At 37.1% G+C, this 72,089-nt stretch overlaps 5 protein-coding genes across 6 annotated transcripts in view; 2 read left to right on the forward strand and 3 right to left on the reverse strand.

The window, feature by feature from the left end:
* The window catches only part of guk1a (guanylate kinase 1a), a 7,166-nt gene extending 4,282 nt beyond the window's left edge, over window positions 1–2,884 (reverse strand). The window contains exons 1-3 of the mRNA XM_055033247.1: window positions 2,836–2,884; window positions 2,378–2,528; window positions 593–706 (exon numbers count right to left, since the gene is read on the reverse strand). Of these exons, the coding sequence (XP_054889222.1) occupies window positions 593–706; window positions 2,378–2,411 (148 nt within the window). The 5' untranslated portion in view covers window positions 2,412–2,528; window positions 2,836–2,884. The remainder of the gene's footprint in view (window positions 1–592; window positions 707–2,377; window positions 2,529–2,835) is intronic.
* A 116-nt stretch (window positions 2,885–3,000) lies between these two features.
* cunh1orf35 (chromosome unknown C1orf35 homolog) lies at window positions 3,001–8,757 on the forward strand. The gene is made up of 8 exons (XM_055033246.1): window positions 3,001–3,108; window positions 5,194–5,344; window positions 5,433–5,478; window positions 5,563–5,645; window positions 6,145–6,217; window positions 6,370–6,452; window positions 6,576–6,710; window positions 8,064–8,757. Exons 1-8 carry the CDS (start codon window positions 3,012–3,014, stop codon window positions 8,317–8,319), a joined length of 924 nt encoding a protein of 307 aa, XP_054889221.1. The 5' UTR covers window positions 3,001–3,011; the 3' UTR covers window positions 8,320–8,757.
* Window positions 8,758–9,905: 1,148 nt separating this feature from the next.
* On the reverse strand, window positions 9,906–14,268 carry arf1 (ADP-ribosylation factor 1). Its single transcript, XM_055033248.1, has 5 exons — window positions 14,165–14,268; window positions 11,724–11,931; window positions 11,489–11,599; window positions 11,265–11,389; window positions 9,906–11,154 (listed from the first exon to the last, which is right to left on the reverse strand). The coding sequence occupies exons 2-5, from the start codon at window positions 11,866–11,868 to the stop codon at window positions 10,996–10,998; spliced, it is 540 nt and encodes a 179-aa protein (XP_054889223.1). The 5' UTR covers window positions 11,869–11,931; window positions 14,165–14,268; the 3' UTR covers window positions 9,906–10,995.
* A 14,640-nt stretch (window positions 14,269–28,908) lies between these two features.
* Window positions 28,909–51,118, reverse strand: wnt3a (wingless-type MMTV integration site family, member 3A). The gene is made up of 4 exons (XM_055033244.1): window positions 50,997–51,118; window positions 42,016–42,257; window positions 33,010–33,275; window positions 28,909–32,927 (listed from the first exon to the last, which is right to left on the reverse strand). The coding sequence occupies exons 1-4, from the start codon at window positions 51,116–51,118 to the stop codon at window positions 32,448–32,450; spliced, it is 1,110 nt and encodes a 369-aa protein (XP_054889219.1). The 3' UTR covers window positions 28,909–32,447.
* A 10,858-nt stretch (window positions 51,119–61,976) lies between these two features.
* wnt9a (wingless-type MMTV integration site family, member 9A) overlaps window positions 61,977–72,089 on the forward strand; it is a 27,176-nt gene continuing 17,063 nt past the window's right edge. The window contains exon 1 of one of the 2 annotated variants that reach the window (XM_055033692.1): window positions 61,977–62,118. In XM_055033692.1, the coding sequence (XP_054889667.1) occupies window positions 62,027–62,118 (92 nt within the window). In that variant the 5' untranslated portion in view covers window positions 61,977–62,026. Of the gene's footprint in view, window positions 62,119–65,013; window positions 65,097–72,089 lie in introns of those variants that run through there. The other variant, XM_055033691.1, reaches the window with a different exon arrangement.

The following is a 72,089-nucleotide window of genomic DNA, read 5'->3' on the forward strand; positions in this document are numbered from 1 at the left end:
GGAAGCATATATGAAACTTACACAATAGCTTACCCATAACCTGATCTCCAAATCTAGTTAAACCCGTAGCATTACCATTACAGAACAGAGGTTTCCTGCTTTATCAGCAGGTCTACTGCTATTAGGTCAGTGCTTCCCACTGTTGAGCTAATTTGCATTTTGACCAAAGCTAAATTTTGCTTGTCTCTATTCAGATGTAAAGCTGCAAGCACACGGACATTTGGCCAACTTACAGACCATTTGGACAATCTGTGGATTATTATACGGTTTGAAAAACAAAGAAAGTTAACTGAATGTGTTTATATTTCAACTTCTGCTCCTCTAAATGGCAAAATAATGCATTTATTTTGATACATTTTGCCTGTCAACACTAGTGCACTCTTCAAAGTGCACTTTGAATATTCTTTTTTTTTCCAAGTATTGAAAAAAATCAAAAACAAAACTGAAACCTAATAAAACATGATAATATATGTTCAAAAGTCCATAAAATAAAATTCCTCTTCTCCACTTATTTGAATACAGATCAAAATAATGAACACAAAATGTCAAAAAGACAAGACAGACTTTTTATTAATCAGCAGGACACACTTACGAGAGACACTGAAGCCAAACACATTTTCATGTTCCTTGATAAGTTTCTTCAGCAGGGTGCTTTTTCCTGCCCCGGACGGACCACTAAACACCACAGGCCTGGGTCCAGCCATAGCTGAAACAGAAGAAGAGAAAAGGGCTGGAGTTATTTAAAAATGTTTAGGTGGGGCAGTAAGGATTTACTCATAAAAGTAAAAATTGGTCTAGGTCTAAAAAAAATTTTTCTCCAGCAAAATTTTCACTTCAGCATTGGTGGGTAAATGTTTTTGAGAAGAGTAATGCTGAGGAGAAAAATAACCAAGCGATGTGGCCTATAGTTAACAGTTGCCTGCTCTGAGCCAGAGTCACTAGGGAAGTCACTAAATAGAAACTATTGAACCTGAACGTGATAACAAAAAACAACTTCATACAAGAGGTGAAAGAAGAAAGGCTGCTTTGGATAGCACACAAAAAGCCATTTAAAGCTCAATTATACAACAACTTCCTTGCGAAAAAAAGCTCAAGCCAAGAGTCTGTTTCGACTCACATATTCCCACCGTTTCTACACTTTGACGCTACATCTAATCCACTACCGATGTCTTCCATCAGAATGCTCAAACAAAGATTAGAGAGCCATCTGTAGTGTTTCTCCTTACCTTTTAATGCACAAGAGTTCAAGCAGGTGAAGAGATGAAATGAGCTGTCAGGGTACGATTGAGATAAAACAGAGCGAAAGCAGAAATAGAAAGGGGTGGAGAAAGCAAGAGGGTGTGGCAGGGCTACCTGTTAAACCAGCCTCTGTTTTGTTTTATTCTTTGCAACAGATAATAAGGGAAACAAAAATCACATGGTACCACAACCAGCAGGATCTGATAGTTATTGGAGACAGCCCCCTAGCTAATTTTAAACCCGTGCACTCTCACTCATGTGACTAGTATTTTTGCCTTGAATAAAGTTAAATCTCAGGAGTTCCATAAATGCCAGAAGACAAACGAATTGAAACTAAAAAGATTTTGACAAAACATTTTCTTAGTAATCATTTAAATATTCTTTAAAATGTAAATAAATAAATAAACTTAAGTCTTTAAAATTGTTTTGGCATGTTATTTTTCCAGTATTGTTACTTTTTGTTATTTTTTTTTTTTTTTGCTATTTTACTGCCTCAGTGATTTTCTAAGAAGGAAGTTCCAGAACATTTGAGGAAATACAACTAAAATACAGACATTCTTACAATGCAGACAAAGAGAAGCTAAACTAGCACCACATGTAGAGTAATGAGTGTTTAGAATCTGTGTAGAACAACAACCCAGATTCAAATCTCATTTTTTAATGTTCTGACTGCATGGTTCTGATTGATTATTCTTAGTTGTTCAAACAACTATAATTCAAAACAAAGAAATTTAAACTATTATGAGCACCAATTGATTTAGAAAGATTTAATTAAATAAAGTGTGGAAGCAGTGACTGACATTACAAGCTGCAGATCCATCATGCTCCCTTAAAGTGAATATAATTACTGAAAAGTTAAAACCTGAATTTTGCCGTTTGTACTGTAAGGTATGAGCTTGTTGGTATTTATAGATTAAAATGCTTCCTTAAGTAGGCCTACTTGCTTCAGCTCCAAATAAATTACAAATGGAAAAAGTAAAAAAGTATCAGAATCATCTGAAAACTCCCCACATTTCAAGCTCCATCTTTTCCTGGTACACTATGTAAACAAGCAAACTCCAGGAATGAATGGCACACCCAGACATTAAGACATCCGGGATGAAAAGAGGCGATAAAACATAAACATCATCCCTCCTACCTGAAAATAGTCTTGTAAAATGTCTCAGGTACATCGAGGGTTAGATTATTCCAAGCCTCTGAGGCCGTTTCCGGAGGATTTTCTTCCTCTACTGGCCTGAGCTTTCGTTGTGAGAGCCATTAGATAAAAACTGCTGCTGCCTGCGTCATCACTGCGGACCAAAACATCAGCCTTCAGCGTCAAAACCACGCGCGGTAAAACGAGGAAACGGTTTTTTTTCGTAATTTACTTTAGCCACGAACATTTCAGGAAAATGTCAGTACATAACTGATATTTTTTATTATGTTCATATTAATTATTGCAAGTAGTTCGTAATAGCTGTATAAACACGTTAAGGACGCGGTGTTACCATAGCTACTTGAAATAGGCTAGTTGTGAGGCAGCGCTGCTGCAATTTCTTTTGCTATATTTAAAAACATCCGCCTCAATTGGCGTACGTTTCCAAAATTAAACCATACCAGTGAACGCGTTGCTCCCTTTCGATAGTGGGACGTTAAAACTCACCACACAACTTCCCCGGATGAAAGATTCCCGAAGGCCCGACCAATCACACGGTTCGTTAGCACGTTAGCTGCGTGCGCTAGCGGCGTGTAACTGATTTTTCGCTCGACTCGCGGGACTTTTTCTGCCTAAAATGTTTGGCTCGTCAAGATCTGGGGGCCTACGCGGAGGTCAGGACCAGTTCAACTGGGACGACGTGAAAGTCGATAAACACAGAGAGAATTATCTGGGTAAGTTCAGAGGCGTAGCTTTTATCAGGGCTAATCAGACGGCTAGCGAGCAAACGAAAACGACTAGGGAAGATAGCCAAAACTCGCAGGCAGTAAACACATGTTGCCCCCTCATACGGCTGTCTCTTACCTTTTGATGTAGAGTCCCTCATTACATAGAATCTGGACGGCTTGATTTGCTTGCTCTTGAAGGCGTGTTTCACTCCCCGGCAGCTAGTTTCCACTTTCACATTGCCTCCTCTTTAGGCAAAAGAGCCTCTCGGCGGTCTGTGCCCTGACCGCTGACCAGCAAGTCAGAATGCCAGACAAGAGGAGCTACGTAGTAGCACAGATGTGACATAAAAGGCGAGTTAGCCTTGCACAACTTGTTTGCCAACTTATATGTTGAGGTATCTCTGTAGTAAACAAATACGATAACAAAGAAAACAATTTACAAAATTGTGTTAAACATTTTAGCATGTAAAACCTCCCCTCCCATTGCAGTCCTAATTTTTTGAAACCTACACAAGTACATCTCAGTAAATTAGAACAACATCGGGAAATTAATTTATTCAGCAATTAATTTCCATATGTGAACCCTGTATATATTGATTACGCTTAAATTGATATAGTATAATAGTTTGTTTCTCGTCCTTTTGATGATACTTACAGGAGCTACATAAGGTCTTAAAAAAAATAAAGATTAAGTTATGGCCTACTACACAGTCACATGCTTGTTGAGGAGTCATTGACTCCCTGTACAAAGAGGGTGAGCCACAACACTTCCTATTACATTTTAGATGGTATTTTTACACATCTGTAAATATCACACAACATTTATCAATTTAGAAATATGTCCGAAGTTGGGATCCTTCTTAACACAACCTGATTGACTAAAATAAATTGATTCGGTCTTTTAACACACCTTTTTCTCATTTACCAAACAGTTAATAAATAACCTTTGATTGATATAAGATGCTACTAGTTAGGATATTTACCTAAATGAGATTTGAGTAAATGTCCTCATCCTAAAATCTCTTCAGTCTGTACCAATTAAAGCTGCAGTAGGTAACATTTTTTTTTATAAACTGTCACTTTGCTGTGACAATATAATATGAGACAGATGGTCTGTGAAAAGAATCACACTCTGTGGTCCTTCTGGAAAAACAATCAGAGCCAGGAGGAGTGTCTTTGCATTGTCAGTATGTGTATGCTATTTACTGGTGTTTTGTGAAATTTTAAGCAGGATCGGGGGTGATCGGTGATAAATAATGACAAGACGCTGTTCTGCTAGAATAAATGTGTCCTTTTATTTTACAGATTACAGCAAATTTATTCACACAGCAAACAATACGCAATGCTTAGATTCTTTCAATCCGCTCTTACCGTGACACAGTGAACCGGAGAGTCGACAGTTCAGGGAAGAGCTGCAGCAACACGTAATTGGGCGTCCGTACTCTACTCCGACTCTATTCTGACTCAACAATGGGACTTTTCCGTCTTTATACTCATTACCAAAAAATCCTCGAATGAAAGAAGGGAATGGCCATTTCCCCTCTTCCTGACGGTTAGCCAATCAGAATGCTACTTCCCTGCCCACGACTTGACCATGAGTTGAGAGAGTGATCAATTAGCATACAGTTCTCAGTCTCCGGTTGTCGGTGATCAATTAGCATACAGTACTCAGTCTCCGGTTGTCCGTGATCAATTAGCATACAGTACTCAGTCTCCGGTTGTCCGTGATCAATTAGCATACAGTACTCAGTCTCCTGTTTTCCATGTCTCGACCCCCGTTGTCCATGGGCTCCAGAGGCGACAGCATTCCCTGATTCAATCAACATACAGCACTCAACCTCTTAAAATGTGTTGAAAATGTATAAAATGAGCATGAAACATACAATTTATCACAGAACATAAAAAAATTCTCATATCAACTGGGAAATTAATAATTTTATTAAAGCTAAACCGTCCAGCTAGTGAGTGCTCAGTGAAAATAAAATAAAAATCTAAATGCAAGAAACTGGGAGGAAAAATTTGCTTCCAAATTTATTTGATTGACATCAACATTTAAACTGTCCCCAACCACTTGCTCTGTTTCGTTTTTAGGAAACTCCTTGATGGCACCGGTTGGAAGATGGCAAAAAGGTAAAGATCTGACGTGGTACGCAAAAGACAAAAAAACTGGCAAACCGTTATCCAAAGAGGACGAGCTTGCTGCTGTGAAAGCAGCAGAAGAGGAAGCACTGATGGCTGCGCTGTACGTATGAATTCAAATGTACATTTATTTAACACAAGAACTTTGGAGCTTCAAAATGCCTAACAAACCATTTACATTTTCAATTTAGAGGTCACAAAGTTATAAAGAGACAACCAACTGGTCTTACCAAAGAGGTACGTTTTTTTGCTAGTGAACAGACTAAATCTGTTCACCATTGCCTAAGATCAAAAGGTTTACATTTAATTCAATTTTCACAGGATCTTGTAGAGGTTTGTAGAAGGGAAGAGGCAGACGGTGAAGAGAGGAGCGTGGATCGTATATCAGGCTTGGGAAGCTCCAGGTGATTACCCATATCATATGAAATTAGCAATGATTCCATTTCAAGTTGAAATGTGAGCCCATGTATTGTAATCAGGTTGCAGGTTAGAACATTGTAACCAGTCTTACCCGACTTGAAAATGAATGCATTTAACTATTGAAACAAGCACATCAGCACTCAGTTTTCTTTTAAAGAAGCCAAATTATAGGCCCACATTATATGAGTTAGATTTTTGTAATTGTATCTGCGGGAAAAAAAAGGCAACTGCAGCTTATCCAAATAATCCATGTGGTCAGAGTCCTGGCCAGCACCAGCAAATTGAATCATATCTCATACAATCCAACTATGTAAAGCAATTTTAAAATGTCACGGATGGTTGTGTGTCTTAAATGTAATATTTGTTTATTTCTGGTTCTTTAGTTTACTGAAAGAATTCCCTTTTTGTTAAGTAGTGCAACTGAAAAAAAATGGCCTTGGCTGACACAAAGTGCTCATTTTTCTCCTTTGCTTGTGTTTGAAGTGTGGGGTCACGGAAGATGTTGCTGTCCCAAAAAGAGAAAGAAGCGGCTAAAATGGGTCTGCCGATTTTTACAGTGAGTTCAGTTTCCTTTTCAACTGTTCAATGCAGATTACCTGATGCTGATCCTTGTAACAATGGCAGGTTCAGTTAATGGTTACTTAAGATTTATTTCCTGCTATAATCTCTCCACCATAGTGCAAAATTGTAACCATTCTTGTTGTTTAGCACCACAAGACTGAAGGTCATCAAGAAACATCTGCAACAAAAACATCTGAGAGCGTTGAAAAATCAGAAGAGACAGAAAAAGGGTAAATGTGAATCTTACTGACCCTTTATATCTTCAAAACATCCAGCATTAAGCAGACATGATGAAAAGGTAGTCTGGATAGAATAGGCCATGATAATGAAGGTCAACTTTTGTTTAATTTTAGTTTGCATGAGAGCAAAAAGAAAAAGAAAGAAAAAAAGAACAAAAAGGAAAAGAAGAAGAAAGAAAAAAAGAAGAAAAGGAAAAGACGAGATTCGTCAACCTCCGAGTCCTCATCATCGGATGATAACAGGAAAAGGTATGTCCAACGACAAACTGGTTTGTGATGTACTCAAATAATCCCCACATCGTATCAAATCAGAAACATCATCCAATTTCACTGTGTGCAATATCATAATCACAAAGACCAGCTTGGAAGCATGATTTGGTTGACTTTTATATTTTCATTCATTTTCTTGGAAATGTTTGGATATTTTGTGGTTATGGTGGTCACTATGTTTCTTTTCTTTCCTGTCTGACCACACACAAATAAAGGCCACAGGAGCTGATAAGACCTCAAAAAATTGCATTTTTGCTTTTTCCAACTTTACTTTTTGTAGAGATAAAAATTGCTAATAGCAGGTGTTATTTTATTCATTAATGTTACATAAGTTATGTCGGTAAATTGTCATTAATTGTGGCCATTTCATTTGAAACTCGCTGCTCTGAACATTGGCTAAGCATTTCTTCAAGTGAAAGAGATCGGGCCTTTGCTATTATGGGATGGCAGCTCGGAGACAACAACAATCAGGTTTCCAAAAATTCTGCAATCCTTAGACTGATAAAAACATGAAGCAAAACTGAAGAAAAGTGTGAAACAACTCATTCTCTGGACAACAAAGGCCTCACTCAGCCTTTGGTGTCCAGAATTAGGGAATTTGGGATCTATTTTTTTGAGTACATCCATTGTTTGTTTTGTATTAGCTTGACACTCACTGGAAAACCAGGAAAATATAAATATATATATCGTTTTTATTAATTCCTTTTTTCACATTCTCTTCACAGGATTTTCAGCTTTAGATTATGTTTTTGTACAGAACTCTCTGGATTTTTTGTGTTATGTTTTTAAAAATTAGCAATGGCACCACTCTAATGTCCATGTATGCATTCATTGCAATGACATCAAAGGCTTTCTACTCTTGTGCATAATTTCTTTGTGCTGTCTTCATGTTAACACCAGTGATTCAAAATAGTAGATCACCACTAGATGGCGATGGGACACTGTTCTCCATTTTGCTTCCTAGCAAATTTATTTTTTCAGTTTTGGTATTTTCTTATATTTAGGATTTAAGATGCTTACAAGAGTTGTAGGAAGTAATTTATGAGAATACGAATAGAATTTGCTTCATATGGAGGGTATCATTGTTTTTAATTTATCTGGGAAGCACTTTGTGATTTTTATCTGTGAAAGGTGCTGCATCAATGCAATTTACTTACAGATTGAGAGGTGCAAATACAACTACTGATATGAGCAACTTTATAGCAACTTTTTTTTTTTTTGCATGTCCCCCATAAAGCACCATGCAGTCGCTGATGCCCCAGTAGTGTGTGCTACATCTTATCAGATACCCCACCTCACCCCACTCATTGATTGTTTCCTTTTACTTTTCAGACACAGAAAGGACCACCATCATCATAATCCATCATACCATAGTCAGAGTGGAGCCAGACCCCATGACAGCCATTCAAGGGAGGGAGCAAAGGCCGAGCGACAGCCGTCCCGCCCCCGTCATCGACGGCAGAGGCACGATACAGACTCTTCTGATGGGGGGTCTCCAGCCCGCAGTAACTCTGCCTTCCACAAGAAGGCCCCCGCTGGTGCCACACAAAGTCACAGGAGACGCCACGACACAGACTCGGACGACTAATGTCGCTCGCTCCCCCACCAAAACCAGTATAGTGCAAACACAGCTTTTTAGGACCTCCTGGATCATGGTCAGCCAGGAATACTGTGATGCTTCTTACGTTATGCTTTATGTAATACCACTAGTTCCCCATGTGAGAAAGATGAGCTTGGTGTTTCTATTTAATTTTGGTGATGAGTCCATCTTGTTTCCGAAGCAGTTTTGTCATTAAATTCACAACTGTATTTGTTTTGCTTGTTTGTCCAAAACCTTTTTGGCTTTGATTTTCCAAAGAATTCCTGAGGCAAAATTTCATCTTTTTATGTTTTATAATTTTTTCTAACATACATTAGTTGACACTTTTTCCTTCTCATTGAAACATAGTATTGTAATGTGGACACAGTTTTAATTTAATAAATTATGAAGCATATTGTATTGAGATATAATTAATAAACCAGTTTTAGGTTTTTAGTTGAAATGGCTTTGATTGATACTTATTGATGCTGTATGATACTAGTGGTATGCTCTTCACTTGAGAGTGTAGTGCTTGCATTTGCCTTGAATGGGTTTGAAAGAGGAGATATTGCATGCTGGTACCTGGGGGGTGCGCACACACACACACACACAAAAGAGCAAGATGTTCATTAAGAAGAGTGCCAAATACCAGACTGGTCTTTTTTTTTGATGGAGTACCGTTCTGCCGCCACACACGAACCAAGCTGATGAAGCAGCGGGAGCAGAGGCCAAACAAAGCCACCCTATGTGGGACTTGAGGCTCAAACTACTACGCCTACCACCACTACCACACTCTCCTGCCATGTTTTATAGGCTTGGCTGCATTAACCATGGCAGCCTAATCAACCTGCAAGAATGCTAGACTGCCACCCTTACACAAAGTGAAGCAGGGTATGCTCTTCACATTACTGCTTTAACCTCAACAGTGGGTAGGTCATCACTTATGGGAATTGTATTTCTTCCTCATTTCATAATGATTTTTCTTAAGTATGAACTTAAGTGATTAATATTACAAGGGTTCTTAATGAATCTGCTGAAGTGTCTTGCAAAAATACTCATACACATTGATGATTTCACACTACCAATTAATGTATTCTGATAGATTCTCAATTAGATTTGGGTTAGTGCTTTGTGCCGTTCTACATGAATATTGATCTAAACCTTTGTAACTCTGATTCTGTTTACCAATTCTCAACTCAAGCCAATGTTTGATGCCCTTATTTCCTGGTCTCTGTTTAGTCGGATGTCCATGCAGGTTTGGAGTTCACATTTTCTATCCATTTTTATGTTCCTTGGTCTTCGTGATGCCTTTACTCCCAAATTATTCTAACAAAACTGAGGCACTCAGAGCTGTATTCAAACCAAGGTCAAATAATACATTGCTTGAATCCACTTAACAACTAAAACTTAAATCAGTTGGTTTTTCTAGATTTTAAGGAAATCAGGGTAACTCATAGCTCCTAAATAAAAATAAGAAACACTGCTCAGCTAAGAGTCCTATTTCACGAAAAATGACTGAATACACATTTTTTAGTGACAGTAACTGAAAGCTTTACCATTCAGTTTTGATTGTGTAGTACAATAAAACTCCAGAATCATTTTGTAGCCGGTCACTTTTATTGCAATGTGACCCCAACCCTCCACAAATCTTGACAAACATTAACATCGACAGACTTATTGCAATATTAGAACAATTAGGCGATTCGAAATCAAAAAGAACATAATAAACCAACAAGGAAACACCAACATTTTGTAAGACAAATCTTGGAAAAATAAAGGCATTTGTTTGGCTTTTTGTTTACATCAAAGATGGTGGCACTTTGATGCAGCTGATTTTGGTATTGCTTTCAAAATGCTGTATCCCCAAACTGAGAAGAATCAAGCATGCGGTCAGCTGCCTAGAACCTTAAAATATGGCACCAAACAGCTCAATATATTTCACACAGTACACTCAGAGATAAATGATTATAGAGTTAATGGGATAAGTACTCAGTAGGCAAGGAATTTCTCCTCTGGGTAAAGATATAAACACCCAGTAGACATGCTTGCTCTGAAAAAGCTACATATGACCAACCTGAGACTCCTAAATAGAAAAATCAAAACTGACCCAGTGCCGACCTGACACCATTACACAGATAGTGTGCGATCACTGCAGTATGTTCACTTCCATCAATTTTTTTTTACAAAAAAGCTGGTGAGTGTTCACAGATGAGAGCAATGTCAGTACAAACGGTTAATGCCAGTGTTCTGTTTAAATTCAAGATTTTTTACATATTACTGCAGAGGTTTCAAGTAGTGCATCAGTATAATTCGGTTTATTTCAACACTCTCCCTCCCCACTGATCAGTCCTTATATTACCTAACTGAGGCCATTTGATTGTGTTGAGTTTCTGGGGCCAAAATATTCTGGTAAATTTCTTCTCTTAATTTCTTTGTCAAAGTTAAAGCCACCCAACAGCCAAGAAAAGTCAGTGCAAGAAGATCCCTATTACCAAAAATTATTTACAATTACATAAAATAAAGTGTACTAACAAAAGCTTTACAAGATTAGAAAAACCCCACTACTGGCCTGTGTAAAGCTGAGCAGAGGGATGGTTTCCAGTATGGGGTTGATTCAGTTTTACTTAGAAAGGAGAAAACATGAGGGATTGGGTGGAACAGAGTATTTTTTAAATGCTCTAGCCATTAATGGTTTTTGAGCTGATTAGACAGCCAATCAAGTCCTTCATAGAGACCGTCTCCAGTAGTGGCACAAGTTGCCTGGATGTACCAGTTTCTGTTACGCAGGGAGTGAAGGTTCAACTTGTCTGTCAACTCTGCAGCATTCATGGCATTTGGAAGGTCCTGCAAGCAAATCACGAAGAAATATTTTAAAAGCTAGCACCTAGAAAAAAACAGAAGAGAGGGCTAACACAGAAAATGCCAATCATGTTTTTAAGGCTTTCATTACTTACTTGTTTGTTAGCAAACACTAAAAGCACAGCATCACGCAGTTCGTCTTCAGCCAACATCCTCAAGAGCTCTTCCCGAGCCTCAGCACATCGCTCCCTGTCATTGCTATCCACGACAAAAATCAGACCTAAATATATATATATATAAAAAAAGACAGAAAAGCGTTAGGAGCATTTTTACAAAGCAGTTGGTCTAACAATGAAATATAAAACTAATCAAAAATTACCCTGTGTGTTCTGAAAATAATGACGCCAGAGTGGTCGGATTTTGTCTTGACCGCCAACATCCCATACTGTGAAACTGATGTTCTTATACTCTACTGTCTCTACATTGAACCCTAAGGAAGAAAGCACAAAAATAAATAAAAACAGCACTTTCACCAACATGTTTTAGCAGCCAGACAGGACACACCTCAAATAGCCTTCTGTCCAGCTATGTGCCAAGCACAATATTTGACCCACCTATTGTTGGAATGGTTGTCACAATCTCTCCAAGTTTAAGTTTGTACAAAATAGTTGTCTTTCCTGCAGCATCCAAGCCGACCATAAGTATCCGCATCTCCTTCTTCCCGAACATTTTAAAGAGCCCTGCAAACATATTCCCCATGGCTGCCGGTGATGGGAAAAGAAATCACTTCAGGACAAAAACGCTGTGATAAATCCGCCAAATCTGAGGATAAACAGAAACAATTGATGACCAATGAAGCAACAAATTGCTGCTCAATTTAGCACCATGAGAAGCTTTGATATTGATTTCAAAGCTTCAATAAATTAAATAAATCAATATGAATAATCAAAATGAAATTTTTAAGATTTGCTTTGTGTTTATAAATGCTGACAAGTCTGAAATATGTTTTCTCTTGTGGTGATTCTGTATCCATTCACTGTAAAACCGCAGCAATTTTTCCACACCCATCTGAACAGAGTAAAATGTAGCAATCCATAACTCTAATGCAACACTGGCAACACCAATCTCCTATCGGTGCTTTTATCAGACATAGAAATCTCGAAGTCAGTGGTTTCCAAACAAACTATTCAATGAAAAAAAAAAGTAAAACCAATAGAAAATATGAAGATATAAAAATACACACACAGTTTTAGATACCCAAGACATAAAAGTTTAACACAGGTAAAATAAATGTAATTTACAACACTTTATTCATTCATGTTGTTAGTGGCATAAAACATTTACAATATACTGCTTTTTAGGCTCCTGGATAAACAACCTTTGCATACAAGAAAAGACAAGGATATGAATTCTTAACTAATTACAATCTCCAGCCATCTGAACAATGAGATGTTGCTTTAATGTTGTTTTATTTCATTTATTATTGTGGTGTGAAAAAAAGTGATGATGCCCTTCCTGATTTTCCTTTTATGAATGTTTGTCACTCTTGAGTAATAAAGTCAAAGATAATATAAGTAAACAAAAACTTCAGTTTTTAAGTAAAAGCGTTTAATACTGAGAGAGAAAAAATAGAAAAAGTATAAAAGAATAAAAAGAAAATAAAAAAAACAATATCATACCAAGAGTAAAATGTGTTGGTGGTCGTGTGATTGTCTGGGACAGTCAGGAGGACTGGCTGTGAAATCATGAATTCTGCTGTGTACCACACAGGGGTAGTCAAAGTTCTGATCCAAATTCTATTGGTATGCTGTAGCATGACTTTGCCCATGCACAAAAATGCTTCAATGTGGTTAAATTACAATTCTGCAAAGATAAGTGGGCAAAAATTCCTCTACGGCACTGGAAATGACTCATTGCAAGTTATCAAGAACAATGCAGATTTTACTGGTAAGGGTGCCCGAAATAGTTATTAGGTCAGGGAGCCATTTTCACACAGAGCCATGTAAGTTTGGATTTTTTCCTCCTCTAATAATAAAACACCTTTATTTAAAAACTGAACGTTGTGTTGACATGTGTTGTCTTTGACTACACATGTCAACATGTTAAACCAATTAAACAAATTTAATTGGTTTAAATTTAAATATTTAAACCAATATTTAAATTGGTTTTATGTTCTGAAATACTGAAGTGTGACAAACAAGCCAAAAAATAGGAAACCAAGAAGAGGAAAAACACTGATCATCCAACTTCTTCATGAGACCTGTAAACAAATAGCGTGGTGAAGCTTCTGTAGAATAAATTCAACAATTTTATTTTTAATAAATGTGGTAAATAAATCCTCACAGATACATTAAATAAAAAATTTACACCAATGGTGTTAGTAATTTCTTGATTTGTTTCAGAGTAAGTTATTGTACAAACTTTACACATAGTGAATGGTCCCACTATGTGTAAAGAGCAGTTTTGGTTAAACTGCTCTTTAAATAGTTCTACATAGTTAGGATTAAAAAAAAAAAGAAAATTATGCAATACATGTTACCGATGTTATTCTTAACATGGATGCTAGTTGACAATCCAAAACATTTACAGTAGCATTTGCTTCGTGAGAATTATGTGTCACTTGGGGCCATTTCTGGATTCCAATCCAAGAAGCCGCGGAGGCTGCAGCAGCTTTTACAGCTGAGTGTTCAGGGTGCGGTGCGAAAAGTTGCCCACCTATCCAAACGAACACCCACAATAGCGTGCTGCGGTACAATAACGCCAAAGGCAGCACGCCAACTACATGGTATTTTAAACAATTCACGCTGTTATATATTCTAACAACAACCTAGCATAAAATAGGTAAGGGGAAGATACGAAGCTAAGGACAGCATCGTCGAGAGAAACAAGCTCTCGTAGCGGTAAGTTACTCTGCTTCTGAATGTGTTGATACCGCAAGCACGTGAAGCAGTTTTATTTAGCTCGTACAAACATGTCTGCCTGTATAACTACAGCCTACAGTAAGATTTCACAGAAGGTTAAACATTTAGTTCTGTTATAAATTGTTTCAACTCACTCGCTCGATATGTTTTCTTCCCTTAAGGCGTTTCCTCCTTTACAGGAAAATGGCGATGATTTGACACGTCAGAGGTTCCTGTTAAACTTCAGCGATCACAGACCGGGAGACATCGCCCCCTGTGGTCGAGGAGAGAATCGCACGCACATGTTGAAGGTGGAAAAAGGTTTTCTGCTACATGTCGGAAATTGAATCGGAATACTTTTTCCCTCGAGGGAAACTGTGCAGATTTATTAGCCAAATTTAAATGCACCTTTGACATATGGGGAAAAAAAACAAGAACTAAAGGTATAACTGAAAAGGTTTATTTTTCAAATTAAAGCTTAAATGTTACCGTCAAATATTCAAGGCACCTTGTATGCTATTTTAAGTGAGAAATATTGATCAAAATTGTGTTTGTGCAAGATTATATTTGTGGACATAGGGACCTTCTGATCATCCATATTGTAAAGCTGATTTCCTGTTCCATTCTGCAGTGCATCTCGGTGGAATCCATCTTTTACTGTCAGTTTTTTTAGGTTGAGCATTATCATGTCAACATCCTCATTTTATGTTATTTTATAGGCAAGTTCATTATGGATTGATTAAAGTAATTAGAATGCCACAGATCATATTTGTAATGGCCAATGTTATTCAAACAGTAACTGTAGAGTTATTATTTATTTATTTAAATAATATATGCTGTTTTGCACACCGTGTTCATGAAGAAGTCAACCGACAGGGGAAATTTGACTTAATACATTGTTTCTCTTTAAGAGTTTTAACTTTAAAATATCCAGGATCCTCTTCCTGACTTTTGCAAAAGCATTTAAAATGTGACTAAATAAGTCTTGATGCCTATTACAAAAGACAGTTAATCAAAAGGTTTAAACTGATGTAAGTTAATAAAAGCCTAAAGCAATTCTTGATATTGAAAAAAATAATATGATTGTTATCAAAAACTTCAAACTTCAGTTTTGTGTTCTTCTTCTTACTATTTTTAGTTATATATGTTTTTCAATATTTAATAAAAGATTCAACACCTTCCTTTTCACACAGTGGCTCCAAGAGCACCAGCAGCTACATCTCTCCAAATTTTCAAAAAAAAAAATAAAAAATGGAGGATATCATATGCAGAATAATTCAGTGTATGCCACCACTCAAAATATTGTTTGTGGCCCATTATTCACTTGTTCCTCCAATATTGCAATAATACTCCACGTTTTTGTGGTCAGCTCCAAAATGTAGAGCTGAGAATCCTCTGCAACAGATGGCTGTGAATGACTCAACGTATAAAATATTATGAAGTTATTGCCTGACCTAGAATACCAAACATATTGTTCTTGGTTACATTTTTAGGAAGTGATCCTAATCCACAATGATACCATTATTTCCTAATGTCAAGGTTGCAGAAACCACAAGACACCTCCAGATTTCAGAATGGAGACTAAGGGTTCTTACTTAATGCTAGGCATGAAGTCATTATGTTATGGTTGCTAAACTCTGTCACCATGTCATTAATAATAGTTCCCTCATTAATTAATTCATTATTTTATTCTTCCACAGCAGCTAGACAAATTCTCAAGCTTTGCATTAGGTATCCAAAACTGCAACATAATTATGGCAAATTAATAATAAAAAAAGCACAATGCCTTTCTGAACTGACACTGTTTTTATTTGGACTGATGTGATATAAACTAAAGACTCATTCTTTTACATTCTTAACCCTCTCCAGGCAGGGGTTGCAGATTTGCAACAACTTAAACAGTCTTTTCAAGTAATTTGAGCCTGAGAGGGTTAAGATTCTTTCAATCTTGTTGTGAGACCTTCATTCAAAAGGCACCATTTGTAATAATATGGATAAGTAATAGAGTGTTTTACATGGAAATGTGGCATGTTTAAGAAGGCACAGCATTTATGTTACTTTCAATGATTTGATCACCTGTATAAATAATATGCAGTACAAACCTTTTAAATTATTAAGAATTTATTTCTATTTTGCTTTCAAGCAACTGGATATTCTTCTATTCTTATAAATTATCATATAGTTCTCCAAGATTACCGTATTTAGGCCAATTGAACACTCATTTACTTTTGAGTTCTCCATGATTATGAAGACACATCGTGCAGTGTCTATTTAATGAATTAGTAAAGTAGTGAAATGGAGAGCAACAAAAAAAATGCCAGGTATAGAAAACTTTTTCAAACGTTTGAAATTTTAATTTTTGACATCTCACAAATCCACTATAGAATACCAAATTTTCTGTAATCAGCACTGGAAATCAATTTGCAGGTAGTATGTATGTAACACATATTGTGTTGGATGTTTCTAATTAAGCTGAAGAAAATGTAAAGAGTAATATCAATAAATTATGATATCAAGGAAGACCCCAATTTGAGTAAATCAATATCAAACCAAATGCTATTCACTTCATGGGTGAATAGCAAGTTATGAAGTTATGAGTTTGTATAGTAAAAAGGGTAAGGATGCTATTCTGGTGTCTCTGCAGTCCAGACCTGCTGTACTAAAAGATTATAGCAATAAAGTAGCTCTTGAGACTAACAATTTCTAACAGAAATGGATCACCTCAGTTCCCAAATGCCTTCATGGCTACCCTTTTTATGAAACTAGGCAGCATTAAAATCATGAGCTTTTAGTCACTAAAAATCATAAGTTTGAACAATTTCTCCTGGCTGTCCTATGTTGGCTTAAATAAAGTCAACATTACATTTCATTGTCAGAATTATTTTTACACCCTCAAGAGAGAAATTCATAATCTTGTTTGGGTAACTTAAGATATCTATTTTAAAAATTTTGCTATTTGGATATTCTTTCCCTGCACGACCAGGCCCTAAGGACATGACTAACCATGTTATTGTTGAGAAAGTTGAATTTTAACCAGGGTCAACTATGCCCACTAACCCCAGCAGAGGGGGCAGCAGGAGGGGAGTAGGCCCAAGGAGAGCAGCAGGAGGGGAGAAGGCTGAGGGACCACACAGGGAAGGCGCATAATGCCATCTCACTCTTCAACAATAATTTGTGGTTTTGCACTGCTGAATAGCTGAAAGATTGCTTTCAGCACCTGCTGTACTTTTAAATGAGTGGATGGTAATTATTGCAACAATAATTTAGTTTCTTGTAGAGTCACATATTCAGCAGGCTTTGTTGGTTTTCCTATTTTGTTTTGTTTTTTTCTTTTCTTTTTGGTTTGCATATTTCTAACTAGATTGGAATTTGCTCAAACATTTTAACCTAAATCCTTCTCTGTCTTTTTCGCAGATGACCATAGATTAAGTTAATTTCTTTTGCCTTGCATGAATGTACAGAATAATTTTCTACCTCTTCAAAGAAACGAGAAACTGCTTTTTGATATGCACAAATGACACAATGACTTGATGATTGAACAAGTATCTCTGAGAAATTCAGTCTTGATCTGAGAAATGCACCAAGGTGACTGTGGAAAACGTGAAGACCACCTAACACTGAAGAATTGTAACATGTTGGTAGGAGGGGCTTTCCCAGAGTGACCTTCAAGCAGGAATGACTTCTGATTCAAGTCAAATTTATTTAAATAGCCTTGTATTGTACATGCAGAAATTAAACCATCCCCCAAAACCACAAACAAATAAAAAAAAATAACCTAGACACAAAATAATAATAATAATAATAAAAATCACAACAAGGGACCTGTAGGAGTTGCAAGTTCATCAAGAACTAATGAAAAACTATTTTAGGATTTTGGCAAAGCTGTTGCATGACCAAATGGTGTTTTCCAGTAAATCTAGGTGCAATAGCTCACCTGACTTTTCTGATCATTTTGCTATTTGGAATGGTGAAAGACCAGAAAGGTACAGAAGTTATGACCCGAATAACAACTTTATAACAGACAGTGCAATGTAGACAAAACATGCAGATTGAGATCTCACCAACATCTGGTTTCTATGAAGTTATGAAAAACACAGGAGAAATGGGTTGAAACCAGCATAAAGGCTTTTACATTAAAAGTCTGATACATAAAGGCAGAGATTATATTATTAAAATCTGTTACAAGATTAACTTCAGTTCAAACCTGAAATACCCTCCTTTGACAGCATTAGGTGTGAAATGAAAGGGTCCTATCTAAAAAGGCCCACATATTTCATACAACAGCTTATTTTGTTTAAGTCTCCCGATTGGACAACATATCTGCACACATGCTTCAGTGATCCACACCACTATGTTATACCCATCAACTTTATATTTCTCCCCAAAGTGAATAACATTTTCACATAATTTTTTCACTCTCCGTTTGGTGGAAACCAAACAGAGAGTTTGTACCTTCTAGAAAATATCCAATTTTCTAGGAGGTACAGTGCAAACAAATTCACATTATGAAGGCCAACCGCTCATCTGCTTCCTAAAAGTTTACTCGCCTGCAGATGCATCCAAGAGTGTTTCAGTTCGTCGTTTGACTAATTTTGGTTCATCAGTTTTTTTGAGAACAAAGATTTTTTTAGTCTTATCAAATAAATGTAATTATACAGCTTTCTTATGAATTAGATGACAAAACATCCACTCTTTCTCCCTGCATCTGCACTTTGAACTACTTAAGTTATGAGACAATTTTCCCGTGGGCATGATTTCGTTCCCGGAAACTGCTGGAAGTCCGTGACAGCACGGGTTAAGTGGGACTAGAAAACAAATAGATGGATTAGGAAACAGCTAGAATAATCCACTGAGTTTCAGGTTTAAAAAAAAATTACAAACTTTATCACTTCAAAAATTAAATGCTTATTCATGTACAGAGTATAAAAGCTGCACTGTTCCTATCAAATTCCAATGAGGTCTGGTTTCACATAGGCAATACTCTGTTCCATTTGCATCAGATAAGCAAACATCTCTCTGGCATATTAAATATAACAGCAAGAGTTCAGTACAGCTGCATGCTGGGTTGCAACAACACAAATACGTCTCTTATTTATTTTTCTGTTTCTCAAGTCTTAATTTCTAAGTGCTCTGTCTTTAGCTGCTGACCATAGCCGATTCACATATGTATTCCCTAACAAAAATAAAAAATAAAAAAAAATCCATAAAAGAAAGATACATCCAAGTTGAAAACAAATTTGCTTTTAAACCTTGTCTTGCAATATGAGATTCTTATATTCTTGGATGAGCGAGCTGAATCCCAATGAAATATAAAAAGCCATAGTTTGTCACCCAATGAGTTCACTGGATGGACAACATCATGGCATATGCACCTACCATAAAAAATGCAAAGGTACAGTTTAGTCCTTAAGGTGATGCTAAATCCACCATAGTCCATGCCAAACCCAACGGTAATATCCAACTGAGCGTTGCTCTTCGTCATCCTTGTTTTCGGCTTCATATCGCGCTGGATACTGACAGTTGTTATGTGTGGACAGACGACTGGAAATAGGACAGTAGGGGGGTGTATATATCACACACACACCCCTCTGAATGCGCACACACACAAACTAATTTTGATGGCACCGCTGGTGATGGTACACGCCTAACAACTTTTTCCCCAACACATACACAAACGCAAGAACAATGACATGTTCATCCTGTTCTTTCTTTTTTCTTGGTTTATTTTTTTAACCTATTCTTTATTCTGGTAAAATGTCATTCCTGGAACTCTTATGCCCACCTGGGGGGCACATCCTCATAGGAGACGGCTACAGTAAAACTCCTGGGAGTTCTTTCAAGGCAGTGTCCCTCTTCTAGGAGAAAAATCATCTTTCATGTGCATTTCAGCCCATGTGAAAGTTACCTAAAACATCAACCACAATGTATTTTCTTTATTTCTTAGTTACTTATAGCAAAATAATTTATGGTTAATGGGTCTTAAAACAAGTTTCTGAATGGAAAAGGGCTGCCAAGGGGCAAAACAGGCTTTGCAGCAGGAAGTGGATAAGGTCTCAGTAGGGGCCTGACTCCCCTCTGAGACAAGGCCTAGGAAAGATAAAAAAACTCAGTCAGGGGCTTGGGAACGCTGGTGTGTGTGCGTCTGTGTCAAACAGTGCCATAGAAAAAGAGTGTGTGTCTGTGAACAAGTTTTTTATTCATCGGTAACATATTCTGTGGTGGTTTCATAAATTATTACATTTAGTTGAACAACCTATTTCGGATTTTTGGTTTGTACTTTATGGCTTCAATAACCTTAATAATTGTGGTAATGGAAGCGTATTATGAAATGGCCTCTTCGACTACCAATAGACAGTTGTGTGAGTCTACAAAGGAGTGGGTTTGGGCTAAACAAGGCTGGAACTCGGATGGACAAGCATGGGATACCTCCCTCTGCGTCTCATGTACTGGATTATCGGGCGGGCCAAATCCCAAAGGTGGTGTGAAGCGGGAAACAAACCGAACATTATTGCAACGACCTGTATCGCTGCCATGAGAGGGTCCATGCTGGCTTCTTCCATTGGCAACAAGTGCCATTGGGCACCCTACCCCACGCCTCTCACAGCAGGGGGCGCTGTAGAGAAAGACGGGCTGGGGCAAAAGGATAAATGTGCACCAGTGTCGCCTGCCAGTCACCTTTGTATGGTGATTGTCGGCGCCCTGAAAAGGTCGTTAAGGGGATTTACATAAAATTTTGCACTCCGCCCTGGATACGTTCAGAAATGTTTGCTTTTGTGTTACGACATGAAGGTTGCCTAGTATTTTGACAACACAGAATAATGGAATTAGTTGTATGAGCATTGTCAAATTGTTTTACAGATGAAAATATAACATGGAAATAAAAGGCTGAGATTGGAGACCATCAAATTTGACAAAAACACCTTCATCAACATCAAATATGTCTCCTCCACCAAGTATGTCAAATTATAATTTTTACAGACCTATAATTTCAGCTTGAGATCCAAGTTTGTGCTGTAGTTAATCAGAATTATTACTTTTCATTTGCAATTCTTTCATCTGTCCAATCACAACTGGCACTTTATTTATGCAAGCCATTGGTGTCGATGGGTAGATTTCCTGGGATATCCGTGACAGATGGTTGAGACAAGCTTCTAAAAGACGTATTTCTTCAGAATGAACATGGGGCCCTCTGGTGAGGGAGGGATGGTGTATTAGGACTGGGAATCGCTGGCTTGGAGGATGTGGGTATACTGGCAAGGTGTAAGTTCACACATTGAACAAATCGTCCATGCCAGAGTGCTGGATTTCCTGAAGGATGACTTGGTTCTTCGTGAGGTTACCGAGGTCCAGCTCTTTAGGTTCCCACCATCCTCTCATGACCCTCACTGAACCGGATATTTCATCACAGCCAATGAACTAAGAATACCACATTGACTGGTGTAAAATCTGAGTCCACAAATGCTACTCTTGAATCTCACCTAAGGCTTCCTGCAAGGCTCTGATGGTGAGCCATTTCAAGATGAAACAATAGAGAGGATAAAGGTATTTCTTTGAAAGACTTTCTTCTTTCTTTTAGAGGGTTGTATTGAAGTTGATTCATGTTTGTTATGCATACAGGTTTTTATGAGTTGTCCCTCCCATGTTCTCTGTTTTAATCCACATCCCAATGGATGAGGCCTCAAAGATAGTGCAAACCTCTTGCACTTTTGAGTACACGACTATACTAAAACATATTGCATCCTTAAGAAAAAAAGTCATGTCCATCTCAGGATTTCAGAGTTTTTACTTTTGTTATTGAAATTGAATTCTTTGAATCGCAATTTAAACTTATGTCTGCAACATTGAGACATATAAGACATTGAGAGAGTGATTATAAATGGCAGCTTGAGATGGCAACCCAACACTGCCATGTCCAGGTCATTGTGTCCCTTTTCAATGTAGATCTTTTATAATTTGCAGAAAATCTGAACAAGTTAACAACTACATATTAAAAGTGCATCTATGATAAATGGCACCCTGGTTTTATATGAAAGTGTTGCTATGAATTGACAAAAGGACAAAATGACTCAGTTGTCCTGGTCATCAAAAATATTTTTAATCTCCTGAATGAATTGAACCATTTAAACATTGTTGCACTGATACTAAATATATTTAGCTCAAAGCCCTAGGCTTTCTATTTATTCACTTATCTTAGAAAAATAAAGGTACATTTAATTAGCATGCAGTTCCTGTGACAAATATCTCACTTGTCACGTCTTTGTCTTGATCAAATGTATGTATAAGGTTGTTTGTTTACATGTTTGGCCTTTGCGTCTCATTCAACTGTGCACCTGTCTGCCCTGAAGCGGGGAAGATATGGCACTTGTGCTGTAATGCATTAGAGGGCCTGTCATCATACTTCACTGAAGGCCTTGAACAAGCTATTTGACACTCTTGACAGGGTCAGAGGTGTAAACCTGCTTAGAGTGACAGTGAGATGGACACACGCGGGCAAAGATGAATAAGGTCATTGCCCGAGTCAATTGCAAGTTGTTGCTTCAAGGTATTTTGCTGCACTTAGTCCGGATGCAGTCACATTCCTATAGATATAACAATTTTCATCTTTTCAGAAATTGCTAAAATCAGTTAAATCGAAAGGCTCATCTGATGAACTTTTATTTCTTGTCAAAACTAACAGCACTATGACATTTGCAGGTCTCAGTATTGATATTTTCACAGAAACTCATTTCAGGAACTCTGAACTATCCATCAAAATGTACTTCATTGACATATTAGGCAATATTGGTAAATAGTAATACTGCATTTCGAGAAGATATTGTTCCTGAGTTTGAAGTAAGAGTTGTTTTAATTGCTAAAATCCTCCAGAATGCAACATTCTGCATTTCCATTGACTCAAAACATGTTTTGAGCATATTAGCTCAAAAGGGGTTTTGCTTGATGTGTTTCTGTTACATAAGAGACACGGTTAAAATCATGTGTGAATACTTTTGTTCACACAATAAGTTATTAAAAAACATGTTGCGCCATCATCTTTGTGTTTCCCACCAATCACAATTATGCAGTTGTTGATCAAAGAATTTGAGTGATGTGAAAATTTAAGTTTTGCAAAATAAACTAATTACAATGCAGCAGAAAAACTATGTCATCCTAGTACAAAAACGTTTTATCAAAACAACGTGAGCTTTTTTTTTTCAATTAATGAGCAAATGTAATTTTGTAATTCAAGTTTGTGGAATTTTTAAGTCAATGGGAATGCAGCCACTTACATTCATTGAAAAGCTTTTTAAAAGACTGCGTTAACTTTCTTGTAAAGTCAGGATGAACGATGTATAGGTCTGTAAAAGACACAACATTCTAAACAATTTAGTTGATTCTGCACAACATGGGCATAATGCCACAATGCATTCTAATGTCACAAATCCTTGTTAAGTCCTTGCATCTTTCCAACCAAACTGGATCACACCAAGAACCTCCTATCCCTTTAGATCCTTTAATCCCTCGGACATTTTCTATTCTTTCTTCTTTTTCTCCCCTCACTTCAAATGGCAACTGTTTGGTTGTCCGGCTCTGGAACGTTGAGAATTCATCCTTGTAGCAAACAAAAGAAAAGTGACTATTTGAAGAAAAAGGAAAAAAAAGAGTTTAATATCTGTGAGGATGCTAAGGATCTGTATAAATCTCAAGATGTTTGCTTCACTTGCAGTTTGTTTTGCCAGGGTTTCCAATTATTTCCAGAAAGTAAGAAATTGAAAGACTAATATAAAGGGACTTATAACACAGTATCCCAATTCTCAATCTCCCTCCTTTAATATAATATTGAAGCCAACATATATTTTATCACGCATTTTAAATGTTGAAGTTGATAGAATGTGATGCAGAAAAATTAGCCAAAATCCTAGAAAATGGCCTGAGATGTATGAAACATCTTGTAGGTTCTAGACCTTCCAATTAGGGACTAATGTCATCTATATTAACCCCTCGCCCCCTCCCTCACTCGGCTTTATTGAGGGAAGGACAAGAGGGCTAGGGTTGCCTCAATAAAAACAGCACTAAAAAGCAATTACAGTGCTGAGAAGAATGGGACTTGTCAGTAATTTGCTGTCTAAAACCAAGGAGATTGCAGGTCTGGGGCCGACAGGAATTCTGAGCCTGCAGTGCAGTGTGGGAAAAGCAGTGGGAAGGCAAGCACCACCCTTTGTGAGGTAATTACTGGAACTACCAAAGGCCAGCACCAGTCTCTGCTAATGATAACCCCTCTCCTCTCCCCTACCAGTCACCTTGTAATTGATATATGTGGTCTCAATTACTCATGATGATGTGGACACCTTTTGACATTATGCTGAGTCTGTAAATCAAAGAACTAAAACAAAATGTGTGCATTGAATACAGAAATTTCTTTAAACGGTCAATGACAAAAAGCAAAGAATGCCTTTGGAAAATGAATATTAACTTAGTCTGTGTTCCTGTGGATTTAGGAAATTGCTCAGTGTATTGGTAACTGTTCCTGGTATGTCTTACACAAGTTTAATTCTTTTAAACCACACCAAAACACTTTTGTGACAACACAGCATGGACAGAAGCATCTTAAGCTTTGTGTTTACTGGCAGATATGTTTCAAAATACTTCTTACAAAAAAATTGTCTTTCTTATTGTTATTTTATGAATCACTGAAATAGTAGAACATACTACCTCACTTAAAATAGCAATCATATTATCACAATCTGTCCCACTGTAAAGAAACACACTAACTTAAAATAAAAAAAAAATTAAAGTTAAAAAAAAAGCTATAAAAAGTTTAAATATTATGCTAAAATAAAACATAAAATCAAGTTTTATATTTTGTATTGAAAATAATACAAGGCCATGCAAGGTCAAAGCATTGCATGTTAAACCTTTTAAAATACTTGTTAAAAAATTTACAAGTTTTTAACGTAGTTTGTGGCACAGTGGCAATTGAGAAAGTATTTGTTGAAGTTTAATCACAGTTTGTTCATTACAGCTGATGAAACAGACAAAAAAAGTAACGGAAACAGAACTTCCTTCTTTAAGTCAGAGTACATTTGAGACAAACAGATTATAATGAAGGCAAAACTCAATATCTCTTAATAGATTGTGATGAGATGGTAAAAAAATAGATGTTGCTAATCTGCTACTGCAGTAGAGAAAAGCTATGAGGAGAAAACAAACCCCATCTTGGAGACAGCTAACATTTGACTTTAAGACATCCTACAACATTACATAAATCCTCACCATTAGCTTTGCATTTAATCACATTCTCTTTTATGACATTTTTGGCAGTACTATACTTCGAAGTATGAATTTTAGCTAATGTAGGCAGCTTTTCCATTTTTTATTTTGTACGTTGTGATTTCTGAAAGTTTATGAAAGCTATATTCATGCTATATTTTAAGAGCTGACTAACAGATATATACAAGAACGTGTTTAGAAAAGTAATTGATAAACTGTTATGTGGAAATAAACTGCTGATGAAAGGTTGCCACTACAGGCGAAAAAAAAAAAAAACTACAGTTGTAAAGTAATGATAAAGAAAAACAGGATTAACTCTGGCGCAAATGAAGATCAAACTGTGACCCTTACACCTCCATAAGCAAGAAAAGTAACCGACACTGGAGAGGTATACATTCTTATCCTTCCTGCTGAAACGCTTGGAGCTACAGAGAGGTGAAAGGGTGACTAATGAGTGATCATGTCTGCTTCATCCTCCCCTCTCCAACGCCAACCTGCATTAATCTGGTGGATGACCCTCTGAAAACCTCCCCCCACCCCCACCTCCTGCTGCCTTCACCACCACTGAGGGACTGCATCTTACAGCAGCATACCTGAACACACGGGGTGCCTCTGAACTTTAAAAGAAAAAGTAAGAGCATTTAGCACCGCGTTGACACACACCTGTAGAGGGTGGAGCACATTAGTATGCCTCCCAAATCACCCTCCTCCTTTGTTATCTCCCCAGCTTGGCTAATGCTCTCTTGTAAGTACAGACGTGGTAAAATTCCTTTGTTGCTCCCAACAATACAAACAAGCACTTCAAAAGGGAAAAGGCTTTACAGGTGTCACATCTTTACTCATGACAGCTGTTCTTTTCAGTCATCTTTTAGATAACCCATCATCCTTTTTCACAACAGGCGATAGGCTCAACACAATCCACACTGTGGGCTGTGGAGCAGAAAAGTCTGTTTCATTTCTGCATATGTTTCAGTTTTTAGGAAAAATATTAAAGGAAGAACTCAATGCTTGGGATATAAAACCATTCCTCTTCATTTATTTTCACACATTTTGTCACATTACAACTAGAAGCTTAGTTATTCTTTTATGAGACTTTCTGTGATAGACCAACACAAAGTGATAATTTGCTACGCAGTAGGTTGTACGCAATTTTATTTAGAGGTATAAGTCTACATGTCCCTTTTAGATTTTTCATCATCTCTTCATATTTACATATACACATGTATATATATATCCTTATCTTATACTTTTACACACACACAAATGCATCTATTCGGTTTAGCAGCTAAAGTGTTATTCAAAGTGTCAAGGGTATTTGGTTGTTTTGATTTAGAACTCAGAAGTGAGAAACATTGTCACTTACAAGTAACACAGGGCTCAATATAACTCAACAAGCTCACGTATTCAGTGGAATACCAAGATTTACAACATTTTTAAGATGAACAATATTTAAAAATGTTTCAGAGTCATCAATCATCTGAGGTCTGGTTCTGTTCTACATCTGGGCGAAGTGGTGTTTTCAGAGAGTTGAAGGAGACGCTTTGAAATGGAGGGGGATGTTCTGATGTTAGACAGAAGAGCACATTGACATCAAAAGACTGGCTTCAAAGTCAGTTACATAATGAAGTGCCCACACACTGCTCTCGTCTGTGTAGATCAGTTAAGCCTTGTCACCTTTGGAGTGTATGACCTACAACGAGAAGCTTTGAGTATCACATTCTTTAAGACTACAGTCTAGATAAAAACATTTCATGTAAGGTATGGATTGTAAAACTTTGACCAATATATTATGTATTTATTTTTATTTAATTCTGTCTTTCAACTTGTTTTCAAAAAAGTCAAATCAGCCATCTTATGTGAATCATCATCTTTTATGCTAATACCAGGGATTATGTTGTAGAAGCTTCAAAAGGATTTCGAGAAAAGCAGCAGCAGATTGTAACCACTGTGTGACTTCTAATCATTTGCATTGTCTCTGGTGCATGGGCCTATTTGCATCATTTCACCATATATACATCCCTATCCAGTCCCATGACAACATTGTTCTTTTGAAATGCAAGGTCTAACATATTTAAGGATTAAAGACAGGACATAAAATAGAGAAACTAATTGCAATCAAGGCTATTGTCTCCCATTTATATGGTTATTGGGCTGTGCTACTTGCAGCCTGATGGCGTCAAAGTTCTCACAGTCAGGATGCCACCTCTTCCAGTGGAGTCGCCGTAGCCTCCTCTGGCAACTATCTGCTAACAAGGTTCATCTCACTTGGGTGACAAAGCTGCAGCGGGTGGGTCTGACCGAAAGGGAAGGGTCCATTTCCTTCAGCAAAATACTGCATTGCTTCAGGGCCAGAGTTTCTGACTGTCCTGTGATCTTTTTCATGTTTTGTACTTGTTTACACCCATTCACGTGGTGTAAAAAATGTCAAAGGTCACAATGTGGAATTAGCTGGTGTCACCCTTCAAGTCACTGAAGCAAACCTGAACCACAGAAATAGTTTTCAAAGTTTTGTATTTGTCTCTGGCATGAAGAAGGCTGTAAATGTTTTTGCAGTTTTGTGAATGTGCTGGAATGTGAAAGTGAGGATACACCCTGACAGACAATTTTTACACTATTTATGTAGGGGGTGGTCAAGCTAATAAATCCACATGAATGAGAGTGGAAGGGTATCACATTTTTTGCTACTTCCACTTTACAGGGGTAGCAAATTTCTCTGTGATAATGGGGGTTAGAAAGCAGTAAAACCTGGTCTTTGGTGATGACCATGAGGGGTCCACTGGCTGAGCTGGAAAACTGGTAGGCTCTGTTTACAGTTATGCCTCAACCAGGTGTCATTTTTTTAAACAATTGTCTATCTTTTTCTAACCTCTTACTACTTAAATGAGTTTCTTTCCCCATATTTTGCTGATCTGCTGGCTGCAAGAACATTTGGCTACACTGTTTCAAGAGTCTTTTTTGCTAATAAAATCTCAACAAAGGCTAACTATTGACAAATTTATATTCACAATAACTATGATGACCATTTTGATGAGGTTAATGTAATGAGAAGAATTTCAATGATTTTAGTGGATTTGAAATCAGTCTAAATCTTCTTGAGTGTTATGAATTTGGTGGAGATTTACTTCTCAGGTGAAGAGAGATTTTTCTCTCTTCACTTCATCTCTCCTCTGATAAAGAGATGAAGATTCTTCACCAGATAATTTTTATCTCTGGTGAAGATTCACATTTCCTGTCACCTTCATGCACTGTACATTGAAGAAGGATCATTAGCAGCTCCATGCAGTCATTTAGTGGCTTCACTGTATGAGTTGTTCATCCAACAAACAAATTTAAACTGAAGAAAATGACAGAGATTTTTGAGAGATGTATGTGTTAAGATCTTTTTCTCTCTTATGAGTTTTTGGAGTTCAGAATGCAAAAAAATGGCATTATACTACAATATGCTAAACCAAATAAAGACATTTATTCTCAGTGTCTGACCTGAATGCAGACTAAATATTTCCTGTATTAAGATCCGCTAACATGTTTGCACACTTATGTTTGCACTCATTGCTGAGGGACAAATCATTCTTTAAGGAGCAACTTCTGAAATCAAAGCAAACCTAAAGAGGAGGTCATCTTTATCCACATTGACTTAATATTCAGAAACAAGTCACAGAGTTCAGTCTTTTTTATTTTTTATGTTACAGAGTTAGCTTTTAGAAATCTATTACAGGCACCAGGATCAACACCTGTCAGTGGAAAAAAAGATGAGGTAAAAAGGCTACAGAGTCACAACACTGCTTCAAAAACACATTTCTGCAAATATATACTTTTACTCACTAATATGTACAAGGCATGTAATAAATAATTATAAAAAAAAACATCAAATCTTAGAAATTCATAAAATCCGAGAACTAGTCTGTACAAAACTTTGGATTTAAGACTCAAAAAATTAGAACAGATCCACATCCTCCATACAGGAGTCACCCACATACAAAGTGTATGGTAATCAATGTCATGATCAGTTTCAGAACATGCACTGATGGTGGCCGCTCTGTAATTGATTAGGAATGATTCAAAAGTAAAACCTATTATAACAGTTTATTAATATTTTCAGTTTGGTCACAGGCTGAACAAAAGCCTGAGACAAACAGTAGTATTACACTGTAAACATGTTGTGTTAAACATTATTTCCTATAGATTTTACACCTTTCACCACAGCAGAGAGACTAAATTCAGTGGCACAGTAACAACCCAGCTGTGTGTCCCGGTTTTCATTTCGGTATTCAAAGGTCATCCCAGATAAATAAATATTATTCTGCATTTCTTCTTACATCAAAGGAGATAGTCTCTATTAATCTGCTTTCTAAAAGACATGAGAAGTGAAATACAGTAAAATGCAACAAAACTTAAAAAAAAAAGAACATAGACTTATAGGAATATTAAAAATAAACACAACATCTTACAAAATGTATTTAGAACAGGTAATACATTTGATGAAATGAGACAATAGAACTAAATATATAACTAAACAGGCAAGCCAAAAATTTAGCAAATCGAAAAAATTAAGGAGATATTTTGTTGTGTTATTTGAAATGTGTTGAAGCACTGTTTTTGTTTTAAACAGAATTGTGAAATGCTATTTTGCCCTTTATCAATTCGTACTTCCATTTCACATTCATGTGCCATTATTAAACGGTTTGTTTACCTCAATAGTTGGGTATTTAAAAAAAAATGATGAAGCCCAATAATCATAGAAATAGATCATAACAAATTGAGCCATGTGATGAAAGCAATGTAACTTTTAAGTGACCTCCTGCTGCTATACTACATTTATTGGTTTCAGAAAACCCCATTTCTTTACAGTAGACTATGAGAAGATCATAAAAAATTACTCGAAGTTTCAAAACTGGTACATGTAGACAAAGAAGGTATAAAAAAATAAAAATTAAAAATTAAATCCACTAAAGTATGAATTGATAAAGGGGCAACATGACCAGAACTTGTTCCACTGTGTTATATGTATTCTACTTTGCTTTGATTTATTTATTTTTAAATGTATTTTTATTGAGTATTTGAATTCAGTCCTATATGATTGTATTTTCCTCCATGTTGGCCACCTTGTTAAGCCAATATTTAGTATTGAAAATGAAAAAAATCAAGCTCTATTTTATCCTATTTAGTTAAATTTGAATTACTTTAAGCAGGAATTTATATAAAAAAACATTTTTCACATTTTTACCAAACTACAATAAGCAGTTTTCTTTCACAGAAAGAATCAGTACATGCAAAGAATACACAAATCACACATGGATGAAGATGTATTCTATGTAAGTTAATAAACAAACATGAAACAAACATGAACTCATGTTACCTTAGCAGCAATATAATATGGAAGTATTGATAGCTTCAGTGATGCTGCTCATTGTTTAGTTTAGGGAACAGGAAGTCATTGCTCAGAATCATTACAAACAAAGGTTTTGGTCATTATTTTCCAACAACTGTAAAGTATACTGCATAACAGAGCTTACATAGCTCATAAATGAACATTTTATTGTTATTTTTGAACTAAAATGGCAGGAGAGTATCCTTCTGATTGATTGAAAATCAAAACAATAATTAAGTCTGAATTTTACATACTAGGACACAACCCTTTCACAAATACCAGTGTTTTTCCACATCAAAGATTTCGCTAATATTGTCAAACCCAGGGAGAGAAAGCTTCATATTTCCCAGCTGACCTTGCAGTCTTAGCTATAGATCTCTGACAGTCCCATAAATATTTCTTCCCCTTGGTTGTATATGAAAGTATAGCTTTTTCTTAAAAGAATATCTTGGGTTGGAGTTTGGCTAAAATAAATGTCTTTCCTGCAGTAGATTATTCTTGCATCATGTTTATCAGGTAATGGCTAAAGTGAGAGGGGGCAAGACAGATAATTGGCATCTATCATCTTAAAACAACTGAAAAGTAATATCTTTTTGGACCAGAATGTAGATGCTTCATAATATTCTGTAAAGACAAAGTTGTTGTTTTCCACTGTCACAAAATATTTCCTCAGGATTAAGAATAACTGCAAGGTTGACAACGGGATGCAAGGAACTGTTACCAAACAGTTACTCAATAACAGAGATTGCTGCGTTTGGGGAATTTGTACAATATTGATAAACAGAATTGTACTCACTTGATATGCAATGCCATTTTTTGAACAATTTTTGGGTTTGCGGTTTTCAGAGAACGTTGCTTGCTACAAATATTCACTGCATGAACTTTTGGACATTCTTGGTTTAAAGGTGCAAACTGCAGCATTTCAAGACCCATAACAGCGTTTTAAAATTGAAGTTGTTTTAAGATGGTAGAGGTTTGCTTTTTCATGGCCCCTTTTGGAGGGATTATTAAATTTAGATTTCTGCAGCATCTAATATGAATTTGGACTACATATAGATGCCAAAAAGAGTTGTGTACTGCAGGTAAATAATTAACTCCTTATGGCCATTTCACAAAACCTTACTCAAAAAAAAATCCTAAAATACATAAAACTACATATAATGGGTGAAATGCTCTGGTTTCAGCAGTATGTAGCTACTCTGGCTACTCTCAGATAATGTTTGTCATTTAAAAGAGATATAAACACATTAGCTTAAGGTTGTGAGGATGTGTAAACATGTTACAGCAAATAGCTACATTCACTGAGGTGCAAGTGCATTCTTACCTAAACATCAATAACACTATGAAACTATGATGTTAGTTCGCCCATTGGCAGAAACATACATATAAAAACCAAAGAGGGGAATGCATGCTGTTGAGCAACTTGTAATGTAAACTTTTTTTTTGTTTTTTTGTTTTTTTCAAAATCAAAAGATGATTAAACATTAAGGGTACCAATGGCATTGCTGTTTAATTCTTAATAGAAATAGCTACTATTGACATGAAAGAGAAACACCAATATGGTGTTTGTTAATTCGTCAGCAGTCCTTTGTTCTTACTTCAACATGAAAACCTTTTAAAACGTAGATACAAGCATGGTAGTTCATGAAGGATGCTCTCAGTATGGAAACATGTTCAACACTTTTAGCTGATTTGGGCAGAGACTAGCTCTGCGTAGCATCCCCGAATAGAATGAACAGTCATTTTTGTGTGTTTACACGACACATTTTTCTCAGGTAGAAACTTGTGAAACAATTCTCAGATTTTTAAGAACCTCAACAAGTCTATTTGCAAGTGTGCACATCATAGACTCTCTCACACTCTTGACAGCTGACGTAGCAGCACCAGTGGAAAATACAGTGACACTTCTCCTTTCTCTTCTCAGTTCTGGTGTTGTGACCCCTGCCGCAGCACAGCAGGTCACAGCCGTCTATGCCGTGGGATGTCAGGTTGCAGATGCGATCCCGGGTGCCAAAGGAGCCTGTCTCTGGGTTGGGATCGCAGAAATTGGGTGAGCTTTCATAATAAACCAAATCACGCTCTGTGGGTGGTTTGAAGTAGTTGTACTTGGGTCTCAGCGTCTCTACCCAACCACGGGACTCCTTGTGTTTCTCCACCACCATCTCAGATGCACTGTCGTACTTGTCCTTCATGTAGTCGCCGATGACCCGAAAGTCCGGCTGTGACCACCAGCATGTCTTGACTTCGCAGCTTCCTGAGAGACCATGGCACTTGCACTTCAGGAACATGTTGTCGTTGAGGGACTGTAGGTTTTTTTTAAATAAAAAGTTAACACCTAACAGTAGAATAGTAGACCAATTACACAGAATCTAAAGAATAACTGACCGTTCTTCCTGCCTCATTGTTGTGGCGATTCATTGCAGAGCGTGCATCTGGGCGGTTCTCCCTTGCGTCTGCAAACTCACGGGACACCATGCTTCCAAATTCCACATCCTCACTGCAGCCACCCCACTTCCATCCCTCTCCAGGGGGGCCCTTGTGACGTGTGTCGCAGCCGCAGATGGTGGCTGAGCCATCAGCGCAAGCCCGGGTCACAGCAAAGGCAACCCCCGCTGAGGCAATAGCGTGAACAAAAGCAGACTCTCGAGTAGCTACAAAGAGAATTTCAAGGACGTGTTTAGGATGGGTAGGAAAAACTCTTGTACACAAACTGCAAAATAAAAAGCTAAAAATGGTCTCTTGATTAATGTGATTATGTTCAGGAATGAGCTATAATTAACAGTATTGGTTACCACCTTGTCCACAGACATGGGTTCATTTTGTTTCTACTAATGTCAACATTAAATGAACTGCATATTAGAAGTCCTTTATTATCGTTCATCTGTTATACTGCTGTGTGACTTTGTTCAGCCCAGACATCAATCGTGCTGTCTCTAAATAAGGCTGGAAAGTCCTCCCTGTCTGTGTTTGACATAGCTAACTGATGAGTCAGAGGGATCAGGATCTTCTACAGAGATGAGAGGAAAAGACAGGCCTGACAGACCTATAATTAAGAGAATCAATTAAGCTTTTGAGAGGTTAGGAAACAACCTTGCATTGAAGGGACAATGTACGACATGGAGTTGTGTCTTTATTGACCAGGTGCCTCGGTCATTCGCCAAATAGAGTGCATAAAAATGAGGTAGAACTTGAAAAGGGAATGAAACCCAAAAAGTATAAGTAAATTGGATATTGAGTAGTAAGCGGCATATAAGACAGTTTATGCTGACATGTTTGAGTGTGTGAGAGAGTCAGAGAGTATTTTAAGAAAGAGAGGCAGAACAAACAAAGGAAGAAAAGAAAAAAAGTAAGGCACATGTAGCTAAAGGCAGCAGGAGCTCCTCCCTTGCAGCAGGTTCCAACCAGTTTGAGGACTAAGGGGCATTAAAAGAGTGATGCAAGAGAAATGGTCTTCTTGAATCCTCCACCAGCTATTTCATGGTTCAATGAAATGCATCCAAGGTTACTAAACATCAACAAACGCTTTTATTTTAATAACAATCACTTCAAAAATAATTTAAGCAAAAACTAAGTGCAGTGGTAGCTCACATTGTTTAATCCAACAGAGTAACAGTGTAATAAGCTATCAAACCAATACTTTTCTGAGGCTCAAAGTTGTTTACATTTTTTTTTACCACCAAGCTTTTCTCCAGAAAGTAACCAGAAAAGGTGTGACTAGAGCAATCATACTAAAACATTTTATAACAAGTTCTACCTCAGTAAATAATGAGGTTTACTATTAAAACCATTCTAACACTTTGGTTTTTATACTGCATATTAGCACTGCTTAAGTTCAAGCATGCCATGTAGTGATGAGTTCCAGCTCTACTCATAAATTTAATTTTCAAAGTTTAAAGTTGGGAGAATGACTCGGTCTCTATACTCTGAGATTTAAATTTTGAAGGTCACAAGTTTCTCACCCTAAACATAGTCTCAAAATTCAATGTATCCAACATTTCATAACAGTAGCAGTAAAAAACAAAAAAAAAACAAAACTGTGCTTGTCATTAAATCTTTCACATTTGAAATTTATCGCTGTGAAACAACCTTAACTGATCTTGGCAAACAATTTTTGTGCTTAAAATATTTTCACTAAAGAGTTAGCTTCCTAAAGGTGGTGGAATATATTAACAGCTTAGGAGAAGGATGTGATTTAATAATATCACCGATTGAAAACTTTTACCTAGTCTTAGACAAGTTACTAATGACATGCAGAAATATAAATTTGAATCATCAACGAATAGGCACCACCTGATAGAGTCACATTGCAAAAATTTATTAATACCAAAATGAGGCTCAATTGAGGGACACATATGGGGAAATGTGGATTTTTACGCATTTAAGTACAATAGACTTGGAGTGGAATTAAAACATGTTTGCACTGTAAAAAGAAGAAACATATCTAATTTACAGTAAAATACACATAGCTGTGGTTGCCAGTATTTTAACATATTTAAATAGTAAAATTCTGGCAACCACAGCTGCCTGTATTTTATTGTAAATTGGAGCTGTTTTTTACTCTTTTACACTATAGATGTTAACAACTTTTCCCAAAATCTCTCAGTAAGTATAGAGTCTAATAAGATGCTTATAGTATGTGTCAAGAGTCATACATGAGTCTTTTATGAGCTTCTTAATAATAATATAAACACAACAAGCATGAATAAGTTTGATTCTAAAATGTCAGTAATATAGATGTAATTTATAAGAAATGTGATGCTGGTAAATGGTTCTGAGGTGATAATTAAATCCTGACACTTGTTGTGAAAAAACTATTTCCAAGAACTGTTCAGGTAAAATTACTCAATCAGGTTTATTTATGAATTGTGCACAACTCAGAGCTCGTAAGACAACCAATAATGAAGCAGGTCTGGCTGAAAAGCTCTGCCAGGCAGTGATAACACATGCGTTTTACACCAAGGATAAAAGCTCCTAAACAAGAGGTGAGGCAGTCTGGGTCTGATGCAGCTGTGGGAAACAACTCCCAACCTTGTACATGTAACCCAAATAGCTTTGTCTTGGTGGGACTATGCAGGACCTTAGAATAAAAATATAGAAATACAAATAGCAGATGTGACCTTATTGTAAGTTTCCACTTCACACTGCAGAGTCTCTATTTTTGCTCCAGGGCTTTATGCAAAAATAATAAAAGCTATATTTTTATGAGGTGTCATATTTGGTACCATGCTACCTTCCTGGTGCTGTAGTACGTCTTGAAGGCAAACGAACCTCCAGTTGTAGCGCTTACTTCGCCGGAAGATGTCCTCTCTTACATAAGTTCAGCAGCTTCTCTCCCTTTTACGACCAATTTAAGGGCACTTTTTCTTAGACAATGCTTTTCAACCAAACTTTGCTAGATACCGGCAGGCCAAATGGTCCCTACAACCTGCTGGGGGGTTCAATCCCCTATTGTGCTGTCACAGTCACGCTGTGTTAGTCCCACAATGGACCCAGATATTTTATATGAAATTTGCCCTGGCTAGTGATTAGTGGGGACTAAGTTAAGTCATAGCAACAGAGAACTATGCATTGGCTGGACCCCGCTTGTCGGCAGACAGGGAAATCCCTATTCACATGGTTTAATAAAACAATCTAAAGGGCGTGTGAATGGGGAAAAGCACTTTTTCTCCTGCTTAATCTCATGGTTGAGAAGATATTGTGCTCTGAGCAGCACCCAGCAGGGAGCGGGGCTAAGGTCCCCCCATCAACTCCATTTACCACACCCCTTCTTTCTTTCTTGCCCAGAGTTAATGATATACTGATGTGTTCGCTTCCCTCCCCCAGCTTGATGAGACATACGTTCTGTGAAAAGCTAAGACCTTTTAGCTCATCCTAAATAGTTACACTTTCTCATCCTCAGGTCATAGGTCATAACCCTTATCTCCTGACATCCTCCTGGTTAATTTAGGAGGGATTTATTGATTTCACTTATACTTCCTGGCTTGAATAATGCCAAGATAAAAGAAAAAAAAAAAAGCATATCCCTTGAATTTTTTCTATGAACTTAATTTCTCTTGGGATTAAATGTGATAGACCCACAACAACTACCACATCATTTTGATGTGGAAGAAACATTCATAATTTGCAAAACTGCAAACAAATAATGCATCTGAAAAGTATGGGGTGAATTTCAGTTTTTGTGCACTTTACACTGACACCCATAAATAAGATTCCCATGCAATGAAGTGCATTCAGAAATTAGTAAACAATTAAATATCATGATGATATTATGAGTGATACAATATCATCATGAATCCAGATGGTCTGTGAAGGCATCAGAAGTTTGTTAGAAAATACTTGAGAGAAAACAGGATCATGATGACAGGTTAAGCATACGTTGCTGGAGATGGTCAAAGCTTTGAGGATCATCTGAAAATGAATATATATATATATATATATATATATATATATATATATATATATATATATATATATATATTATATATATATATATATATATATATATATATATATTTGTCATTAAATCTTTCACATTTGAAATTTATCGCTGTGATGCAGGATAAACCTGTCCTGTCCTCTAATAATTTCTTCCTTGACTGCTATGCTTTTTGCTCCATCCATCATTTCCATAAACTCATCCAGCTTCCCTGCCCCTGCTGCAAAAAGTGTTCCCCCAGCATCATGCTGCCACAGTCATTGTGGAAGTGGTACTTTTTTTTGTTTGTCATAGATAATGGTTTGCATGTTAGCTAAAATGTTACATTTTCTTCTGAAGTGAGGAGATAACTTTCTTATCTGTTTGCTGTGTTGGCATGTACAAACTTTATCTCTGCAGTTCCTGCAGAACTGCCATGGAGGTCAAGGCTTCTTCATGACTTTTTGGTTTGAAGTTTGGGCATATATATATATATATAATATATATATATATATATATATATATATATATATTTCATGGTTGAGATTATATATATAATATATATATATATATATATATATATATATATATATGCCCAAAACTTATATATATATTATATATATATATATATATATAATATATATGCCCAAACTTCAAACCAAAAAGTCATGAAGAAGCCTTGACCTCCATGGCAGTTCTGCAGGAACTGCAGAGATAAAGTTTGTGCATGCCAACACAGCAAACAGATAAGAAAGTTATCTCCTCACTTCAGAACAAAATGTAACATTTTAGCTAACATGCAAACCATTATCTATGACAAACAAAAAAAAGTACCACTTCCACAATGACTGTGGCAGCATGATGCTGGGGGAACACTTTTTGCAGCAGGGGCAGGGAAGCTGGATGAGTTTATGGAAATGATGGATGGAGCAAAAAGCATAGCAGTCAAGGAAGAAATTATTAGAGGACAGGACAGGTTTATCCTGCATTAGGATACAACAATAGGAACAAGGAACTATACTACAACTTATTGTATATAGTTAGTCAAATTCCACATCTAAATTGTATGGAAAATCTGTGGCAATATTTGCTGTTCTATCCAATTTGACTGAGCTTGACATTTTTTTCCACAAGAAAACTAGCTAATTACTTTCTGGTCTCTAGTCTCTAGAGCCCTGTGACTATTGTTGTTGTACCCTGACGACTTTGTATTTGTAATTCTGGCAACAGATGGATTTAGGAAGCATTTTCTTTCACTTCGCATTTATGTTGTAGTTTGTGTCTTTTCAAATGAAATTCCAACAAAACACAACTAAGTTTCTGGTTGTATGGTACATTATGTGAAGAAGCTTAATGGCCTTAAATACTTTTGTAAATTGCAGTTTCTGTTTGCATAGGTCTCATCACCTGTGATGTAGTTACCATCCACATTTTGAAGCACAGTTGCACTCCCTAATTCCATCATATGACTCACAAACAGAAATGTGCATTTGCCCATACAGCATGGAGTTGTTGTTCAGATAGCAAGAAAGGTCACAACAGCTCTGGGGTTGGTCGCAAAGACCGACAACACCTGCACAGCTTTCTATTACCTTTCATCACACACAGATTCCAGCAGTGCATGTTTTGACACTTTAGTTAATGTAAATTAATGAGTGCTGACGCAGACATAGCCTGGAGGCAGGCCTTGAGATGTGGGGTGTGCCTATGGATAGAATCTTTGAGGTTTAGGCTACGTCTGAGAGAGAGTTCTAACAAGAATGTGCCTTATTTAAAGGCAGGAGTTGCTTTCCTTTTCATTCATGTGAGTGTGTGGTAACAGAAAGTTGTGCTTACACTGGGTAGAATCTAGTTTCTCTAAGTTTTAAGTAATTGTTTTCCATTTAAATCTTTTGCTCTAACTTCATTTAAATACAAGATTCCTGACTCCTTCTGTTAAACTAACTCAAATGCTCATCATGACAATGAGATTAGCACCGCCAGTCATGGGATGTAATGTAACTAATTTTTTGAAGTAAATAAGGTGCATACTCTTCCTCACAAAATAATGCCAAGAGGAAACTGAAAGACAACAGTCTGAATTGCAGACAAACAGACACCAGTGGGGACAATGGCTTCACTCCACAGACAAACACCAGCATCAATCAAATCCAATGAAATGGAAGCCCACTCTGACTAAAACCTATCAAAGGCCTGTGAGCCCCTGAGCCACTCTCCTCATCTTCAGACAAAGGCACTTAATCCAGCCACTTTGACCTCTCACATTATTACTGGCCCGGCTGACCTTAATCCAATCAAAATGATTTACTAAAGCCCAGTAGCGGCCTTCTCTTTCCAGTCAGTACCCCTGCAATTTAGAGTTGGGAGGGGAGGGCAATGGGAACGATGTGGTGACATTTTGCACCACAATGGGGCTGGGATTGAGAACCCCTATCGTTAGCCACCTACTTGAGCTCAAGCCTCTTCTATCAACTGACTCAAGAGTTTATTAAAAGCAATTGCCCTAAGTGACCTCCAAACGGCCACATTTGCATCAGTCTTCAGCAAACTAGCCGCCACGTTTAGATCTCCCACCCTCATCCACATTGCACACATCCGGTCTCACTTTTTAATCCTATTTTAGAAAGCACAAGAAGCGACATGGAAGAGAAAGAGCATAAATTCCTCCAGTGCAGATAGGAAGCTACAAAACAAATTTGAATTTAAATTTAGAAATGTTTTTTTGAAAACAACATGTCAAGCAGCATTTGTAACAACATCAGGCAAAGGATCAACTAACAGATGAGGTGTAGGTTACCTGTGATAAAGCAAGAAATAGTTGCTTACTGGAAACTAAGCTTTGTGCAATAACTCACAACCAAGCTATATCCCCTTGGGCATAGATGGAAAAAAGAGTTGTTCAGGAATTTATTTCATTTTGGTAAGCCATAATTATTATTCCATGTCAGCAAGTATCTTGCATTGCTGATTGTCCAAGTATAAGTCAAACATAAGTACATGCTGTCAGAAATGATTATCAAATGTTTTCGCATCTTCTCTTGTATGTGTGAATTTGCTAAATGGAAAACTACCACTTGTTTTCAACATTCAGCTCTGAGATGAGGATAAAAACTGTGAGTCATAAAGTTTCTGTCTGAAACTATGCTCAAAGACACTAAAGTTAATCCTTTGTGAAGTTTAATTTTTTGAAAATTGCCACAAGCATTGTAGGAAGAACAGCAAGCATGCTAAAAAAGGTGCTTTGGTTAAATGCCACTAAACATTATCTAAGGGAACACACTACATCCACAGTGATACATGGTGGTGGCACTGTCATGCTACAGGATTGTTCTTTTTCAGCAGGGGCAGAAAAACTGGTCAGAGTTGATTAAACTATTTATGGAGTTGAGTACCTGCAAAATTTTTGAGACTGTGGCAAAGGTCCATGAGCCAAAACAAAACTTATAATTGGCCCAATTTTATTGAACACCTGTATCAGCTACTTTGTAAAGAAAAGTGGGGGAGATTTTAGACTGTAAACCTGTTAGAGATATACACCAACAATCTTTCAGATTTCATTAAAGTGAATGGCAGTTCTGCAAAATTTCTCTTCACACAGGGTGAAATATCTCTTGCAGGGTACTTTTTCTAAGACAGTTTTGTGAAGAGGATGGTCAGAGTTGTCCATAATTTTCGTAATTTTTTGTAAAATCCGTCTTTGCATCATCATCTCCAGTGGTTTCACAATCGTCTCCAAAACAAAACCAGACTTCTTTATCAGTTTGTTGAGCCATTTTAGATTTTTTTTTTCAATATTTTGAAAGCTGTGAGTTATTTTCCTTCCACTTCCCTACCATGCATTTGTTTGTTTTGGTGTATCACTTAAAATCATTGAGGTTTGTGGATGTAAGTTCAAGTTCAAGGGGCATGATTAGTTTTGCAATGCCCTGTAAAGCTTAGTGTGAAACCTCCACCAAAAAAAAAACACTACAGAAAATTACCACATTCTCACGGTGAAATTAGGCTAATGGAAGAAATATATTATTTAAAGATTCTTTTTTGTGTATTTAATAATATATCATGTTTTCTTGATCCTTTTTATTTATTCTTTGCTGTTTTTGTTTGTCTGAATGCCTTAAAGCGTGTGGTCACATTTCTTAAACAGACAATTACAGGCAAGTCATCATATTCTGAAGTGAAAATATATTTTAGAAAAACTGCATTTTTCAGTTTGGTTCAAAATCTCATGTTCAAGGTGTCTTTTAAGGAAAGTACAGCAATTGCAGGAGATCCCCTCCAAAAGAAAACTCAGACAAGACAGAACTAACTTGCCTTGGGCTAATTGTGTACATCATTTCATGCATATAGTCCCCTCAGAGCTTGTTCTGTCTCAAGACTATTTAAACAAGGATTTGAATCAACATAATGAATGATGCATGCAGGGAATGCAGATTTTCTACTGCAAATATAACACAAAGAGAAAACAGAACAGTTAATGAAAGAGTTAATCAGCTCAGAAAGACCATAAGTCACTTTTCTTTTTATTTTTTTAAAGTAGTTTGGAGAACTAAAGACTTTTATATCAACTTTGCAAAGAGTGTAATACACTGAAACACAAACTGAAGCTACTGAAGTTGAACGTCATTAATGTTTTGGCATACTCTTCATCTACAAGCTCACTGGCTTTCTTATATTTATGTGTGTCATTGTGCTTGTGAAAGTTGTGCAAAGATACAAAGAAATATTTCTCTTAAGGTTATTATATCTATCTTTATGTCCACATGACTATATTTTAAAGAAAATCTTGATAGTTGATAGTTGCAAGTGGTTTTTCTTTTAATTTTTGTAAACTGTGTGCCACAAGATCAAACGTTAGTTACAACTTTAACCCAATATTACCATCAATGAGCCTAAAAGTACACATCTAACTTACGTATTAGACCATGAAACTTCAGTGAAGGTAAGCCCATGAATCTGAATTTACATACACAGTTTACCTTTGTCCAAAACTGGCCCAAAGATGGCCAAGTTGTCATTGACTGTTGTGCAGTTCCAGCGCCGGCCTCTGAACTGGTGCTGACACTCTTGGATGCCAATCTTTACCCCCTCGGCCACACTGGGCATGATCTCAACGTAGTTCCTGCAGAAGCGCAGCTGCTTCGGCACCAGACCTGGTATGCTGGCACAAAGGATAGGTTGGGTACCTATTGATGAATACTGGTGGCCCACTGCTAGTGACCTACAAGCAGAGAGGCAGTCACAGTGTCAGTGCATTTTCATAATTATATCCTCTTATCCTATTTGTCTGAATCGATGTCTCACTACTGAAGTGGGAGGTAATTTTCCTCTTTGTGCAGTGTAATCTTATGTCTGAGTTTATCTGATTGTGTGTGTTTATTTGTCATATCAAGTGCTACCATTAGGTGTCTATCCTTTATCCCTTCAACCACCCTTTCCAAAGACACCTGCCCTTCATGTGTATTGAAATTGTAGCCCTGCCACCGCATTGTTTCTGTTTAAGATGAAAGTCTGCAACGTATCCAGAGGTCTTCATAGACCTTAAGCTGACAACTTGGAAAAACTACACCTTGTTATTAGCTGTCCGCACACTTAACAGGCTGTCAGCTTAGGGTAATAAGAGTGTAAACCCTACAATGAAACTTCAGAGACTGTATTAAGAGCAACGCAGACCCCCCTCCCACTCATAGTTTTTCTCTTTGAGGAAAATGCTTTAAGAAACAAGTGTAAACTTGGCTCACTGATTACATCTCTGTGCCTTTACACCTTTATAATTCTCTCAATCTTTATTATCAGTGTCTATTTATTTCTATTACTCAGCTTTGAAAGGACTGAGAAGTAAGAAGCACCACTGTGTAATGCATACATAAAACACTTTTTTCCAGACATTAATTTATTGGTCTTGCTACACATTTTAATATTGCTAGAGAACACGCTTGTTTTTCTTATTAACTTTTTAATACATAATGATGAGCCCTGAAGCCATGAGGGATTTTGCGCAAACTTTTCCCAGAGCGAATTTTTGCTAAACAGACAAAGAAATTACGAAGCTCCCACTTGTGTGAACAATGCGTAAAACAAATAAAATAAAATAAGTGCAAGGTTAAAAGAATGTATGGCAAAAATACACCCAGAGTTGTCTAGATATGGTTTCAAAACCAATTCAAGCTTGGTTGGCCCCAAGCTTGAATTGGACCTCTCAAAAAAAAAGTTAATTTCAACATGTTTTCAGGACTAGGGAAAGACTACCGACAGCCAACCTTAAACAGCCATCAAAAAATACATATGACCTCAAAATTATGCAAACCCCTCGCAAAATTAGGCTTGCATTAATCTTTTAATTTGGAATTATATTAAACAGGCCCAATGTGAATCCTGACATGGATTAAGCATATGATAGCACTCAAAGAGTTGGAGGTCATCCCCAGCTAAATACTACAAATATCAGTGGAGACAAGCAGTAGGCTGGTCAACAACGTAAAGGGTTTGAAAAGTGTTGTACTGTTTTTTAAACTAAATACAAAATAACAATCTATTTTAAATAGCAGTTATTTTTAACAAAACTGATGGTTTGTCCCATTGCATTATCTTTTGATAGATGCCTGTTTCATTTTCTATCAGAAAGAATAACTTTAGACCAAATTGAATGCCATTGAATGTCCAGTGAATGAAAGGTCGACATCATAGGGATTATTTGTTGAAAACACTTTAACTATCTAATTAAATTGACTTGACTGAGTCTTTTATGAAACGTGACTACAGTTGTACTTTGAATCACTGTACACTAAATCTCATTTGAAGGGTTTGCATTAATATTTTCACTTTGTGTTTCTTACTTTTTCAGAACTTAGATTTGTTTTCTAAATAGGGCAGGATTTCACTGCCTTTCACAAGCATCATTGCTCTTGCTGACCTTGATAAGACCTTATCTACGCATGTCAAATAAGATCTCTGCCCCCTCAGTGACATGGATTTGCTTCTCTTCTACAAATGTATCCCCAAAGCAGGCGAAGGTGTATTTAGCTGCTCATTTTCTGCTAACCTGCTCACTGTTGTTCAGGGATTAATAACTGATCGCAAGATTACCGGGTTCCTGACACAGCCCTGCAGGCAGTTATTTTTCTTCAAACTGCAAATACTGAACAGATCTTCTCCCAAGAAGACTTTGATTAATCTCAGTTCAACTTCACTAAATATTTTGAAGTTGTCTTTCTATTTTTGAGAAATTGTGAATAATAACGGATAAAGAATAAAAATGCATACCGTATAAAAATCAAGTAAATCCAAGCATCTCGTTGGTATCAACAACTATGTCAGAAGGCCTGTGCAAACGGGCCTTTCACAAGTGTTCTTTCTTGGGAAAGAACATTTTCTTCTTTCTACAGAAGGAACATGTCTGTGTAGTAATCTTTGAGACATACAGTAAGTCAGTGAGCAATGGCAAGTTGATATTTATTCTAGACAAAATCAGCTTTTGTCTGCTGCAAGCATCAGTAAACAAGACGCTCCTGCTGTGTGAACTCTTTTTTGCCTTTGTGAATTTGTCTACCCTGCAGCTGATAGTTTCCAGCTGAGACCTGTAGAACCTACCTACTTGGATTCTCTCTCACAAGAACTGTAGAAAACTACTTGTGATAAATAATCATTTTTGTCATTGTGCACAAATTTACCAGCACCTCAAATGCTGTTTTAATTCAACATGTGATCGAGTTTGGTTTAAGGAACTAATAACCCTTCGATCTGTGCTTTAAAAAGCCATTGTGCATGAGCCTCTGCCGGATCTTAAACAATTACACACAAACTCACCGTGACTCAATGTGATGTGTTTCTGTCTCAGTGGAGCAGAGTAAGTTGGTGCCATCCCTTCCTGTGTTAGGAAATGGCTTACGAGAGAAGGCAGGGCATGTTCCAGTAGACATAATTTATGATTTTTTTTTTTTTGCAGAAAACTGTTGCATAAAGAGCAGTGTTGTTGGAGACCATCTCCAACAACCACTTAAGGCTAACTGCTGCTCTTCTGTGTGTTGTGTGGATTTTTGGTATTTATTGTGTGGTCTTTACTTTAATCTCTCTAATTCCTCAGGGAAAAAAAAGTCAATTTATCTTGCCGGAGCTGCTGTTGTGCAGAGAGCAGGACTTTCAGTGTATTGAGTAAAAAAAGCCACGGCTAATGTACGGAAAACTGTTTAGCTTAAAGAAAAACATATGGAATGTATTTTTTTGCACTGTGAATAGACTTTCCCCTCTAATCTAAGTGTAACCAGCGCATGTTTAATGCATATTTCAGCAAGCCCAAGCAAGGTGTCTCAGAATTACCACTTTACTCGTGGGCCCTGGGGCCTTGGAGTCGACTTTGACATCAAGAGAATATGTTTGGGAGAAGGAATGTGTGGCAAGCTTTCACCTCCAGGTATTTATCTTCTAAGGTGGGGTGGACTAGAGAAGGATGGTGGGAGGGCGGCGGGTGCAGCCAGGCTATGTCATGGCAGGTTGGGAATAGGCAGACATGAACCCGCCATAGTGCAGATCTGCAACGCCACATTCTAATATGGGCACAAAGTCTATTTCTGAAGGCCACTTGAAAATTCTGCAGCATCTGCCAGCAACAACTCCCTCTTTACCTTAAATTGAAGACATGGTTTTCACACATCTTGCATGTTTGTTTGCAAACAGAGAGAAAATGTTAGTCAAAAGAAACTGAGTTATTTCAGCTGAGGCTAATGTAAAAAATAAAAAGATAAAGTTTTATAGAATTACTACACGTGCTCCATTGTCAGTAAGTCAGAGTTCTGTTTATTTTGGTGGGAGCAACTCAGCCAATCAGATCTCGTGTTTGCCTGGCTCTGTGTTGCTTTTGCAGTTTACGCACAGATTTTTCCACTTACAGCATGATTTCAACTGTAACAGAGTGGAAACCTGCCTTCCAAGGTTTTTTCTTTCAAAGTAGGGAATGGAAAAAATGATTTAAAGAAATGATTACAAAAAAATTAGATGACAAATTTGATCAAAATCATCTATCCACCCAGTGGGCTCAGTGTTATGTCAGGATTTCCTTCCAGCTGAGTGTGTAATTAGTTTCTCATCAGCCTTAACACCAGGAGACCCATTAATGGAAGTAGATTAGGGTCCACCCAGTTTTAAAGCATTGCCAAATATTAAATGATTTCTTGGAACCTGGACATATTTTGTTATTTTTGTTCTACTGTACAAAACCTGTAATGATCGATGGACGTATTTTAACTGACATGACATTAGCTCTCAAAGCCTGATGGCATAAAATAAATAGAGTTGAAAATGTTATGCTAAGTGGGGTGTTTAGGATATGGTACACAGTTTAAGCTGAATGGCAAAACCTGTCCCCAGGAAGAATATCTTCATCGTACACTGAGTTTGATTAAAATTCCATGGTTTATATTTAATATCAACAGCTTCACTTAAAACATGCTAATAGTTTTAGAACTGGGTCACCTTAATGTCAGCGACTGGCAACAGTTTCTCAATTTCCACACCATGACTCTTTGTGTTTTTTTCAGTTGAATTAGGCTTTTCTAATTCAGCTGATCAGCAATGTTCAGCAACAGGTGGGGGAGGGAAAGCAACAAACTAACACTGATTCTAACAGTGATTACTCCAGCCCTTTCTCTGGCATTTGAATAAAAGGACTCAGCAGAAACAGTATGCAGCAGTTTTTTTTGTTGGTTTGAAACATTTTAAAGCCTTGCTTTGTCTTCATACCAGTTTAAATCTACCGTCACAAAAGTGATCAAAAAATTAATTTCACTTTCAAGGACTCTGAAAAGCTTACTGATTAGATTTTCAATTAATGTTCAGCAAATATTGAAAGTTTAGTGTTTGGGTAATATTTATGCAGTATCACATGTTTAGAGTAAATTATCACATGAATAGAGCTGTTTATATCTTGGCTGCACTTTGGCGAGAGGAAGACTGTCACAAACCTCCTCGAAAAGAGGCTAGTAATGTATGTTTAAATACACATACAACAAAGAGTTTTAGTGCACATCATCTTTAAAGTGTCTAGTTATGATATACACATTTGGATTTACAAAACTTGTTTTGGTGTGTGAGCAAGATGTATAAACATGTTGATGGTCACAATAGTGACTGTTAGGATTATACATTTGACCTAGTTACGCTTATTTATGGAATTCCATATTGCATAAGAATATGGAATATGGAAAATACATACCATATTCTTCCAACTCCAAACTTCTTCTCTTTTAAGATTAATTTTGAGTGTGGTTCTTGATTTGTTAGACTTAGTGATGGCCAGACAAAGTATACAACAATGTAGTTATGAGAAAGATGGAATCCTTACTGACTTTGGCAGTGGTGGCTTAGACATTTTGAATACATATGATCAGTTCATGGGAGAAGAGGATGACCTACCCCTTCACCATGTGGCACTCTGTTAGCACCCACAAAGTTTATGATGAAGGGACAACTATCTCTTTGATGTACCCTTTAAAACTAAAGAGGTTCCAAATGAGGTTCTGACATAAGATGAGAAACCGCTGGTCCACTAGAAAGACAACAGTATTTTCACAGTAGAAATAAATATGAGAAAGAACTACACAGAGACTGATGTCAAATAGATCAATGAGCACATGAGAGGTGTAGACCTTCAAGACCTAAACCCCTCGAGGTACAGAATCATGATCAGGTCCAAAAGGTGGTGGTGGCCCATCTCAAAAGTGCACCTGTAAATAGGGTATCTGTAGCTTAGGAGGTTGGAGTTTATCCAATCTGCAACTGGTGGGTTGCCTGCTAGAACCCCACTTTGACTGTGTCAGTCATTGTGGCCTTGATCAAGAGAACGATTCACCTGCCATGCCTGGTGGTAGTCAGAGGACCCGGAGGTGCCAGTGTATGAATGCCTTACTGCCAGGGAAGTTGTAGCTACAATACAGTAGCTTACTGCTATCAGTGTGTGAATGTGTGTGTGAATGGATGAATGACTAAATGTGGTGAAAAGCATTTTCAGGTCATTTGTATAGTACTTGATAAAGAACTATACAAGTACAGGCAATTTACTTTTAGATATTATTTTTAAAATGTGTCATAGGAGGGACAACCGATTTGCTCACCTTCTCATGGATTGTGGCTCATTCTGTTATGCAAAGGTTTGACACAAAGTCAGTAGGTCATGGAAATAGATCTCAAAGGGACACTCAATATACCTTGGCTTAGAATATACAGAAAGTCAAATTTGTACTTTACAGAGCAAATGTTGCACTAAAATAATGCTGTGACAAGATATGTTCAAATAAAGAAACAATGTTCACCTTTTATGATCTTTTCTCTTTGGAAAAAGCACTTTTGCTCATTTTAATAAGAACACCATATTATCCCACCGGTCATAATTGTGACTGATTATAAAACATACTTTTTCATATATGTTCCACAACATTTTTTTCATGTCTGGGAAAAAATGAGTTTAAATGGGTTAATGGGTTAGGGTTGGCAAAATACATAAATAATATTTTACAGGACTAAAAATGCAAGTACACTAAGACCCAACTATAAGAAACAAAATAATTCAAAATTAAAGGCTCAAGACCATCACATTAACTACAGAATTGGGACAGGATTCAGGATAATGTAATTGTTCTTTCTCAAGGAAATGCTTTGCTATTTTACATGACCTGCCAGCATATCCACATGTTGATTCCTCATACAGAGAAGGATGATTATTTCTTTAGTTGCCTTAAAAGTGCCATGTGCACATTCAAAAATATTCTACATTATACATCAATATCAATTTGAGTAATAGTTGTTGCACAAATGGAGCCCTGGACAAGCCTTTACTCCTGAAACACCTATACTTTCCAGAAATACCAGAAAACATGAACCTTTTCTCACCATCCTTTTCATTTTTTTTGTGAATAATTGCTTCAAATCACAAATCAGAAATAGATTTTTTTTTAACTTTTTAAAAATTCTGATTTAGTCCAAACTCATAGAGGTTTTGGTTTTATTTTCTTGATTTTATAATTCATGCCACTCTTGAACCAATGTGGTGAGACAGAATAGAATGCACCACTGTTTTAAGCACTACTAATGGTTAAATGGTAATTTAAAGAAGTAAAAAAAACAATCAATTAATGCCTAAAATTATTTGCTGCAAAAAATATTAATTCATCTAAACAGATGCATCTTTGAAGTTTCAATCCTGCTTTATAAATTCATCTGCAGTGATTTATATGCAGGTCAAATATTCAGTCTGTCATATGTAGGACTACTGAATCACTTATTTTAACTTTAAACTGCATGAGTGAGTCATTATATCCTGAAAATTACCTTGACTGTGAGACATTACAGACTACTCAGTGAAACTGGGTCACATGAAAAGTAAGTGACCTTCCAATGATATCAGTATCATAAACATACAGAAAACATCTTTGAAATAGACGAAGAAGCATTAACACTGTTTTATTTATGCAGTGTCAAATCTTGGTATATTTTACTATTTATGTGAAATATGGTTATTTTTACATAACTTCAACATTTTTTTTTATATTTACAGTGTTTTTACAGCAATGTCTTGTATCAATCTCAAAGGAAATTTCTATTCTATTCTAACATGATGTTGGTTAATATGCTCATAAACCTAATTTAGTGCAAATGATTGAGTTTGATGCATTAAATAAATAGGGTAAATACATTGATTTTCAATATTTGACATGCCCATCAATAAACAGAGACTAGAGAAATTTGATTGACTGATTGATTGATGCAATCTCTTGTTCTATTGTTGACAAATTTTCCTCAAAGCCATCCATTTGTTTCACATTATATCTAACGAAGCACCTCAGCTGTGCAAATGAAGCAAGAAGAATTGGTTTTACAGTAGGAATAATTTTTAAAAAGTGAATAAAGAGGAAAGACAACAAGAAAAATAGAAAATGATGGATGTAAAAACTCTCTTCAGCTCTCTTAAGCCTTATGTGAAGCCACACTGATACACCCAGGTCTGTGTATAAGTTTGTTTTTAGAAGCATAAACTTTATCCTGCTTAAATAATTGTTAATTACATGTTTTGTAGGGAGCAACCCATGTTTATGTACGTTTGAATAGAGACCCAAATTTAAGCAGGGCATTCAATGTCTGCCAGTGACACATTAATGACCTCCTCTTCACCCCTAGCCCCCAAAATAAAAACTGGATAGGTGGAAACTCATGTTGTCTCTGACAATCAAGTTCTCACACAAATACAGCCCAATGTTTTCAGAATTAGACTTGATTGGAAATGCCAATAGAAATGTAAATTTTTGTCAACTCGTGTTTATTTCAGTCGCTCCAATGGCAAAGTTGGCAAAGGCCATTACTATATTTTGCAGGCCCCAACACTGGACAGGACAGCTTTTCATTTTAAATGCTTTATTTATTTATTTTTTTTTTATAGGAGTATATCTTCAGAACACAAGAGGACAAGTCTATCAGTTGGAACATTTATATGTTCACTTATTAATTAATATGGATATATTTATCCACATCTTTAGAGACAGCATAATCAAACTCCCAAAATGCTGTTCTGGGTTGTTGTTGTTGTGGTTTTATGTGCAAATGAACCACCATCTGCCTCCCCCAGTTTTAAAACTTTCTGGACACGCACCTGCTTAGTTTCAACACATTTTCATGATGAGTTAGACAAAGAAAAAACAACAACAAACAAACAATAAACAGAATTAATAACTAAATCTGAATAACAAAGTCAGCAAGACTTTGCGGGCTGTTTAAATCTGCTTAAGGAGAAGCTGACGGATCATTACTGTGCGTAAGAGTCCAGCTGCTGTCAGAAAACAAACTGAAACTACAACCTCTCAAACTGTCGCACATGGATCGAAGACCATCAGACGCTTCTCAGCATTTCAACAGCAACAACAACAAAAGTCACGTCGCCGTCTGTTTAAGGTGTAAAAGAAATGAAGGTAAAGCTTACCACCAGATGGGATAGCTTGCTATGACATGCGTAAGCCCACACAGCAGCAGGAAACATCCAAGGTATATCATCCTTAAAGTTTCGCAAAACCTCTTCAGCAGGACGCCAACATGCGCGCTCATCCGCGCACCAGAACCGAACAGTGAAGCAAAAAAAAAAAAAAAAAAAAAATAAAATAAATAAATAAATAATCATAAAAAAAGAAAATAACTATTAGCTGGTGGATTTTTATTTCAATATTGAAACAACCGCAGGAAAAAAAAAAGGCTTTCAGTCTTTCGCGAGTGCTGGTGGCAGAACTGAGGAGCCAAATATTAAAAGTTAAAAGCCTTGTGCTTTTTTTTTTTTTTTTTTTTTTTTTTTTTTTGTCAAGGACCCAATCAGCAGGTATTGCCAAAGGGGAAATTCTGATGATATGTTCCTTCTGTTGCCTTGTCAGCCGGAATGAGCTAATTTAAAGATGTGTTTTAGTGCTCACTGAGAATTGCTGGCATTAGCATGCAGTGTGTGTGTGATATATAATGTTGTTTAAAGGAGAGAGGGAGGGTCCTCTGGATTTTAAATAGACATCGGAACCCCTGTGGATTGCGTAGCTATAACAACCTGTCCGGATTTCACTCCCTGGCTTGAAGCTTCTAAAATGCAGAAATAAATATGTGTGAATTGCTCGGGAGTCATTATTAGGGAGCCCCAGTCCTCTAATTGTGCCTGTTTGTGTTGAATGTAAAATGAGAAGTTTAGGACTTTTTTCAAGATTTTCCCCACTGCCCCCTCTCATTTATTCAAGAGGCATTGACATCTTTATGATTGATATGTGAAACGGGACAAAGTTTAAAGCCACACACTATTATTCGCTTTTTATTACCTTTCCTCTCCCCCAGTTTAATTAACAGAAATGTTCGGAAAAGTTGTTGAATTTAAATCGGTGCAGACATGCGTTTATAGACTGATGACTGATTTAACGATAGGCGGGCCGGGCTCTTCTTTGTAGACGCTGGTGCTTTTCTTCGTATTAAAATTAATGTCCTATGACGCAACAGAAGGGAATGTACAGATTAAATAGATCAAAGAAAATATAATTTAAACTATTTTTAATGGTAACTTGTTATTTGAGCAAAGACATGGTAATACTAATGTCCCCATATATTAGTATGGACCTGCCATCAATACCATATATTGATGGTAGCTTTAATAATTTATCTAAAATATATTAACTTTTAAAAGTTTATGTCGGGAAACTCTCAGAACTGATAGATTCTGGATCATTAAGATTTGAACCAGTGTTATTTTGGAATTTCAGCTTAATATTTATATTTTTTTGTTTTACAAAAAAAAGTTTTTAATACTCTGTAAAAATATTAAATAGCAGGTCTGATTAAATATCTGTTTGTATGCTCATAGTAACACTTTATTTGATCCGCATCTAGAGTTAAAGGCTGAAACTTTGCACAATACCTGGCAGTCATATTGTCACAGTTGGGCTTAGTTTTATTTATTTGATGATTTATTAATTTTTTTTTGCCTTATTACTATTGCACGGAAAAGTGGTTACCTGTCATTGACCTTTTTTTTTATTATTATTATGTGATTTGTTTAATTTTCACTGCTTAACATTTTCACTGTAACATTTATCTGGACTATAAGTAAATTTATTTTTCTTTAAGATTTACAGTTCATGCATGTTTGATCCCTTCACGGTATGTTTGTCACAGTCAGCAAACTGGTCAAGTTTATTCTATTTGATGTACTGAAAAAAAAAAATATATATACATATATAACTCCTCATTTCCTTCAATTGTTGCTTCTATCTTTGTTCCACCAAGTCTTATTTCTACTATTCAACTACTCTATAATTTAACAGAAGTTTTCAATTTAAAAAAATCTTGATATTGATTTGCCTGGGAGAGGAAAGTCCTGGTGAGGCCCACAGACGTCCAGACGTCTCAACAGGTGATGTGAATCTGGATGCTACTGACATCTGGTGGGCAATCCTACATATAGCAAAACAGATTTTTTTAAGGCTCCTAGTTTGAAATAACTTCTGCAATCCCGGAATACTTCCTCTTTTTCTGGTCTATGATTCTGTTACTTCACGAAAAAGACAATAGGTAAATGTTTTACATGCAAAAATCATTGGATTGTGCAGACTGTTGATTTGTTTGTATTGGAGTTGCTCCTGAACTCCCATCAGCATAGAGTTGATGGGAAGATGTTTAGAGTGTTTTCCAATCTTGGTTTTCATTTCAAGGTTTTCACTTCTTTGTGTTGGTCTATCGCATGACATTTCAATAAAATACACTGACATTTTTGGGTTTAACATGGGAAAACATATAAAAAGTTGAAGGCACAAAAAACTGCTACATAATCAAGGAAATAGTGATGGGTGCAAATCAGAAAGTGAGTGCCTCAACTAAGTGTGTTTTCTTCCATTTAAACACCCCCAAGAGCAAATTAAATTGAATAAGAACAATCTTGTACAGTATTTACTGCACATTCCCATGGGGAATAAGAGGTTGGATTTTCTACTACCCTTTTTTGTTATACTTTGTTTCTGAATTAGCAGGTTTTAGAAGTGTATTCATCTAAAAAACAAACTGGCTTTCACACCTGCATGCTGTCCTTTCAGCTCACCTTCACTGAGAAAACAGGAGAACATCAAGTCTCCTCTGTGTGGCCACATGACCTCACAGGGACACTGATGTCATTTAGTGGTGGCCAACCAGCACGTGTTGTCATTTCACTGCACCACTGCCCTCAGTGAGACGCCCTCTGTTTGACATTAAACAGCCACAATAACATCATGCGGTACAAAAATATTGAATAAATCACATTTTCATTACTTCACTCGGTTCTCCATGAATAATTTCCTGACGTGTTAGTAAGCTGTTAATACTCCTCTGTGCACCGGAACATGTTTATGAGTTGGGGAAAAAAAATAAAAATTCTAGGGAAAAACTGAACTGTGCTCTGCAAGGCTTGCGTGTAAATGTGACTGCACCACTAGATGTCAGCATTGTAGTAGCTCTAGACAGACTCATCATCACTTCTGAGCTTTGAAATAAAAACAACTAAATGGGAAACAGGTGCAGACTATCGTTTGAATTCCTAGCAGCTTTCTCTGATACATTAAGGACATTCTAATACAATCTTCAGCCACAAATCACAATCTAATCTTTCTGCTATGGCCAGATACGAATAAGGAAAACATCTGGAGGGAAATGTAAATAAAATCCCTCTGAATATCTAGTCAAATTAGACATTTATCCTTTTAGACCTGATCATCAAAATCATGGTGTCTAGTGCTTAGGTCAAGAGAAGAATGGAGTTTTTGCATCAGGATGGGCTCTTCTGATCTGCCATTTCATGTGTTGTGTTGCAGCTTCAGATCGTTGAGAAAATAAAATAAACCTCTCATCTGATGACAGTTTGGCCTCCGTCGGCTGTGAGATCACACCTGGAAAATAACTCATTACTCTCCCCTCTATAGCATAGGCATGGGAAAAGAAGCAAAGACTGCCTCTGTGTCCACTTTATCTGCAGGATGGGCATTACCACAGGCGTCGACATCCCTATCTAGCCTCTTGGTAATACAGCCTGAAAGGTTTCAGATAAGGAGGAAAATTGTGGTGGACCATTTCAAATCTTGATTCCCTGGAAAAGTCTGACATCACATTTGTTGGGTTTGACCACTAAAACACGCATAGAGTGCGTCATCAGTACAATCTTAAATTATTTAGAGAGTAAATTGCAAATCAATAGATTTGTCAGTTAGAGATCTTCACAGAAAAGCTTAATGTTTGTAGAAGCCGATTATAACCCATGTTTTATCAGATTTTAGCAGAATGAGATGGACCTGACCACACAAAGAGTTACTGGCAAAACATTTTTTGGTTTGCCAGTAACTCTCCTTGTCTTGTTTTTCACTTTAGGTGGACAACCATTTTTGGTAGACTTTTGGTAGATTGGATAAAGTGAAGACGATAGCAACATTTGAACAAGAATTAATTAAACCAAGGAGTTTCAGCTTGAGGCTTTCTTCTGGGTCATCAGGGTTGTGGTTGGGTCATATTCTATCCAGTTCCAATTGATAGATTGACTAATGTTATGTTTTGTCATCTAAATTGTCCACAATTTTGTTCATGACCAATCTGATGTGTTCTTATATCTTTATAGTGCTGCTTATCCTCTAACGTTCTAAAACTGACCTCTTAGTTCTCAAAGTTCACAGTCATATGCTATTTTTTTGTTAATTTTTCACACAGAATCGAAGATTGAAGAGATCTCCAGCCATGTTGTAGCAGCATGTTCAACTTTGAATCCTATGGTAACTGTTATCTCTCAAAAGGTTTATTTTGAAATATACAGGATGTTTCTTTTAGTTCTTGGAATGTAAAAGTTAATGTTATTGAGCTTCAGGGAAAAGATCACACGTAAAATTAAAGTACAGTTATTACAATGGTGAACAGTCGTAAAAACTGTTCACCGACTTTTTACATTTTTACGTTTTTATGTTTTTACCTTTTTACGTAAAAACATAAAAAGTCTTTCTTTCTGTTCTCTTATTCTCTTGTCCTTGCAGTCAGTCTCTTCTGGGTCATCCCCCGGTTACAATCAACAAAAAGGGTGGCTGTGCAGGGTGAACCTGCTCGGTCGGACCCTGTCTTGTTTCATTAATTTTACGTAATGCAGATCATACCACTCCATCAACAGCACCTGCTGGTCGAGACCACGACATGTTCACTTTATATCTACCTGAGGTTTCCCTGCACACACCGCAGACGGTGCTGTTGAGACTGTGTTGTGTCACTGTGGATGCTCTCGCCAGTGAGACGCTGAGAAAGAGCGGCTGTGTTTGTTCAAGGCTAAAGAAAAAAGTGCAATTCTGCAAACAGCCCTCAGGCAGGGTGTTTCACAGGTTGTTCAGAAACCATGACAGGATTGTATCACGCAGCTTTGGCAGGACAATACCTAACCCACAGTGGTTTTATATTAATGTAATTGTTTACGAGAAAGCAAAAGAAATGTGAGCTCATATTTGTAAAATGTTACCCACTCAGTGCCTTTCTTCATACAACAAATCAGAAGACATTTTTTAAAAACAGTTTCCCCTTTTTACTGTGATTTAGATGTATTCCAATTACAGAACAGCAGCAGCAACTTAAATGTGGCTCCTGGTTGGTTGGTTTAATAACCAACAAGTCTCTACATGCTTGAACACAATTTGTGTCAACACTTCACAAGAAAATGTGCATGCACAAAAGGTTATCTCTGCTACAAATGCATTTTAGGATTAAGTTCAAGTACTGTGTTTGACAGTGCTTTGCAAATAGTGCTCATGTCCCTTGAACTTTTTCACACCGTGGTAACAAACTGCCAAACTTTATTTAAATCTTAGGTAACAATCAAATTAATTTGAAAACTGTTATGAAGTGGAATAAAAATGATACATTGTAGTCAACATTTTTTACAAACAGAAATTTCAAACATCAATGTGCAATTTTAGTCAGCTCCTGTTAATCTCAACCACATTCAAAGTGAGAGAATGTGTTGACAGGAAAGGGCTTGTAGTCGTTCGGTCGTCTATTTAGAAAACTGGCAAGAAGAAATCTGCAAGAAGTCCTGCTTAGTTTGCCACAAGTCATGCAGAGGACACAGAAGACAAGGTAAATGGGCTAAACTTTTCTGGTCACAAATCACTGAAAGCACTTTCACAAGAGACATATTCATTCATCCTCACTTATAAATCGACACACAGTCACCCATTGATACAGAGATTGGTACACAGCTTGGTGTTAAGTGGCTCGCCTTGGGCACCAGCAACATATAGCTGAGAAGGAAGTTGAAATATAACGCATAATTTTTCAATTGGAAGATGACTACTCTTCCCAGTGAAGAACTGTAGATCACCAAGATATTCTGTTGAGATGAGACCAAAACTGAACCTTTTAGCTTACACACTAAGCTTCATGTGTCATAGTGATCTTCAGTGTGATAAACCAGGTGAAACATGGCATCATGCTACTTTTTTAGCAGTGTCGTAGTAACAGGATGTATTGAGAAGATGAATGGAGCTAAATACATGGTAATCCTGGAAGAAGACCTGTGTCAGTCTTCCAGTGTGAACATCTGGTTAAAACATATCCCAAAATATTTGTTTCTGGTAGGGCAGAAAAAGTTGGTTCCACAAAGTATTACCTACAATGTATTAAATTTAAATGAGGATTTATATATTAAAAAAAAAATCAAAGTTTATCTTTCATTTCACAATAATGTGGTAGATTTTGCTGAACAATTCACAGAAAAATTCAACAAAATAAGTGAGGTTGTCCAATGAAAAAAATATCAGCAACTGCTATGAATACTTTTGCAAGGCACTGTAGGCGGTTTTACACCAGAAATGCTGTATGAATAGGGAAAGTATTATATCATAAGTAATCATCTTGGAGACCCTCCAAAGGTGGAGATCTGTGGTATAGTTTCAGAAACAACAACTTCAGTTCCTCTCCAGTAACTCTTTTTTTCTTCAGCCTGTGAACTGCAGTGGATGCTGCGCCTCGACGCCTGAAACAGCAGAGTGGCGCAGACGCACCGTCAGCCTCCAAACCCAAGCCGCAAATTATGTCTGGTACATGGAAAAGATCATATCGCCCTTCACTGGAGTAGAGATGGTGAGAATGAGGAGTTTGGTGGTAACTGGGTTTGGACGGGTACGGCTTGCATTCCTCTCCAGGGAAGTGATATCAAGACAAGGTCAGACCAAGGCTAATACAAGAGAGCACGAGGAGACGAGCAGGAGACGGAATTTGATCTTTGCTCCTTGCTCATAAAAATGTTTGATCTACAACACAATACTATAATTTTCATGAAATCCACATGATGAATCAATTTGAACGAGATACACTGTCTTGCAATAATAATCTGCATCTTTTCAAATCCTTTTACTTGTCTAATCTGTAACGACAAAGAGAATATTTCATATATACTACAGTTGTCAAACTATATAGCCTGTCATACTGAAATGTTTTGAATTTCATTTAAGGTTATTATTCTTTCCAAGAAAATACCTAAAATCTCACATTTGCTCTTTTGGTAAGTCCATCTCACTTCAATGGCTGAAGCATGGGCTAACCTTTGGGCTTAGAGAAACCTTGCAGCAATCGGGCAATAATCTCAGACAAGTATTCAGGCCTCTTTTGCAGCTGAAAGAGAACTAACTTTCCAACACTCATAATGATGGGTGGGTTTCTCTGGTAGTTATATTAGTCTGACAGGGGGTCAGAGAGGCAGGAAAAATTAGGAAAAAAGAGGTAAGATCTCCAAAAACAGTGAGGGAAAATCCCTGACAACCTAAAGAGATTAGTGTCTATTACCGAACAAATTTCAACCACATAGACTACAAACGATCCACTGCTGTCCTTGCAACTGTGCTCCCCTGACACCAAACGAAAACAAGCTCTGTTCTCTAGGTTGCTGGGCCTGAGAAGAGGAGGCGAGCTTGTTTTAAGAAGGGTGTGGGAATCAATTATCCCACTCGAGAGACATGCAGGACCAGTGGGTATGGCTTGGGATTAGTGTCCATTCTTGTCATGTACTGACTAACCCTCCCGCTGATCTCCTTAACACCAGGTGTTATTAAGAAGCACAACTCTTACTGAGGGCCTGTGGGGCTTTTGAATAACTGCCCTTTGGGAATGACTGACAAGCTTATAATGGTGAAAAACACAACATTCCTGGGCTTTCATGTGTTCACCTGTATGGGCTTTTAAATGGATGCTGAGCATGAGCTGAACATGCAAAATCATGCAAAAAGCATCTTCGTGGGATCTAAAAGCTTAGCTGAAATTGTGTTTTTATTTCACTAATCTTTAGGAAAAGTATAGACATCATAATGTGTGGAGCTGGAAGAAGGCAGTACATTTAATATGTACTTCATATAAATGCCATGAATTCAGATACGTTATAAAGTAGCTAGTTTTTGACGCATTTAATGAACAGTTTTTGAACAAATTATGAACATTGAAACATATATAAAAAAATAAAAAATAAATCCCTTCTCACCCACCGCGGGTGATTCTTATCCTCTGAGCTCGGGTCCTCTACCAGAGGCCTGGGAGCTTGAGGGTCCTGCAGTATCTTGGCTGTGCCAAGGACTGCACATTTCTGGACTGAGATGTCTGATGTTGTTCCTGGGATCTGTTGTAGCCACTGCTCCAGTTTGGGGTTACTGCCCGAGGGCCCCGATGACCACAGGCACCACTGTGGTCTTCACCTTCCAGGCCCTCTCCAGTTCTTCCCTGAGGCCCTGGTATTTCTCCAGTTTCTCGTGCTCCTTTTTCCTGATGTTGCAATCACTTGGTATTGCTACACATAATTGTATATAGATAACATAATTGATGAATTGTTTATGTTATTCATGAGTATAATGCTATATAAGCATTATACTCAAGGAAACAACAATTACTTTCAATTAATGATCTGTCAATATGCAACTGTGTATTGAACAACATTTTTTAAAATCTAAATATTAATTGACTCTTTTTGGACAAAGTCACATGAATTTTTGATATGTTTCAAGTGATACTTACTTGGGCTTGGGGAACCATGGACAGATGTGAAAGGTGACTTGTTGATATTCATAGAAAAAATTTAATGAAACGTATGTACAAAGGTTTTGCATGACAGTGGCAATGTGCATTGGCAGACGCCATGTTTCCTTTAAACATGGCGTTGGGTTCTACACAAGTTCAGATACCTCTGTGTTTTCACGACAAAACACAAGGTATCTACTAACACAAATTATTTTAACTAACACCCACACAATTGACATGTATTTACACAGTACTCAAAAGACTCCTATTTGTAACAAGATATGTTATCTGGAAATAATGCGGTCAGTTTAATCGTCATATAAAATAAAAATTCTGAACTATGTAAATGTAAACTATGTAAACTATGTAAATTCTGCTTCCTGATATGACACTAACTTAAAATATTTATTTCAAAATTTAAATGAGCCGGCAGAACTTGCATGCTACAGTTTTCTGACTGTGACAATAAATGCAGGTTTTGGTAATCTCTAAATCGTATGCAATCAAATGCGTAGGAATTCAGGAACTGACTTGCCAAAGAGATCAGAATATTTGCCTTGAGAACTGATAGTTTGCCAACTTATTGCGCAATGTGTTTTTTTGCGAAATGATTAAAGGTTTTTAATCTTAATTTCATTCAGATTTCTTGAGAAACTGCCTGCAGTTATTCTTTAGAAAATTTACCTTATTATGAACTGGCTTTCTATTCCATGTGGGAACTCCCGCACAATCTCTTGCGCTTAGATGTACTGAAGACTTTTCTGAAACATGTTCTGACTTTTGAAGAAATTAAATCAACTTATTGACAACAGTGGGGCCTATAGTCACTTGCAAAAGCTCTTGAATGTTTCACAGTTTTTCACAGTACAAGCAACAAATCAGAATTATTTTTCTGGGATTTTGTAAAAGAGCAATGCGCTCTCTCTCCCGCCCGATTTTTACTCTCATACTTCTAAATAAAATCATATACAACCATCTGATTTGACTTGATGTGTGAAAATTAAGCTCAATATAAATACACCTGCTCAGAGCAGAATATTGAAGACCAAAGAAGGCAAAGTAAAGGAGAGGAATATTAGCATTCTAATATTCCCGGACCCTCTATTATCAATATGAAATGTGGCAGTAGCAGCGTCATGCAGTGGGAATGCTGCATGGATATTGACATCGGTTGCAGAAGATGGGAAGATGGATGGAGTTTATTAGAATGCAATATTTAAAGAAAAACGGTAAGAGGACACAAAGATGTAAAACTGGTTGAGAGGTCAGCATTTAAGCGAGAAAGCAACCTTGAATATACAGCCAGAGATATGAAGCAAGAGGTTTAGATAAAACATTCTCATGTTTCAGAAAGGCTTAGTTAAAGTTTAGGTCTAAAACTATTTGAGATTTTCAGAGAACTGGTGTTCACAGACACTCTCCATTCAGTCTGACTGACCTTGAACAATGGTGCAAAGAAAAATTAGCACTGGAATTTCCAAATGTGCTAAACTGGTCAAAGCTGTAACTGTAACATTTCTGCAAAGTACAGTAAACCCCAGGTGTGTTAATAGTTCTAACACCAAAAAGACCTTAATATGTATGTGGAAACAGTCTTAGCACTCCAGCTGAAAGTAACATCAGTGATCTTCTTTAATTCTGCTCTGGGTTTCGATCACTGCCAAGGGAATGGATTGTGTTCCATAACTATTTTGACTTGAGTCCTAACTTTTCATTTATTGCAATTTCAACATGTAAAATTCTTTAGCCAGATTAAATAACTTGAGTTTACTTTTATGCACATAAAACTATGGCTTAGATTGATATTTTACTCTGTATAATGCATAGGTTAAATGAAGATATAGCTACCTTTTGTGATGGCTTTAAATGAGGGTAACGTCAATTTCAACATGTGCTATAAATACAAAGCTAATTTAACCTGACATGAAGAAAAGCATTGTAAAATGGAACAAATGGAAAATGGAAAATCATAGACAAAAAAAAAAAAAAAAAGCTTCACTATCTGCCCCAAAACAAAAAAAAAACAACAACAAAACTATAGCAGCTTAAACAGAATTACATCTGTTTGTACCGTTTTAAACTTCCCTGGAAACAAACTGTTACTGACTGAAAGCATTTTATCAAACTGTCCAGTTCATCTCATCCTGACATAAGTCATCAAACTCCACTGTGCAGAGCTTAAAAAGTCCCACAGAGAGGAAGCTGTCGCACTAATCATACATTAAGTCAAACCAAGAGATAAATAATCTCAGCGAAACCTGAGAGGGAATTGTGAATCAGTGCAGTATTGCCATGCCTCTCTCTCCTCTCCCCCCCTCTCTCTCTCTCTGTTCATGGGAGGAGCGCAGTGCCTCTCTGTATAAGAAGTGTTGAGCTTACAACAAGGGATTTTACACAGCTACTCAGGAGAAACGAAATGATCTGCCCTGGAGCCGCAGCAAAATGCTGGATGGACACCTACTCCTGGGATGGTTATCGTTCACAGTTATAGTGCATCTTCTCAGCTTGCCTGGACCAACCACAGCTTACTTCGGGTAAGAGCTGATGCACACACACACCCACACACCCCCCCACACACACACACGCACACGCAAGTAAGTGGAGGGCTGCGATGCTGCCTTCATTGATTTCTTTGCTTCTTGAATGACAAAGCAGGTATTTATTTCTATATATATTATATATTACTTTTTGATAACGTTTTGCTCAGTTTAGAAATTACACTGGGTAGGCTACATGACAGTGATTTGTTGAGATTCTAAGAGCATGAAGGGCCAGAGAAGTGTCACTTTGAGGCCTCGCAGCTGGTGTCTGCAGCAGGTTGTCTGCAGTTTCTGGGAGCAGGGGGCAACTATCAGCACAGCAGCGTCTATTAAAGGTCGACACGCAACCTCGGAGTAATGTTGGCTGAGGCTATAGTTCACCCCCATTCTCTGCCCCGACAATTGAGCCAGCACCCACCGCAAAGTCACTCTTTGAGCGTCAGCTGATTGTTTTGCTAAAGCGTTTGTAAAAAAAAAAAATCACATCCTGAGTCGACTCCGAGACGCAGCCGCGCGGAGCGAAAGGTGAGTTGTGTGCGCCTCAGAGCCAACAGCTGGTAACAATAAAGCAATCTGACTGAACTGAACCGGTGGCCGAATCGTCTGCTCAGCTTGCACAGAAATTTCCCCCCATCCAGCATAAACATCGCGGAGGCTATGGCGAGATCCCCCTCGACCCCCTGCTTTTTTTCTCTCTCTCTTCTGCCCCGGTCAAATTTAAACATTTGGAACACGTGTTGGGGTATTCATTTGCAATTCTGAACCCTTCATGACTCATGTGATACCTACAATAATGTTTAATTTTGAGGGGTAAAGGGATGGCTTGGGTTTGAGTTTACTTCAATGCAATTAATGCTCCTGTTTACAGTTTCATTATCTTAATGTTTACTTTCAGACAGAGCTGACCCAATATTTTATAGAGCCCTGGGCAGAAAACGACTTGGGGGGCACTTTGAGATATGCCCATCAAGATAGCTACAAACTGCCCTTTCTATACTTTCATTTTGCATGTCAAAACATGCAATCATTTCATTATCATAGGGCAGTTTTTTTTTTCATTGTAAATTAAGTATTTTTATAAATCATGAAACATTTAAGGCTCTTAAAGACCCCCGAACCAACCAAAAGTTGGTGGACACTATTTATTTTGATTTATCAATATAATTGTTCATACAGTAGACTATGAGAAATTACATTTGTTGATTGTTTGCAGGTACAGAATGTCCCCCTGATGGGTACATCTTCATTCATGGTTGGTATGAAATATCCCACAGCAGACAGCTCCCTTTGAAGCTGAAAATAGTGGTGTAAAATGACCAAAAATTAAAATGGTACAAAATACGACACCCACGCACCACTTCAGCACCTCTAATATCCCTTTTATACTGTTTGTCCCCAATTTCTTAGAGCAGTGAATATTTAACACAAGTTCATGAGTTGTTACTTAACCAACATCAGATTTCTTAAATATACTTCAGTACAAACGTGTCCTGCACTTGAACTAGAGCAGTGTCTTTTTTTTTCTTTTTCTTTTTTACTATTACTAATGACTTAGAAGCATTGATCCCAGGTGGCTTAGAAATGCAATCTGAATCGCGCTAATGATCCAAAACAGCTTGGTGATTTACAGCATTATTCTACTGTAGAGCCAGGAACATACCTCCATCTATTTTTTTTCCAAACTAAAACCTGACCAGACACCCCTCCACTTGTCATTTGTTGTCAGTCATATTTCAGGTGAGGTCTATAGAGCCCTCTACAAGGAGAAGTTTTTTTTTTTTTTTTCTCCTTTGGTTTGCACTATGTTTAACTGTACAATCAGAAGTCCTTATTTCAGTGTAAAGTTAAATTCAGACATTTTGCCATAATTTGGAATAAACTCTGACTACCATGAACTCATTGCTAAGGAAGGCAATGATGTCATGGTTGCACACTTTCATACCCATCTGATTGACACGAGCAAAAAGAAACCACTATCAGAGAGGACAAATCGGTGCAAGCAGGTTTGCATCACGATCAAAGAAGTTTAAGTTAGAGGAGAAGAATCCAAACAAAAAAGAGATTAATGGTGCAAGAGGTGTTCAAACTCAGTGTAGAAGTATAGTTTTAAGTGAGGACAGAGCATATTTTCAAGGAAGCAAGACTTTTTTCTTCTTATGTTTAGTCATGATGACAGCGATTTGAGAGTGAACAGTCCAAAACTTTAGACCAGAGGTCTTCAGCTCCAGTCATTGAGGGCCAGTGTCCTGCAACTTTAGATGGGCCTCCACTTCAACACACCTGAGTGAAATAATGAGGAGATTAGCAGCACTGTGGAGAACTTGTCTGTGTAGTAAGCAGGTAAATCAGCCTTTTGATTCAAGTGTGTCGGACCAGAAAAATATTGCAGGACTCCGGCCCATGAGGACTTGGGTTAAAGACCCATGTCTTAGACTGAAATGGTATGTTCTAAAATAAAACCAGATATTTACCTCTCTAGTCACAACTATAAAAAGTTGTGCAACATTTGTCTATCTTTTCCAATTTAACTGACAGTAATTTCAGTGTACACTCAGAAGAATTAATCGGTTCATTTCAAACTCTACACAAATTGTCCAGTAAAATGTAAAATTATTCTTATTCTGATTAACCAAACATATAATTATGAGTAAAAATTAGAGGCTCTTTTGAAGGTGACGTGGCAGGTTTTGGGAACTTGTGCAGTTGCTGAGTTCACTTATTCCTCAGACTAACCGTGGATCTGATAAGGCCATTAAAATGAGGTCCACTTGGCCAATTGTCGTGTTTCACCTGCAACTAATCTGAAAAGATTTTGCACTGTAACGAACCAAGAGCTACCTGCCTGTTTTGTTTTGTTTCTCTTAGCAAAAATTCCTCACGGGTGTCGTTAGTGCTCTCCAGATACAGAGACAAATGGTTACAGACTGCAGAGTGATGACACCTGAGGCATTTCCAGCACAGTCAAATTTATGGTAGGTATGGATGTGCAGGATCCAGAGGTATTAGGTGTTCTGTGAACTGTGGTGAATCTGCAAGACACCACAAAAAATTACCCCCTAAGGGGTTGTAAGACTCAAATGTGAGAAATTTTCACCAGCTCAAGTATGGTTTTGTCTTTCCATAAAATAATTTTGCAGAACAGGAAACCTACTTGCTAAATGTTTGATTTTCTTTTTTTTGCATAATTCCTCTAAATCCAAATTTAAACATAAAAATTTAAATATTGCCACTCGTAGTGTTTATAATGATTTTCAAGTTGTTGTGAACTACAATAAAGTCTCTGATGGGAGAAACTCCTAAGGGAAAGCATGTTTGTGATGTACATCGGTTGTTTTTCCTCTCTGATTTGGTGTTTAGATTCAGTTTGCATCTGTATCACATAGAAGAAACAAATGCAACTCTGCTTTCTGTTCCTGACTTCCTTACTGTTGCCATTGTCGTTAAGTTGGCAGGTGATATGTTTTAAAGCTGATGTGCCAAAGTGGCATATGCACCAGCCCTGATGGTCATAATGACAATGCATGTTGACTCATTCAATTAGCACTTGTTTCTAGCTCTGTTCTCTGTGATGTGGGGGCATGTGGGGTTATCATATTTCAGATTTATTATTACACAGCCCAGTCAGAGGAGAATACGATTGAGTACTGCCAAGCATACCGAAACTGCCTGAACAGGTGACTCAGATTCAAAGTGTGACTGCCTCGTGGCAAGGCTCTCAGAAACCTGACACCAGCGATGTTGCGGCCTTAACTTGGGAGGATGCACGCAAACACAAACCTGTTCAAATAAATATTCCATGAGTGTGAGTCTTCCTAGGGCGTCCTGGGTACTGATTTACTGAAAATAGTCAATGTTGCATACCCAATTTCCAGAGTGCGGTGGAGCGTAAGTGTAACATAAACACAATCTCTCCTGCCCATAGTGCACTCACCCGAGGGTGGGGTGGGATTCCTGGCGTAGTTGAGCACCCACATAAATTGTCATTCTTTGCCACAAGAATGCAAGCCCTTTTTTTGTGTATGTTCCCTCAGCTTGTTGTGGCAGGTGCCTATCTGCTGCTCACTTATCATTACAGATTGAATGGGAAAAGTTAAAGAAACTCCTCAAGCTGAAAATTACATGATGTTGATGAGTTATTTTCTTAAATTTTAGACCCATGTCTGATCCCTGAGGTGCCTCTGTTGGCTTAAATCTGAGTGTTTGTATAAGGCATGTAATTCTGTGGTCTTGTTAACTCTGCTGAATGTGGGTCCTCAGACTGAGTCAAGAATTTTTTTCCCCTTTTTTTCTGTTTAATTTAGTTTGTCGTGTGCGACATATACAGGAAGCCTACCCACAGTCATGCATCTGGAATCTACCAATTAGACACCCCGCCATCCGGAAAGATGCTAGTGTAGTAGTTGATGTTAAACTGCTGCCATATCTGTTATCAGTTTGCTACTGCAGCTGCATTGTTGTGCGTAAGTAAATTTTCAAAATCACTTATGTCCGTTGAACCTTCTACATTTTAATCATAATTAAAGCAAAAATCTTGCATTGAGACTAACATATTTGGTCATTCTCTGTCAGATTGCATGGGAAGTGTCAAGAAACAGCAATTTTCAGGCCTTGCCACAAATTCTCAATTCTCAATCTTTCAATGTAGCGCTGGGTGTAAGTCTAGAGCCTTTCTGGTTGAACCTGAACCTATGGTTTACAGTATCAAGTGTTTTTTTTTTTTGGCAACCTCCAACAGTTCTGCCTTGTATTTAAATCAATATTTCTGTCAATAAATCTACCTATCAATACTGATCAACTTCCCAGTCTCTGGTTAATAAAGATATCACCATGGCATGATGCTGTCACCACCATGTGTGAAAGTAAAATCGATGCATTCAGGGTTATGTGCAATTTTAGTTTTTCACAGTTTAATTTTTATTCCCTGACCATAGCTCGTTTGACAATAACTTACTTCCTGGAACGTTTCCATAAAGACTAGATTTCTACAGTGCAAGATGGGTAGTAGTTGTATTGGCATATTGCTGTGGGTGTTGGCAGCTCCTCCAGAGTTACAATGGAAATTTTGGTTGATTTTCCTGTTGATGATCTCATTTCTCATCCTGTCACTTTAGCTGGAGTGCAATTTCTTGGTAGGTTTGCATTTGTATTTTGTTATTTCTATTTTGAATGACTTAAACAAGGCCCACAGTTTAGGATTTTATTGCGTAACTTTGTTTTAAGCTATCCTCTAGCAAACATTTGAAGCCTTCTCTGGATTTATTCTGAAATTAAATCACAGACAAGTTAGCCCAGCCATTGCCTTCCAGCACAATTCTGCTCAATTCAAATATTTCTTCACAGCACTTCTCTGGCAGAATTTAGACCAGACAAATCAGAGAAGAAACATTCATAATAATCAATGACGTTGATTTTTATGAGTTGAATTAGAACTGTGGTCTGTCTATAGTCTTAGCAACGACGATGTAGGAAGTGATCGAAGCCATTCAGTCCAGTTTGGCGACACAAGCAAATATTGAATTAACATTATTTTGAAACTCATTCTTTTTCAACCACTTCAGTTATGCACAACTTTGAGTTAGTCTGACAAGTGCAATTTAAATAAAATACATGTACAATTTGTCAAAATTGTCAAACCTTTTCATGGACATACTCTGAAAAGCACTGTGCATACTTCAGTCAGTACCGTTTCTCATCTTTGGATCTTCTACTGGATCCTGCTGTGGATGAAGTGGTGCATATTTTTAAAGAAACCTCTTTGGCATGGGTCAGAAATCTTAAAATTAATTTCAAAGCTTCTTGCTCTAATCACCAACCCTGCAGGAGTTTATGTGATTAACTCTTATTAGAAGCAGAACTGGTATGAGCCCAGGTTGTGTTTAAGGCTTTACCAAGCCTTAAACACTGATTAGCCCTGCTGTGCAGCAAGGGCATGGAGTACCATTGATAGAGGGATTTCCCAACTTCATAGGATATCCTGTGGCTACAGCCACACCTCTAAGGGTATCACTTTAGAGAGAGCCAAGTCAATAGGATTCTCTTTACACCCATTGCAAACCTCCAATCTTGGATAAATGATCATATGTTTTCTTGCAAAGAAAACAAAGCTCCCCTTTTTACTTCTGTTTTAAAAGATTCAGATTTGGGCCAAGCCATAATTTCTTTTGAATCCTATTGTACATCCACATGGAAAATTCTGCTACACCCATGATAAGTCTTAGTATACAGGAGGATCCTCAGTCACGAACATTTTCCCAGATGGATTTGAGAAGAAATATGGCCACAAGTTGGCTCGTACATCTAATAAAACAAAGTAAATGACAAAAAGTTGCTACATCTTTATTACAAAGGCCTCAGTGTTCTTTGTTGTGATTTGCTAAGAGACTTTCAGTGTAAAATAACATGGATGTACAGGATATTTTTGAAGACTACATGGTTTAACCAGGGTTTTAAATTGTGTTTGGCATGCTCACATCCTACAGCTCCAGTCCCATCGGAATGCAGAAGAGACCGCAGCTATAATGCATATCTGATTATAAAAAGATGGCTGTTCCAGTCTGGCAACAAAAGCCTGCTGTATTAGTTGATAGTTTAAAAGAGAAGTGAAGGAAACCTACTGGTCGTAAAACAAAAATCAAATCACCTTGGCAGCTGGAAACCTAATAGATTCAAGACACACTTAGTGGTAAGACATTGATTAAATGATGCTCGTTAGAGTGGCCAGTATGTCCGGTGTTTTCCATCATCTAAGCACAGGTGAGGTTTTTCTCAGTCTTTAAATTTACAGTCTGTGGTAATTGAATACACATGCATTGAGGATTGACCAAAAAAGATAATTTTAGATTGCTCTCTCCCAGTTTATTTATGTAAACAGGAAAACTGGACCAAGAACTCAACCCAATGGAACTACTGTACAAACTTGCTAAATGACTATGGAAAATTAATGAGTATGGAATGCTCTGCCACAGATTAAAAAAAATGCTTTTAAAGAATTTATCTATAAAACGGGATTGGACCAAGAACTAAATCTTGCAGAAACCCCTACTGACTTGCTGGATTTAGGTTAATTTATTAACAAAACTGAAATAGCATATATTTTCTTGTCAGGATTATTTCTTTAAGAAATAATAATTTGCTTTGTCATTAGCACAAAAGTGGTATTTTGAGTATGAACTGCTCTTTCAGTTTGTTTATGCATAAAGAAAACAATAGAGAACCAAGAATTGAACTTTGTGGAACCCCTTATTGGGCTTCATGAGCACCATTAAAAATGTTGACCTGCAAAACCAAAATATTAAAAAATGTATACCATAAAGTAAAAAGAAGTTTGGATTGGATTCACATTTCTCATCAGTTATTTCCACAACTGATGAAATATGAAGTTTTGTTATATTTCAGTACAAATTACATTAGATTTTGTACTGCAAGCATGAACCATGCTGTCATACCACTTCAACAGAGGTTAAAGTGGTATGACAGATGATCTGAATAACAGTTCCATGGATTTTTCTCAGCTGAATACTTGACTTGGCTCTTCATTTAATTTTTATTTACTGGCAAGAGCCCTTTGTTCTATGGCTGAAAAATAAGCACAAATTATTCATTCTCATATTAAACATGGCTTATGGTGTTTCTATTGTAGCGGGTGGCTCCTTTTCACCATCCTCTTATCAAAAGAAAATTTAAGGATGAAAGTTTCATGGTTCATTATCTTCCACAGAATCTAAACATAGTTTATTTATTGGTTAGTAAGGATTGCATATTTAAGAGCATGCAAATTCTTCTCTTAGTCAATTGATTGTTAAAATGACACAAAACATTTTTATTTAACAGCTGAACACACACCGTTCAGCTGTTAAACATGCCCAATGTTCTATTAAACATGATGCATTAAATTACATAATTGACCTAATTTTCACATCAAGATAAGAAAAAAGTAAGAACAAATCTAGTAACCTGTCTTTGTTATTAAACCAAATTTTTAGGCAAAACAGAGAATATGTCCCTAACAAAGAAACTGTGAGTTGAAACAATGGAAAGGATTACATATATATATCCTTCTGTTGAAGTGGATATGAAAAATCCCTTCAACAAGCTGACTTAACAGTGTCAGTGTGTCTAAAATGTGGAGCTAGTACAAGTAAAATTGGAGAAAGTTAAATGGAAATTTCAAAGAAAACTGCCCTGAAAATTAAGGGTAACCCAAACAGGGGTTGGTGTTTGTGACTGAATTGTTTGAAATTAGTTATAGAAATGTATTTACAGAAGAAACAGAACAGAACTAAAATTGACAATTGTTTACAGAAGACAAGTTCCAGGGAAATAAAAACAACAAGCACCTAACTAAAGTTCTTTTAACCCTCATATGGTCTTGCCATAATGCGCAGGAGGAGCTTGGAAAATTTCGCTGTCGAACAGAGGCAGCATGGCGGCTGTCCGGTTAGACTGTCAATTCATAATAAATACTTGAGCTGATGAATAGACTGTATTTAGAGACAAGTATTTATTAATTAAGAATAAAAAATAATTAGAAGTAGACACTGACTGTTGACCATTTCTTATATTCTCTTAGACACAGCCAATAATGCTCTTTGAATTTGTAAAGAAAAAAACAACATATATATAGAAATATATTTCGTCTGCATTTAAAACAAGTGGTAGGAGACAGAGCTGTTCTTGTACTGTATTGGAGAGCCCCCAAAGCTTTTGAAGCAGAAGGCAAGGAGTATTAAATCACTGAAATAAAAAGCTGTGCTTGATCTTTTTTAAGATCAACCTGAAAATTAAACCTTGTAGAACTTCCTTATCATCTAGTAATATGTCCTCAACTCTAACTATACTACCTAGGGGGGCATTTACAAACCATCCAACTGCTTGTTTAGAAATAACAAAGTTATATGTTAGATGTTCAGTTAAAATCCAGTGATCAAAACTATAAACTACAATAGAAAGACTGCACTGCAAGGACACTGCAGTCAAATCCAAAAGTCAGGATCTTATTTTATTTCAGTAATTGTAATATTTTGTTCAGTTTTAAAAATAATGAAGCAAGAATGATATTTCCAGTCTTAGTGTTGTTCTTACCAAACACCTGCAATCTGTGCTCATGTCGGAGCCAAGTTTGTGTGCCTGAAGGTGTTTGGGGTGTTGGTGCGCTGGTACAGGGCTGCTCTGTGCCATGCTGTGGGCTAGATCAGGGGAGTCATGCGGACACTGCTGCACACCCAATCTGTGCCAGTCACACAGTGACTGCAACTGAGCTGCTGACCTTAGCCGCATTGAGTTCTCACATAGCAGTTAAACCTCTTATCATGCTCCATAGTCCCACTCCCATTCCCAAACCCAACTATTGGGCCACCACAAAGCACTTCATGAATATTACTCATCTCATTTTCAAATTAAAAATATTTTTAGAAGACCTGTTCATGTACCAAACCCCATCAGTCAGTGTGTGGGTGTTTTCCACACACTTTATTTGTCTCTGTGTAAATGACCAGAAAAGGACGAAATGACATAACTTTAGGTCATATCCTGTTAAGTCATAGAAGATAATCAACTTCCCCTTAACACTGGAAAATCGGGGCTCTTAAGTATTTCATGAAATTTCCACAGGAGTCATTACTCAACCAATGGCAAATTCATAATTCTAATACCAGCATTACCAGGCTTTGAAAGTCTTTTTTATTATATCACAGTAGTGTGCGACCCCCTGCTTCTTAGGTCTCATCACAATATCTTGTAAAGTCAGCCAGAACTAATCTAATTCCAGCCTTATGTATATTTTTCCTATTTTTTTAACAATTAGGAAAAATGATCAATATCACTGTGGAGAGAAGTGGCTAGTGTAGGATTTATTCATACATAAACTTTATGGAGGTGGACAATAGTCTTGAGACTGCCTGACCCAGAGAGTCATTTGACACTGATTCATAGTTTCTCCAATTATTTAGGTCTAAGCTATGGAGCAC

Source organism: Poeciliopsis prolifica, unplaced genomic scaffold, assembly GCF_027474105.1.
Source record: "Poeciliopsis prolifica strain line A6 unplaced genomic scaffold, Auburn_PproV2 SCAFFOLD008, whole genome shotgun sequence".
Lineage (NCBI taxonomy): Eukaryota > Metazoa > Chordata > Actinopteri > Cyprinodontiformes > Poeciliidae > Poeciliopsis > Poeciliopsis prolifica.

Bases quoted from the DNA above. Each gene is read 5' to 3' on its own strand.
- cunh1orf35 (XM_055033246.1), top strand. From the start codon at position 3,012: ATGTTTGGCTCGTCAAGATCTGGGGGCCTACGCGGAGGTCAGGACCAG. The intron at 6,218-6,369 runs GTGAGTTCAGTT...CTTGTTGTTTAG, and splicing joins TGGGTCTGCCGATTTTTACA to CACCACAAGACTGAAGGTCA. The intron at 6,711-8,063 runs GTATGTCCAACG...TTTACTTTTCAG, and splicing joins TCGGATGATAACAGGAAAAG to ACACAGAAAGGACCACCATC.
- arf1 (XM_055033248.1), bottom strand. From the start codon at position 11,868: ATGGGGAATATGTTTGCAGGGCTCTTTAAAATGTTCGGGAAGAAGGAG. The intron at 11,390-11,488 runs GTAATTTTTGAT...ATATATATTTAG, and splicing joins TTATTTTCAGAACACACAGG to GTCTGATTTTTGTCGTGGAT. The intron at 11,155-11,264 runs GTAAGTAATGAA...ATTTGCTTGCAG, and splicing joins TAGTGTTTGCTAACAAACAA to GACCTTCCAAATGCCATGAA.
- wnt3a (XM_055033244.1), bottom strand. From the start codon at position 51,118: ATGAGCGCGCATGTTGGCGTCCTGCTGAAGAGGTTTTGCGAAACTTTA. The intron at 42,258-50,996 runs GTAAGCTTTACC...CTCTGCTTGTAG, and splicing joins GCAAGCTATCCCATCTGGTG to GTCACTAGCAGTGGGCCACC. The intron at 32,928-33,009 runs GTCAGTTATTCT...AAAAACCTACAG, and splicing joins ACAATGAGGCAGGAAGAACG to TCCCTCAACGACAACATGTT.